Source organism: Drosophila miranda, assembly GCF_003369915.1.
Source record: "Drosophila miranda strain MSH22 chromosome Y unlocalized genomic scaffold, D.miranda_PacBio2.1 Contig_Y2_pilon, whole genome shotgun sequence".
Lineage (NCBI taxonomy): Eukaryota > Metazoa > Arthropoda > Insecta > Diptera > Drosophilidae > Drosophila > Drosophila miranda.
In genome coordinates, this window is record NW_022881614.1 from 17911145 (window position 1) to 17979949 (window position 68805).

A 68805-nucleotide genomic window follows, 5' to 3' on the forward strand; every position below is an offset into this window, starting at 1 on the left:
ATAATTAGTCGGCCGATTGGGGATAAAAAACATTATCTCCACAGGGGGTGTGGCGAAATTTTGAAACAAACTCGTCTCGTTCCGATATATTAGGAGTGTGGTTACCAAATTTGGTTGCTCTAGCTTTTGTAGTCTCTGAGATCTAGGCGCTAATGTTTTACTCTAAGCAAAGCCGCCTATGCTACGTGTGTGTTAGAGAGGGACAGGGCGAGAAAAAATGAAATTGTTTTCTTGATGCTGGCTATAATAATAATACGATCCAATTCAGATTACGCAGTCTTAAAGATATGGTCATTCTCTACAACTCTACGTTTTTGGTTTTCTCATATCTTTAAAATTGTGGATGCCACAGATTTTCGTCCTTTGTGTGAGCGGAAGTGGGCGGGGCGAAGTTTTGAAATATTTTTGTAGCAGTCACATATCACAGAAGTCTGGATCCAAAACATCGTTGCTCTAGCTCTTATAGTCTTTGAGCACTAGGCGCTGAAGGGGACTGACAGACGGACAGACGGACGGACGGACAGACAGACAGGGCTCAATCGACTCGGCTATTGATGCTGATCAATTATTTATATTCTTTATGGGGTCGGAAACGATTCCTTCTGGACGTTACACTCATCCACTTTTACCACAAATCTAATATACCCCAATACTCATTTTGAGTATCGGGTATAAAAACAAAACACATTAAGAAGAAAAAGGCTTAAGTTCATTAACGAAGAAGTAAAACGACGAGACGACCATTTTGTTCAATAATAAAAGAAGAAACAACAAGTTTTATTTGCTGCAAGAAGACTGTACACATACATAGATGAATACATATATCATTTTTATTACTTTCGATTTTATTATTATTTTTCTAACACACATACTGCTCCCCTTCGAAGAATATTTTCTATTATTTAGGAAGGCCTTATTTTCAAAAGAATTTTTGTGTTGAGCTAAGCAAGACTCACACTTTTTATAGTCAATTCCCCAGCATGAAAACCCAATAGGCATGACTGTTGGGGCGAGGCAGCCGTCCACTGACTATAAAAGTGGATGTGTGTAACGTCCAGAAGGAATCGTTTCCGACCCCATAAAGTATATATATTCTTGATCAGCATCAATAGCCGAGTCGATTGAGCCCTGTCTGTCTGTCCGTCCGTCCGTCTGTCCGTCTGTCCGTCCCCTTCAGCGCCTAGTGCTCAAAGACTATAAGAGCTAGAGCAACGTTGTTTTGGATCCAGACTTCTGTGATATGTCACTGCTACAAATATATTTCAAAACTTCGCCCCGCCCACTTCCGCCCCCACAAAGGACGAAAATCTGTGGCATCCACATTTTTAAAGATACGATAAAACCAAAAACGCAGAATCGTAGAGGAGACTATATGTTCTAGAGTGTAAAATCTCAACCAGATCGTATAATTATTATAGCCAGAATCAGGAAAACAATTTCATTCTTTCTCGCTCTGTCTCTCTCTAACACATTTCTTGGTTTCATGGTCGGTTTTGCCAATTGCAAAATATGAGTTCAAGGATCTCAGAACCTATAAGAGCCAGAGCAACCAAATTTGGTATCCACACTCCTGTGATATCGGACCTTGACCGTTTCGTGTGCAAATTTCGCCACACCCCTTCCGCCCCGGCAAAGGACGAAAATCTGGGGCATCCACAAATCTCAGAGACTATTAAGGCAAGAGTAACCAAATTTGGTATCAGCACTTCTGTTAGATCTCACTATAAAACGTATATCTTAGAAATTCACCCCACCCCCCTCCGCCTCCACAAAGAACGAAAATCTGTTGCCTCGGTGGTCAAGCATGGCCTCATTTTTGGAAGCGAGATGTCGGATGCTGGAGAATTTGGGATCAGCCATGGCAACAAGTCCTAGTCAACAGGTGGGAGAAGACAAACCTGTCAGGTGCAGGCCAAACATCACACGCTACTCCACATTCCATCGGGAACTGGTGCTTCATCTTCCTCTTCACCGGCCGAGGAATCGATCCAGCAAGAGGCCGCGAATGTGCTTCTAGCAAGCGGGTGTTCCAGCCCTCCCCCCTCGATCCAGAAATCTCAGCCTATTAGAATCAAGAAAATAATTTCATTTTTTCTCGCCCTGTCTCTCTCTAACACACACGTAGCATAGGCGGCTTTGCTTAGAGTAAAACATTAGCGCCTAGATCTCAGAGACTACAAAAGCTAGAGCAACCAAATTTGATATCCACACTCCTAATATATCGGACCGAGACGTGTTTGTTTCAAAATTTCGCCACACCCCCTTCCGCCCTCGCAAAGGACGAAAATCTGGGGATATTCAAAAATCTCAGAGACTATTAAGGCTAGAGTAACCAAATTTGGTATCCGCACCCCTGTTAGATCTAACTATAAAACGTGTATCTCAAAATTTCGCCCCACCCCCTTCCGCCCACACAAAAGACGAAAATCTGTTGCATCCACAATATTGCCCATTCGAGAAAACTAAAAACGCAGAATCATAGATAACGACCATATCTATCAGATTGCTGAATCTGGATCAGATCAGATCATTTTTATAGCCAAAAGGAACAAATCAATTTGCACTGGCTACGCAGCACCCGACGTCACGCTCAGACTGATTTTCTGTCTCTCTCGCACGCACTCCTTGTCGTGTCGTTTAATATTAGCGGCGTCTGCCGGAGGAGAGCCATACTGACTTAGTATCGGGTATAACTGTAGAGTTGCGGTGTCCGCAGCAACTCACAACGTTCCCCCTCGTTTTCTTTAACTTTTTATACCCGATACTCAAAATGAGTATTGGGGTATATTAGATTTGTGGTAAAAGTGGATGTGAGTAACGTCCAGAAGGAATCGTTTCCGACCCCATAAAGTATATTTATTCTTGATCAGCATCAATGGCCGAGTCGATTGAGCCCTGTCTGTCTGTCCGTCCGTCCGACTGTCCGTCTGTCCGTCTATCTGCCCCTTCAGCGCCTAGTGCTCAAAGACTATAAGAGCTAGAGCAACGATGTTTGGGATCCAGACTTCTGTGATATGTCACTGCTACAAAAATATTTCAAAACTTCCACAAAGGACGAAAATCTGTGGCATCCACAATTTTAAAGATATGAGAAAACCAAAAACGTAGAATTGTAGAGAATGACCATATCTTTAAGACTGCGTAATCTGAATTGGATTGTATTATTATTATAGCCAGCATCAAGAAAACAATTTCATTTTTTTCTCGCCCTGTCTCTCTCTAACACACACGTAGCATAGGCGGCTTTGCTTAGAGTAAAACATTAGCGCCTAGATCTCAGAGACTACAAAAGCTAGAGCAACCAAATTTGGTATCCACACTCCTAATATATCGGACCGAGACGAGTTTGTTTCAAAATTTCGCCACACCCCCTTCCGCCCCCGCAAAGGACGACAATCTGGGGATAATCAAAAATCTCAGAGACAATTAAGGCTAGAGTAACAAAATTTGGTATCCACACTCCTGTTAGATCTTACTATAAAATGTGTATCTCAAAATTTCGCCCCACCCCCTTCCGCCCACACAAAGGACGAAAATCTGTTGCATCCACAATATTGCACATTCGAGAAAACTAAAAACGCAGAATCATAGATAATGACCATATCTATCAGATTGCTGAATCTGGATCAGATCAGATCATTTTTATAGCCAATAGGAACAAATCAATTTGCAGTGGCTACGCAGCGCCCGACGTCACGCTCAGACTGATTTTCTGTCTCTCTCGCACGCACTCTTTGTCGTGTCGTTTAATATTAGCGGCGTCTGCCGGAGGAGAGCCATACTGACTTAGTATCGGGTATAACCGTAGAGTTGCGGTGTCCGCAGCAACTCACAACGTTCCCCCTCGTTTTTGCTGTTCCTAAGAAACAAATCGAAAAAACAAAACACATTCAGAAGAAAAAGGCTTAAGTTTATTAACGAAGAAGTAAAACGACGAGACGACCATTTTGTTCAATAATAAAAGAAGAAACAACAAGTTTTATTAGCTGCAAGAAGACTGTAGACATAGATGAATACACATATCATTTTTATTACTTTCGATTTTATTATTATTTTTCTAACACACATACTGCTCCCCTTCGAAGAATATTTTCTATTATTTAGGAAGGCCTTATTTTCAAAAGAATTTTTGTGTTGAGCTAAGCAAGACTCACACTTTTTATAGTCAATTCCCCAGCATTCGCAGGACTTGAGCAGAGTGGGGATGTCTACTTTGCGCAGAGCGTCTCTTGCTTTGAGGAGCATAGTATTGTGCGGCTGGCCAGTGAGGCCGGCCAAGTGATGCATATACCCTGTCAATGTTGCCAACGCTCGGACCGGACGGTTCCAGCGGAGGCAATGGGACACCATTGAGGGCTGCAACCAGCTTCTGGCGCAGACCCTTCACGTACGCCTCCAGTCGCACATTCTCCTCCTTCAGTTCGGCCACCTCGCCCATCACCTTGGCATAGCCAACCTTGGTGTTGTCCACGTGCTGCTCCAGCACCGCATTTAAATGTACCACCTTAAATTTACGCTATAATTTAGAATTTATCAAACAAAACTATTTTCTATTTAAGTTTTAATTTATTTTTGATTAATTTTTTTTTGCTGTTCCTAAGAAACAAATCCAAAAAACAAAACACATTAAGAAGAAAAAGGCTTAAGTTCATTAACGAAGTGGGAAAACGACGAGACGACTATTTTGTTCAATAATAAAAGAAGAAACAACAAGTTTTATTTGCTGCAAGAAGACTGTACACATAGATGAATACATATATCATTTTTATTACTTTCGATTTTATTATTATTTTTCTAACACACATACTGCTCCCCTTCGAAGAATATTTTCTATTATTTAGGAAGGCCTTATTTTCAAAAGAGTTTTTGTGTTGAGCTAAGCAAGACTCACACTTTTTATAGTCAATTCCCCAGCATGAAAACCCAATAGGCAGCCTACTTAATCGTTACAATACATAGTAAGCCTGACCAAAAAAGTCAGTGGACGGCTGCCTCGCCCCAACAGATTTTATTTCTCCCGTAAAATACGAGTAAGGTTAAACCTACAAATTAAATCATGATTTACGGCATGCTTGTGACACTCTCGACGGCAATCTATACTACGGTGGCCACCCTTTGGCAGGTTCAACGTGAGTGTTGAAAAGTGGAAAGATGATTTGGTTCGAGCGTATGAGCTGTATGACTGTCTGATCTGATCCCACAGAGACCCTAATCAATTGGATGATGTCGTTTAGTCTTTTCATTTTGGGTCTGTTCTGCAAGCCGTATTTGATAGTTCCCCTGTTGGCAGCTGGGTTCTTCATGGTGCGCCGGATCTTGCTGCGGCGGGCAAAGCGGACCCAAGCCTGGGAATCGCCGGGTAACAACGAGTCTGGGTCGTCCAGGCATTACTCCATTAAAACCCCACCATCACGCGACACGGAGAGCTCCCTGCCCAATAGCGTCGGTGACACATCCCAGAAGTAGTCGAGCAACGGATAATCACACGATTCACACGGGTTTATAAAACATATAACATACGTCTGAAATACTACATACACATTCCATGAGAACACTCATACATGTGCACGGGTGTGGATGGATCCTAAGACTAAAGCAATTAAAAAATACTGCACTGTACCATCGTTTCATCCAAAAGAATACTAGGACTTGAGCAGAGTGGGGATGTCTACTTTGCGCAGAGCGTCTCTTGCTTTGAGGAGCATAGTATTGTGCGGCTGGCCAGTGAGGCCGGCCAAGTGATGCATATACCTGTCAATGTTGCCAACGCTCGGACCGGACGGTTCCAGCGGAGGCAATGGGACACCATTGAGGGCTGCAACCAGCTTCTGGCGCAGACCCTTTACGTACGCCTCCAGTCGCACATTCTCCTCCTTCAGTTCGGCTACCTCGCCCATCACCTTGGCATAGCCAACCTTGGTGTTGTCCACGTGCTGCTCCAGCACCGCATTTAAATGTACCACCTTAAATGTACGCTATAATTTAGAATTTAACCTTTTTGAAACAACCACAACAACACAACTATCAAACAAAACTATTTTCTATTTAAGTTTTAATTTATTTTTGATTAACTTTTTTTTGCTGTTCCCAAGAAACAAATCCAAACGAGGGGGAACGTTGTGAGTTGCTGCGGACACCGCAACTCTACAGTTATACCCGATACTAAATCAGTATGGCTCTCCTCCGGCAGACGCCGCTAATATTAAACGACACGACAAGGAGTGCGTGCGAGAGAGACAGAAAATCAGTCTGAGCGTGACGTCGGGTGCTGCGTAGCCAGTGCAAATTGATTTGTTCCTTTTGGCTATAAAAATGATCTGATCTGATCCAGATTCAGCAATCTGATAGATATGATCATTATCTATGATTCTGCGTTTTTAGTTTTCTCGTATCCTCAATATTGTGGATGCAACAGATTTTCGTCCTTTGTGGGGGCGGAAGGGGGTGGGGCGAAATTTTGAGATATACGTTTTATAGTGAGATCTAACAGGAGTGCGGATACCAAATTTGGTTACTCTAGCCTTAATAGTATCTGAGATTTGTGAATATCCCAGATTTTCATCCTTTGCGGGGGCGGAAGGGGGTGTGGCGAAATTTTGAAACAAACTCGTCTCGGTCCGATATATTAGGAGTGTGGATACCAAATTTGGTTGCTCCAGCTTTTATAGTCTCTGAGATCTAGGCGCTAATGTTTTACTCTAAGCAAAGCCGGCTATGCTACGTGTGTGTAAGAGAGAGACAGAGCGAGAAAGAATGAAATTGTTTTCTTGATTCTGGCTATAATCATTATTCGATCTGGTTCAGATTTTGCACTGTAGAAGATATGGTCATCTTCACCGATTCTGCGTTTTTGGTTTTATCGTATCTTTAAAAATGTGGATGCCACAGATTTTCGTCCTTTGTGGGGGCGGAAGTGGGCGGGGCGAAGTTTTGAAATATTTTTGTAGCAGTGACATATCACAGAAGTCTGGATCCAAAACATCGTTGCTCTAGCTCTTATAGTCTTTGAGCACTAGGCGCTGAAGGGGACGGACGGACGGACGGACGGACGGACAGACGGACAGACGGACGGACGGACGGACGGACGGACGGACGGACGGACAGACGGACAGACAGACAGGGCTCAATCGACTCGGCTATTGATGCTGATCAAGAATATATATACTTTATGGGGTCGGAAACGATTCCTTCTGGACGTTACACACATCCACTTTTACCACAAATCTAATATACCCCAATACTCATTTTGAGTATCGGGTATAAAAAGTGAGATAAAAAGGAAACAAACCGGAGCTTAGGGTGTGCAAAAATAAATACAATATACAATACAAATACAAATACAAATACAATACAATACAAATAAATACAAAAGCTAATCAAGACAATTCAAAAATACAAAAAAAACAAAAGTTTTTAAACAAAACCAACCAAACCAAAACACAAAGAAAGTGAAACTATCAGCTAAACCAAAGAAGGAAGACCCCAGAAGACCCACTTAAACAAAGAAATTTAAGAAGGAAGACCCGTTCGAAGACCTGTCAGCCAAATCAAGAAGGAAGACCCGTTCGAAGATCTGTCAGCCAAACTAAGAAGGACGACCCCTACCGGATAGTTCGTGAGCAAAAGTTGTATTAATAAATATATAAGTTCAATTAGGTTATATTAGATTATAAAAACAAACATATAAGAAAAATTTAAGGTGGATCAACTAACTTTAGATTTTGAAAAACTAAAAATGATTAACTCACAAACAAGGACCGATCTCACTGCAGATCTGGTAGCACTTCAAATTTCACAAGTACAGGAGCAAATAGTAAATTTAAAACAACAAATAGAAACTAAATCCGATCAGGTATCAGATTATCAGGCAGAAACAATAGACGAGACAATAAAAGATGACACCACATTAAAGGTAATAGAATCCCTACCAATTTTCAATGGTGGATTAAACCAATACGTAGGATGGAGGGAAGCTGCAGAAACTGCAGTGAAGTTATATAAGAAAGGAAGTAAGCAATATTATATTGCCTTAACAATTTTGAGAAACAAAATAACAGGACCAGCACATGACGCACTGACCAACCACGGGACAGTTTTAAATTTTGATGCCATACTTTCACGACTTGACTTTGTTTACAGTGACAAGAGACCAATTTACATAATAGAACAGGAGTTAAGCGTTCTCCGACAAGGGAACCTTTCAATAATAGATTTCTATAACGAGGTTAACAAGAAAATGACCTTGTTAATAAATAAGACAATAATGACTCACGGAAAGGACAGTGAAATCACGAAAGAATCAAATAAGAAAATTAGAGACAATGCCTTACGCATTTTTGTCACTGGCCTAAACGGCGGCATTGCTGAAATCCTATTTTCATTGAATCCCCCAGATTTACCGAATGCCTTGGCAAAGGTACAGGAATTGCAATCAAATAACATTCGGGCCCAATTCAGTGGCCCCAGAAATTCAGGGAATAATAACTACAATACATTAAGATTCAACCAACGACAACCAAGGACTAATAGTTCACCATTCGACCAAAAAAAGGATCTTCAGAGGAATAACATGTCATGGGGACAACCCTATTTCTTGGGTAATAGACAACAAAATCAGGCCCCAGAACCAATGGATGTAGACGAATCGATACAAATCAAGAACCGACAGAACAGCAATCAATTCAGGGGAAATAATAATAATAGAAATTATCGGGAGAATACTAACGGTTATTATAGGAGAAATAATAACAATTATAACCAAGCTCAGCATTTTAGGGCAAACGTAGTACCGAATAATCAGTCTAACGAAAATCAGGCGCAGAAACGAAAGCCAAACGAAATGTCGGAACAACCGGCTAATAAAGCAATGCGGATAAATAACATTGAGGAGGACCATTTTTTAGATCAGCCCCCGAAGTAGGTCTGCCCTACTTAAAAAGAGTAGATAAAAAAATAAACAGAGAATTAAAAGTTTTGATAGATACGGGAGCAACTTCCTGTTATATAAAAAAGGGAATTTACGAAAATAAAAAAGAATTATCAATTTATAAGAAAGTTGCTACAGTGAATGGGTTATCAATAATTAAATATTTCCATAATATAACTATTTTCAACACAAAACAAGTGTTTTATGAAATAGATGGAATGGAGGCAGATTTACTAATAGGATTTAACCTATTAAAGAAAATCGGAGCTGTTATTGATACAGGAAAGGGGACTTTAAGTTATAAAGACAATGAGGAGAAACTAATATATGACGAGGTCTTTTCTTTAAACCAATTATTCTTTATAGAAGGAAAAACCATCCTTCCGTTGAAGGAATATATAATAAAAAAATATTTTGAAGAAGAAAAAGAAATGAAAAGTGATTCAGTAAAGGTAGAAGGAAGTTTATATAGCTTGGGATCAAAAAATCCTGAGCACGCCGACGAAGAATTATCCGTCAATAGTTTGGGATTCAAATATCCTGAACCCGCCGTCGTTGAATTATCCGACATCCAAAGTTTTAATAGTTTGGGATTAAAATATCCTGAGCACGCCGTCGTTGAATTATCCGACACTAAAAGTTCGAATAGTTTGGGATTAAAGAATCCTGAACACGCCGTCGTTGAATTATCCGACAATGAAAAATTTAAAAGTTTGGGATGCAAAAATCCTGAACGCGCCGTCGTAGAAATATCCGACATTCAAAATTATGCAAATTCTGAATTGAAAAAAATGAAATTGTATAACACAATAACCTACAAAGAGGACAATTTAGAAAATCTCAGAGAGAAAATGGTATCTATCATCGAAGAAGACCATGCCAATATAAATTTACATTTACCGTTCAGAACGGATATAAAAGGAAAGATTAACACTGAACATGATAGACCGGTATATGGCAAGCAGTATCCATACGCTTATTCGGTTAACGATTTCGTTAATAACGAAATAAGTAAAATGTTAGATGAAGGTATAATCAGACCTAGTAAAAGCCCATATAATTCACCGGTAATAGTAGTACCAAAGAAGGGAGTAAATGAGGACGGAACTCCTAAACATAGATTAGTAATAGACTTTAAGAAACTTAATGAAAACACCATACCGGATAGATACCCTATGCAAGATCCTTCAGTAATCCTTGCCAATTTAGGTAAGGCAAAGTATTTCTCGGCCATTGATTTAGAGTCAGATTTCTATCAGATTTTAATGAGGGAATCAGATATTGAAAAAACATCTTTTTCCATAAATAACGGCAAATATGAATTTCTAAGAATGCCTATGGGATTGACGAACGCTCCCAGAATTTTCCAAAGGGCAATGGACGATATACTTAGAGAACAAGTTGGGAAAACTTGTCACGTCTATATGGACGATACAATAATATTTTCAAAAACTATAGAACAACATTATAAAGATCTAATTCATATAATACAGATATTGCAAAACGCTAACATGAAAATTTCCCTAGAAAAGTCTAAATTCTTTCAATTGGAAACCAAGTTTCTGGGATACATTGTTTCCCAAATTATCATTAAAACAGATCCAGAAAAAATCTCCAAAATACAAAACTATCCAATTCCTAAAAATATCAGAGAGCTACGTAGCTTCTTAGGACTAACAGGGTATTACAGAAAATTTGTCCGAAATTATGCTACAATTGCCAAACCATTAACAAAATATCTGAGTGGAGTAAATGGGAAAGTTTCACGAAGGGCATCCAAGCAAACATTAATACAGCTGGATGAACCAGCAATGGGAGCATTTAATAATTTAAAGGACAGTTTAATAGCACATATTGAATTAGTACAACCAGATTACAATAAAAAATTCACATTAACCACAGATGCATCGGACATAGCAATAGGTGCAGTTTTGTCGCAAGATGGGAATCCCATAACATTTATTTCTAAAACTTTAAGTAAAACCGAGCAATTATATGCTACTAATAAAAAGGAATTATTAGCTATTGTATGGGCATTAAAAAATTTGCGAAATTATTTATACGGAGTGAGTGGAATTGAAATACATACAGATCACCAACCTTTGTCCTTTGCAATGTCGCAAAAAAATCCAAATGTTGAAATGAAACGTTGGTATTACTTCATAGAAAGTTTCACACCAAAAATCATTTATAAGCCAGGCTCAACTAACGTAGTAGCGGACGCTTTATCTCGGATTAAAATAAATCATATGACAGATAGTGATGTCGACCAGACAGAATCAGAATCAGACATAAATACTCAGCATTCAGCAGAGAGTAGTTTTGAAAACGTCATTCAAGAGACTAGCAAGCCTCTAAACCAATTTAAACAGCAGCTACTATTAGCGCAAGGGAGATTCACAGTTCATGAGTTAGTAAGAGTTTATGAAAATACCCGACATATTATTGAATTTGATACGGTAGACAATCTGCTAATCATTTTAAAAGAATTTATTCAGCCTCACTTAACCACAGGAATACACTGCACTTTAGAAGATTTATACCTTATCCAAAATAAGCTAAAGGAAAACTTCATAAATAAATTTCTCTTCACGAGAAAGTTCCTCCAAGATGTAGTAAATTCAGAAGATAAAGCTATAATTATAGAAGAAACACATTGCAGAGCCCATAGAGGACTAGACGAAAATTACAAACAAATAACTAAGCTGTATTATTGGCCAAACCTGCACAAACAATTAAAAGAATATATAAAAAATTGTGAGATCTGTAACAAAAACAAATATCACAGACACCCTGTAAAAATTCCAATTGGGGAAGCTCCCATTCCAGCAAAAGAAGGAGATCAATTACACTTAGACATATACTATGCCCAAAACCTAACATTCATAACTTGTATAGATTCTTATTCCAAATACTTGGTGGTCAAGGAAATTCAAAGTAAATTAAACATTGAAAATAAGGTAATGGAAATTTTGCAACACTTTCCGTTAGCAACATCTTTAATGACTGACAACGAACCAAGCTTTACTTCAGCACAATTTAGATCATTCATACAAAGAAGTAACTTAACTATTTATTATGCTGATCCCAGACACAGCACCTCAAATGGTCAGGTAGAAAGGGTACATTCCACACTAACAGAAATAGCGCGGTGCATCAAGGATGAACTAAATCTAACAGATTATTCAGAAATAATAATAAGGGCGGCACTGAAATATAACCTGACGATACATTCAACGACCAATCAAATGCCATATGACATATTGTATAACAAAATAGAACACAAGCATAATCCAATATTACTTAAGGAAGCTCAGACCAAAATGCTTAAGCTACATAACACAGATAGAAGAAAAAAAGATTATAAAATAGGAGAAGTAGTTTATGAAAAGAAATTCGGGGAAAGAAATCAACTTCAATCCCGATACAAAAAGCAGGTAGTTAAGGAAAATCGACTGAATAAAATTATAATCAACAATAGAAACAGAATTATACATAAAGATAACATCAAATATTAAATATATTCATGACGACTTTTTGAAAATACAAAATAAAGTAAATGAATTAACTGAAAATAATAATAAACAATTTGTAATAAATTCCAAATTTCCAACACAAATAAATTTAAAGAAGACCTGTTTCACCAATTTACTTAATGGCTTTAAAGCCAACTGCACTAAAAAAAGGGAAAAAAACAAAGAAATAGACATCATTCAGGATGGTGCCATATTAGTTTCAGGCAAAAATATCGTAGACAATACTACTTTGTTAGGATCGTATCTCTTTATATTCAACAACACAATTGTAATAAATAATATAACCCACATAAATGTAAAGGACAGTGTATCAAGCAGTTAGCACTATCCCATCTAAATTAACATTTGAACTTAAGATACCATCGATAAGACCTAACCGATATAACCAGACTTAACCGATGTTTAAAAGACCTAACCGATAAGGGCTTATCGATGCGGGAGTCGGTTGTTGGAAGTAGAAGCAGAAAGTTGAACAAAAAGTCGGAAGAACAGACTCATTAATTGCACATCTTAAATCATACACTTTGTACGATACATTATTATTAATATTACATTTGGGGGCTCGTCCGCGTCGAATACAGAGCTCGGAGTGTGTGAAAAAGAAAAACAGAAGAAAGCAGAAGCTGATGCAAGAAGAGGATTGTTGAAAAGTTGTTAAAGTTGTTGTTTGTAGCTACATAAAGTTGTAAAGTTGTTGTTGGTGTCTATAAACATTAAGTTGAACAATCCAAATTCTGTGAGCCTAACAGTAGACACGGAGTTTAATAAAAGATCGGTCTTTTAATTCGGTTGAAAAATTGTGAAATTCATTGTCGCGCCGCAGCGTCGCCTTGTCCGTGCGCAGTACGTACGCAAGCAGAAAAAACACGCACAGACACGTTGTGTGTGATACACACTTATAAACAGAAAAGACAAGCACTCGTCGGGTACACAGACACAAGTCGAAAAGAGCCGCAAAATGATGCAAACACCGCCGCCGTTGCACTGGAAAGAGAGAGAGAAGGAAGAAGCTGTACCAGGAACGTCGCGCCCGAGTGCAAACGAGATGGAAGATTTAGAAAATGCAGAAAACAATAGTGATGACAAGATTGATCAAATGATAAAGTTGCTAAGTTTGAAACTGCTTTGCGATGAGCAACGAGAAATGAAGATCGCTCCAGATAATTTTACAAAAGTTGTGAGCGATTGTGATGGAAAATCGGTTCCCATAGAAAAATGGTTTGAGATATTCGAAAAAAATGCCGACGCATATGAGCTTACTGAAAAGCAAAAGTATGTGCAGGCCAGAGGAAAAATGACCGGTGCAGCTAAGCTTTTCCTTGAAGCTGAATGCGTGTGCACCTATGAGGAACTCAAGAACGTATTATTGGATGAATTCACATGTAGCTATAACAGTGCAGACATTCATAAGCTGCTGCAAGAAAGAAAGAGGAAGAGTAGTGAGTCGATGCACGAGTACTTGCTGCAGATGAGAAAAATAGCAGCAGTCGGACATGTTGAACACGCGGCTGTTATAAGCCATATTGTGAACGGTCTGGACATAAGAAACGAGTATAAGTATGCCATGTATCGCTGTAAGACCTTCAGGGCCTTGAAAGAAGAGTTCGATATCTATGATCGTTTGAACATATCGGAGAAGAAGGGCAATAACGAACAGCATAAAACGAGTTTCAAGCAGCAAAGTGGGCAAAGCGGTAAAAAAGAATATTGCAATAACTGTGGATCAGGAGAACACAAACGCAAAGACTGCAAAGCCCCGGCGAAGTGTTTTAAGTGCAATCAGAATGGTCACATTTCGCGTAACTGTCCTTATGAAGCTGATAAAGTTGATAAAGTTCGCGTCATTTTGGATCGCAGTCGCATGAAAAAAATTCAAATAAACGGCATTGTTGTTGACTGTCTTGTGGATACAGGGTCAGATGTAACCATAATCAAAGAGAGTATGTTGAAGACCATGCAAAACGTTAAACTTTTGAAGTGCACAACTATGTTGCGCGGTCTGGGTCAGATATCAACAAAGCCTGTTGGATACTTTAATGCAGAAGTTACCGTGGATAAGTTGCAGACCACACAGAAGTTTTTAGTAGTCCCCAGTAGCCAGATTGATTTCGACGCACTTTTGGGGCATGATTTCATTAAAAAGTTCCGTTTCGTCGCTGATATGCAAGGATACACGTTTTTGAAGCATGACGCAGATCCTGTGCCAACAGATGAGCATGCTCTTATATATAATGTAACTGAAGAGTCATCCTTTGTAGCTCCGCCGCAATATCGAAAAGACGTTGAACAGATGATAAGAAGCAGTTACCAAATGCCCACAGAAGTTGCAAAGCAGTCTCCAATCCAACTGAAGATAGTTCCCGACGTAGTAATCAAGCCGTTTCATCACTCACCGAGACGTTTATCAACAGACGAAGCCAGTGCCGTAAAGAAGCAAGTCGAAGAATGGATCGAGCAAGGAATCGTGCGCAAGTCGTCTTCAAATGTAGCGAGCAGAGTTGTCGTCGTGAAGAAAAAAGATGGTACACTTAGAGTTTGCGTAGACTACAGGAAGTTAAACAGCATGGTATTGCTGGACTGCTTCCCAGTCCCGATCATGGAGGAAGTCTTGGAAAAGCTGCAGTCGGCTAAGTGGTTTACCATAATGGACCTTGAAAACGGATTTTTCCATGTGCCTATGGAAGAGCAAAGCAAGTCGTATACGCCCTTTGTTACAAAGGAGGGATTATTCGAGTTTAATAAAGCGCCTTTCGGATTCAAGAACTCGCCAGCTGCGTTCATTCGGTTCGTAAGCTATATTTTTCAAGAATTAATCAACTCTGACATTATGCAGCTTTATATGGACGACATAATTGTTTACGCCGCGTCGCCCGAGGTATGCATGAGGAAGACAAAGTTGGTCCTGGAGACAGCTGCGCAGTTTGGCCTAAAGATCAAGTGGAAGAAATGTAGCTTCATGCAGCCACGCAATAGCTTTCTGGGCCATATCATTGAGGACGGGAGAATCTGGCCCGGCAAAGAGAAGACAGCAGCTGTCAGTCGGTTTGCTACGCCCAAAGACATTAAAGCAGTTCAAGCATTTCTGGGACTCACAGGCTTTTTCAGAAAGTTCATCCCTGGCTATGCACAAGTTGCCCGGCCGCTCACGAATCTACTCAGGAAGGAAGCAGTTTTCAACATTGGCGAAGCAGAGCAACAATCGCTACAAACCTTAAAGAATCTGCTTGTAATCGCACCTGTATTACATTTATACTCACGAGAAGCGCCAACGGAACTCTACACGGATGCATCCAAAGAAGGTTTCGGAGCAGTTTTGTTGCAGCAGTTTGATGGCAATTTCCACCCGATTTACTATGGGAGTAAAAAGACTACACAAGCCGAGTCCAAACGTCACAGTTACTATTTGGAGGTCAAAGCTGCATACCTCGCACTCAAGAAGTTTCGTCACTACCTGTTGGGGATCAAATTTGATCTTGCCACTGACTGTGCGGCGTTTAAGCAGACAACAACGAAAGTAGATATACCCAGAGAAGTTTCCCAGTGGATTCTGTATATGGAGGACTTTACATTCAAAGCAGTACACCGCCCAGGGGACAGAATGAGACACGTGGATTGTCTCAGTCGTTTTCCGCAGACATGCATGTTCGTGACGACGGAGCTAACAGCTCGGATAAAGAAAGCACAGCAGGATGACGATTTCATCAAAGCCACAGTTGAGATCCTGAAGCAGCACCCATATCAAGACTACAAGCTTAAAGGAGGCCTTCTCTTCAAATCTGTAAATGGCAATGACGTTTTGGGGGTTCCAAGGCTGATGGAAAGGGAAATCATTCAAGGATCGCATGAAGTTGGTCATTTCTCCACAGCGAAGACAATGCACTCAGTTCAGCAGCAATACTGGATTCCGCACCTTGAACGGAAAGTAAATAAGTTGATTACTAATTGTATCAGTTGTATAATTTTCAGCAAAAAGTTGGGCAAACAAGAAGGCTATCTTCATTGCATTGACAAGGGTGACACACCACTATACACGCTGCACGTTGATCATTTGGGACCAATGGATGCGACAGCCAAGCAATACAAGTACATTTTTGCTGTGGTAGATGCATTCTCCAAGTTTGTGTGGCTGTTCCACTAAGTCAACAGGTCACGAAGAAGTTGTGAAGAGGCTGAGAGATTGGTCATTTGTGTTTGGTTTTCCCAAGCGCATAGTCAGCGACAGAGGAGCAGCGTTTACATCCAACGCATTCAGCGAGTTTCTCAACGAGAACAAAGTCGAACATGTGTGTACAACGACAGGTGTGGCGAGAGGCAACGGTCAGATTGAGCGGGTCAACCGTTCAATTTTGGGTATCGTCGCAAAGCTCTCAGCTCAGGAGTCAACGAAGTGGTACAAGCATGTGCCACAGGTCCAGATGGCGATTAATTTGCATGTGCAGTCTACGTTGAAGTCGTCGCCATTCGAGGTCATGTTTGGGACAAAGATGCACAGACAAGCTGAATGTCGACTATTGGAGGTGCTCAACGAGGAGTTGGTTACGCAGTTTAACAACGAGCGCCAAGAACTGCGTGACCAAGCGAAACAAAACATTCAGAAGGCGCAAGAGGTGTACAAGCGCTATTATGATAAAAAACGACGACCTGAGCACGGCTACAGACTAGGAGACATGGTCGCGATCAAGAGGACGCAGTTCGTCGCAGGACGCAAGTTGGCCAGCGAGTATCTAGGCCCATATGAAGTCACCAAGGTAAAGCGGAACGGTCGCTACGACGTCAGAAAGGTTGGTCAAGTCGAGGGGCCAAATATCGCAGCAACGAGCAGTGACAATATGAAGCTATGGCGTTTTGTCTCAGAGAACGATGATATATTATCATCTGGGACAGATGAAGATGAGCAGGAGGGCCGAATGTAAAGGACAGTGTATCAAGCAGTTAGCACTATCCCATCTAAATTAACATTTGAACTTAAGATACCATCGATAAGACCTATCCGATATAACCAGACTTAACCGATGTTTAAAAGACCTAACCGATAAGGGGTTATCGATACGGGAGTCGGTTGTTGGAAGTAGAAGCAGAAAGTTGAACAAAAAGTCGGAAGAACAGACTCATTAATTGCACATCTTAAATCATACACTTCGTACTCTTTTTCGAAAAACACTATTAATAAACGATACATTATTATTAATCTTACATAAATGATAAGGGTAAAATTCTAAGATATATATCGCATCATAGATATAGCGATTTTGAATTAGTTGATTATATACAATCGAATGATAAGCAATTTTCTTTTGATAATGTTAATATTTTAAATCCCCTTATAACATTAGGTAATACGGCCTTACCATTAACAACATTATTCTTAATCATTTTGATATTGATAATGTTATTTTACTTCGGCTATAAATTAACCAAATTTGTACTTATTAAATCAATAAGAATACCGTCAGAAGAAATAGTGGAAAGCAACATTCAAATACTGTCAGAAGAAATTAGAGCTCTATCAGAACTTCAAAATGTATCGGGACGAAACATTTAAGAATGGGGGAGTTAACGTACCCAATTCTATTGAGCTCTTATACGAGTTGTAAACAATCTTTGGCTTTCCAAAACGAAAACAATTTCAATCTTGGGCCTCCGCCTAATTGATTTCTAAGATGTACAATCTCAAGAGCTCCCGCCGCAATCCCAATCTTTGACACTCGCCTAAATGGAAAACCAATGTTTGCCCACACCCGGCTTCTCATAAACAATCTCACTCCCGGCTTTCTGCAGATCCTGCACTTTAGGCATTTTACAGTTCTCTCTTTGGATGACGAAATCCAATACTCGGGATGGCGAAATCAATTGAAATGTTTATAGAAAAACTATTCCCGAAAGGGATCAACGATGCAAAGATCAGAAAGTTCAAGTCAGTCTTGATCCAGAAGCGACACCGCAAAGTCGAGCTAAAAATTAAGATCGCGCAAACCCTTTGCCCGGAATCCTTTGTGACCCTCTACTTAAATCTATATCAGTGAAGTTAGAAGTAAAATAAAAACTTTTTAAAAACACAATCCGCTACCGCAGTTATTTAATTTGTATGTACACATCGCAACGCAATCCAAGCGGCTGGCAACAAACATAAAGGCATATTCTTTCAATTATTTTTGTGGTTTATTCCGTGCATGCTCAACGTTCCATAGTTTGTTGGTTTTATAAGGAAATAAAATAACAAATCACTGCGCCTCCTTATTTAACTAATTATACTACCAACAAAATTACGATCCATACATACTGCACATACATATGTATGTATTTATCTTACATATCTATACGTACGCATTTTAAATTAGCATATTCTTGCACATCTATATAATATACATATTGTATATAAAACGGTTATCCACCGTTTTACCCGTTGTTTGACATCTCTTCAACCCAAGCCGCGGTACATAGCACTTACAGCCATACATACACACATACAAGCAGCAGCAGCGGTGCATTCTTTTCGTTTTTCTTTTCGCTTTCGCTTCTCCACCGTTTTCCTGCGTTGTAGTTGTTGGGAGAATATTTTTCGGTGCCGCGCTTGACTGTAACGGAACGCCAAGTGACGCGCTACCCTGCATTTCGAGAGTATATTGCTTTCAACCGTAGTTCAATCGTAGTATTTATATCTATATATTCCGGCCACGGTGTACTATTTCCATAATTTAAATACTCGCAATAAATTCCACCAAAACCACATATCCACGATCCATCAGCAAAACATGCCCACTGTTGAGAAGAAATCTCGCAAGAAGTTTAAGCGGGTGAGTTCGCTGAGTTTGACCCATCCACCCAGCTCCAACGGCTCAGCCACTACGCCCACATCTTCCCGTCCGGCCCCAGCTGAGTGAGGTCCGACCACGTCCAGGGCTCACGCACCACATGCCTTCGAGGATTTGTTGCTCCCCTTGGGAGTCCCTCGCACGGCTCCTAGCACTATGGCCGCCAGTTCCGCACAGTCTAAGTTTGCCTTGGCCGCAAGCAGACTGACCCGCTTCGACCAGAAGCTCAGCGCTCCAGATGCTAGCACACCAACCCGCTCGCTCTCCCAAGTCCATCGAGAACAACTCCGAAGCCTGTGGGCAAAGGTGGACGCGGAGTTCGCGGCCTGTTCGGTGACGATGGCGGAAGAGGATCCAGAGGGTGTAGCTTATGTCCAAGAGATGTACGATAACTGCTACGCGGTCTACGCGCAATGCCTGGCCGAACTGAACGATCAGCTCGAGCCCCGACTGTCCCTCACACGCCGCAACTGGCCGTTCAAGTGCCGACTTCCGCCGGTTGCCGCCTCCCTCCATATGACACTGAAGTTTTCAGTGGGGACTACCAGCAGTGGCCCACGTTCCGAGACCTGTTCACCGCCATCTACATAGAAAACCCAAGGTTGGCTCCAGTGGAAAAACTGTTCCACCTCAACAAAAAGACCAGCGGTGAAGCCCACGACATAGTGGCACAGGCTCCACTTACGAACGAGGGTTTCGCGTCCGCATGGAACACCTTCCGTGAGCGTTTCCAAAACAAGAGGCTGATACTCAAGGCCCAGCTGAAGATCCTTTTCAGTCTGCCCCAAATCCGTACCGAGTCAGCAGCAGCGCTCAAAGAGCTCCAGAGGGCCGTCCACAAGTGCCTCACGACACTCACCCATTCCGAGGTCTCCACAGACAGCGTTTTCGCTGACGGAGCTTTAGTGTACCTCATTTCCGCTAAGCTGCCAAAGACGACCTTAGAGCTTTGGGAGCAATCCGTGACGCACAAGTCCGAAATTCCCACCTGGCACGCCATGGACAAGTTCCTGGCGGAGCGGTACCTGTCTCTCGAAGTGACCGAGGACGACCATCCAGGCATGGAGACTCAGGCCCACTCCAGGGCGAGCATACGCACTGCAGACAATTCAAGAAGCAATCCGTTTCGGTCTCAAGGAAGTCCTTATCCTAGGAGTGCCCACTCGTTCGAGACCACAGTGAATCAAACGAGGAGCACGTGTGATCTCTGCTCCAAAGAGTATCATCCAATCCGGTTATGCCCTTACTTCCTTCAAATGCCCGCTGGCGCTCGCTCCGACTACATTAAGCAAAAGCAGCTTTGTTTGAACTGCTTTGCAAGGGGCCACCAGATACGAGCATGCCAAAGCGCCCACAATTGCATAATTTGTGGAGACCGGCACCATACGCTTCTGCACCGTACGCACTGCAGACAATTCGAGAAGCAATCCGTTTCGGTCTCAAGGAAGTCCTTATCCTAGAAGTGCCCACTCGTTCGAGACCACAGTGAATCAAACGAGGAGCACGTGTGATCTCTGCTCCAAAGAGTATCATCCAATCCGGTTATGCCCTTACTTCCTTCAAATGCCCGCTGGCGCTCGCTCCGACTACATTAAGCAAAAGCAGCTTTGTTTGAACTGCTTTGCAAGGGGCCACCAGATACGAGCATGCCATACGACCGGCACCATACGCTTCTGCACCGTAGCAATCCAGCAAACTCCAGCGAGGCGATTTCCACAACGGCACAAAATTCCTCAGCGTGGCCCGAGCTACATCTACGAGTACCAAGCGTACAAAATCCAAGTTCGTCCGAAGCCCAGCCAAACGTTCAGTCATATTTCGCCTCCGGCACGAGTGCTGTCCTCCTAGGCACGGCCATCGTTAATATTTGCCACCTGGGAAAAACTTTCCACGCCCGCGCTCTGATCGACTCTGGCTCAGAGGCGACGTTCATTACAGAACGTCTTGTGGACATGATCAAATTGCCATTCCAACGTATCCAGGCACAGGTCTCCGGCCTAAATAATGCCGTATCCGCTCAGTAAAAGAAGCTCTGCAGTTTTTCCATCCGTTCTCCGACTAAGCCGGGCTTACAACTAAATGCCACAGCCTACGTTATTCCGGAATTGGCCGCGAATATTCCATCGCATCCGATCTCGCAAGGGTTCTTGAGAGACCTGCCGAACCTCTCATGGGCGGATCCGACCTTCTATGAGAGTTCACAAATAGATATCCTGATTGGAGCGGATATCCTTCCGTCCATTCAGTTAAGTGGCTCACTGACCAACATCTGTGGCTCTCTCCTCGGGCAGGAGACCATTTTCGGCTGGGTACTCACAGGTCCAGTGCCTCAGGTGATGAATCAAATCTCATCGTTCTCGAGTCAAATTTCCAGACGACCTATCACACAGGTAGAAGACTCGGGGGCTTTTTACGACAGCAATTTCCTTCCAGCTCCCTCCGCAGAAGTTCTCGAACGGTCTCCTGACCGACGGAAATATTTCCAAAATATGCACTGTATGAAAGCTCTACGCTCCGGTCCGAATTCAAGCCTGAACTCGAAGGTGAATCCGTCCTTAGATCAACATAGACTCACCAGACTATGTAACCGGGCGGCAATTTCCAATGTCTTAAATGTGCCTCTCACCCGTTCCAAGATGTGTCTTCGACGCCTTTATTTCAATTTAGTTCTCCGCACCCAGATATGGCCCCACGTCCCCGCGCCAACCGCACCAGGGAGAACCGACGTGCTCGGGAAATTGGCTCCTACCGTTGCCGAATCTGCCAAGGAGTCCATCCGCTACGGACCTACCACCAATTTCTTCTCCTGAGCCCCGAAGAGAAACTCCGAGCTGTCCTTATCAACCAGTATTGCGGGAACTGCCTGGCTCACCAACACTCCGGCAAAAACAACCACACGCTACTCCACGTACCCACGTCTCGTCGTCCGGCCCGCTCAGCCTCGGGAGCATCGTCGCCATCTAAATCGAACCATGCAAAACGCCGCCCTCGTCGTCCAGCCCGCTCAGCCGCGACTGTACCGTCGCCATCTACATCGGCTCACGACGAACGACACACTCGTCTCCCCGCGAGCTGCCCCGTCGTAGGAACCACGGCGCCATCCACAGATTCCTCAAGAGCAACCCCCGTTTTGCGCATCCTCACGCCTATCCGACCGTGGAGCGACACTGAGTCGACGTCCTTGTCAAGTCCAGAGCGCCTTTTTTGGGATGAATCGGGTCCGGGGCGTACGCCCAGCCATAGGCCACCCCATTATACTTTGCAATCCTGCAAGGGGGGGGAGGATGTTCAGGCCAGCCGTAAACAATTTCCGCGCACTGTGCCAACTCCGTGCGCCCCGGTCCCAACTCGCTCTCGCGCGCTCGGAGGGGCGCTCGGATCCACAATCCACGATCCACACGGCGCTCACGGCAGAAAAAGCACCATAAGGCATGGAGTTGAGCAGTTACGATTTCACCCCCGCTTCAGACGGCCGATCTACTGCGCGACCGTCCAACCAAATACACACACATAATTATATATATACCACTAAACATAACGGTTTTCATTTCTTATGACGGCTACAGCAATTGCGTTGTGGGAGAGTTGAGCTTCGATCCGCCCCACTACAAACAATTACTTTCGATTTTATTATTATTTTTTTTTATAACACACATACTGCTCCCCTTCGAAGAATATTTTCTATTATTTAGGAAGGCCTTATTTTCAAAAGAATTTTTGTGTTGAGCTAAGCAAGACTCACACTTTTTATAGGCAATTCCCCAGCATGAAAACCCAATAGGCAGCCTACTTAATCGTTACAATACATAGTAAGCCTGACCAAACAGGTTTTATTTCTCCCGTAATATACGAGTAAGGTGAAACCTACAAATTAAATCATGATTGTGACACTCTCGACGGCAATCTACACTACGGTGGCCACCCTTTGGCAGGTTCAACGTGAGTGTAGAAAGTGGAAAGATGATTTGGTTCGAGCGTATGAGCTGTATGACTGTCTGATCTCATCCCACAGAGACCCTAATCAATTAAATGATGTCGTTTAGTCTTTTCATTTTGGGTCTGTTCTGCAAGCCGTATTTGATAGTTCCCCTGTTGGCAGCTGGGTTCTTCATGGTGCGCCGGATCTTGCTGCGGCGGGCAAAGCGGTCCCAAGCCTGAAAATCGCCGGGTAACAACGAGTTTGGGTCGTCCAGGCATTACTCCATTAAAACCCCACCATCACGCGACACGGAGAGCTCCCTGCCCAATAGCGTCGGTGACACATCCCAGAAGTAGTCGAGCAACGGATAATCACACGATTCACACGGGTTTATAAAACATATAACATACGTCAGAAATACTACATACACATTCCATGAGAACACTCATACATGTGCACGGGTGTGGATGGATCCTAAGACTAAAGCAATTAAAAAATACTGCACTGTACCATCGTTTCATCCAAAAGAATACTAGGACTTGAGCAGAGTGGGGATGTCTACTTTGCGCAGAGCGTCTCTTGCTTTGAGGAGCATAGTATTGTGCGGCTGGCCAGTGAGGCCGGCCAAGTGATGCATATACCTGTCAATGTTGCCAACGGTCGGACCGTACGGTTCCAGCGGAGGCAATGGGACACCATTGAGGGCTGCAACCAGCTTCTGGCGCAGACCCTTCACGTACGCCTCCAGTCGCACATTCTCCTCCTTCAGTTCGGCCACCTCGCCCATCACCTTGGCATAGCCAACCTTGGTGTTGTCCACGTGCTGCTCCAGCACCGCATTCAAATGTACCACCTTAAATGTACGCTATAATTTAGAATTTAACCTTTTTGAAACAACCACAACAACACAACTATCAAACAAAACTATTTTCTATTTAAGTTTTAATTTATTTTTGATTAACTTTTTTTTGCTGTTCCTAAGAAACAAATCCAAAAAACAAAACACATTAAGAAGAAAAAGGCTTAAGTTCATTAACGAAGAAGTAAAACGACGAGACGACCATTTTGTTCAATAATAAAAGAAGAAACAACAAGTTTTATTTGCTGCAAGAAGACTGTACACATAGATGAATACATATATCATTTTTATTACTTTCGATTTTATTATTATTTTTCTAACACACATACTGCTCCCCTTCGAAGAATATTTTCTATTATTTAGGAAGGCCTTATTTTCAAAAGAATTTTTGTGTTGAGCTAAGCAAGACTCACACTTTTTATAGTCAATTCCCCAGCATGAAAACCCAATAGGCAGCCTACTTAATCGTTACAATACATAGTAAGCCTGACCAAAAAAGTCAGTGGACGGCTGCCTCGCCCCAACAGATTTTATTTCTCCCTTAAAATACGAGTAAGGTGAAACCTACAAATTATATCATGATTTACGGCATGCTGGTGACACTCTCGACGGCAATCTATACTACGGTGGCCACCCTTTGGCAGGTTCAACCTGAGTGTAGAAAGTGGAAAGATGATTTGGTTCGAGCGTATGAGCTGTATGACTGTCTGATCTGATCCCACAGAGACCCTAATCAATTGGATGATGTCGTTTAGTCTTTTCATTTTGGGTCTGTTCTGCAAGCCGTATTTGATAGTTCCCCTGTTGGCAGCTGGGTTCTTCATGGTGCGCCGGATCTTGCTGCGGCGGGCAAAGCGGACCCAAGCCTGGAAATCGCCGGGTAACAACGAGTCTGGGTCGTCCAGGCATTACTCCATTAAAACCCCACCATCACGCGACACGGAGAGCTCCCTGCCCAATAGCGTCGGTGACACATCCCAGAAGTAGTCGAGCAACGGATAATCACACGATTCACACGGGTTTATAAAACATATAACATACGTCTGAAATACTACATACACATTCCATGAGAACACTCATACATGTGCACGGGGGTGGATGGATCCTAAGACTAAAGCAATTAAAAAATACTGCACTGTACCATCGTTTCATCCAAAAGAATACTAGGACTTGAGCAGAGTGGGGATGTCTACTTTGCGCAGAGCGTCTCTTGCTTTGAGGAGCATAGTATTGTGCGGCTGGCTAGTGAGGCTGGCCAAGTGATGCATATACCTGTCAATGTTGCCAACGCTCGGACCGGACGGTTCCAGCGGAGGCAATGGGACACCATTGAGGGCTGCAACCAGCTTCTGGCGCAGACCCTTCACGTACGCCTCCAGTCGCACATTCTCCTCCTTCAGTTCGGCCACCTCGCCCATTACCTTGGCATAGCCAACCTTGGTGTTGTCCACGTGCTGCTCCAGCACCGCATTTAAATGTACCACCTTAAATGTACGCTATAATTTAGAATTTAACCTTTTTGAAACAACCACAACAACACAACTATCAAACAAAACTATTTTCTATTTAAGTTTTAATTTATTTTTGATTAACTTTTTTTTGCTGTTCCTAAGAAACAAATCCAAAAAACAAAACACATTAAGAAGAAAAAGGCTTAAGTTCATTAACGAAGAAGTAAAACGACGAGACAACCATTTTGTTCAATAATAAAAGAAGAAACAACAAGTTTTATTTGCTGCAAGAAGACTGTACACATAGATGAATACATATATCATTTTTATTACTTTCGATTTTATTATTATTTTTCTAACACACATACTGCTCCCCTTCGAAGAATATTTTCTATTATTTAGGAAGGCCTTATTTTCAAAAGAATTTTTGTGTTGAGCTAAGCAAGACTCACACTTTTTATAGTCAATTCCCCAGCATGAAAACCCAATAGGCAGCCTACTTAATCGTTACAATACATAGTAAGCCTGACCAAAAAAGTCAGTGGACGGCTGCCTCGCCCCAACAGATTTTATTTCTCCCGTAATAAGGTGAAACCTACAAATTAAATCATGATTTACGGCATGCTGGTGACACTCTCGACGGCAATCTATACTACGGTGGCCACCCTTTGGCAGGTTCAACGTGAGTGTAGAAAGTGGAAAGATGATTTGGTTCGAGCGTATGAGCTGTATGACTGTCTGATCTCATCCCACAGAGACCCTAATCAATTGGATGATGTCGTTTAGTCTTTTCATTTTGGGTCTGTTCTGCAAGCCGTATTTGATAGTTACCCTGTTGGCAGCTGGGTTCTTCATGGTGCGCCGGATCTTGCTGCGGCGGGCAAAGCGGACCCAAGCCTGGAAATCGCCGGGTAACAACGAGTCTGGGTCGTCCAGGCATTACTCCATTAAAACCCCACCATCACGCGACACGGAGAGCTCCCTGCCCAATAACGTCGGTGACACATCCCAGAATTAGTCGAGCAACGGATAATCTCACGATTCACACGGGCTTATAAAACATATAACATACGTCTGAAATACTACATACACATTCCATGAGAACACTCATACATGTGCACGGGTGTGGATGGATCCTAAGACTAAAGCAATAAAAAATACTGCACTGTACCATCGTTTCATCCAAAAGAATACTAGGACTTGAGCAGAGTGGGGATGTCTACTTTGCGCAGAGCGTCTCTTGCTTTGAGGAGCATAGTATAGTGCGGCTAGCCAGTGAGGCCGGCCAAGTGATGCATATACCTGTCAAGGTTGCCAACGCTCGGACCGGACGGTTCCAGCGGAGGCAATGGGACACCATTGAGGGCTGCAACCAGCTTCTGGCGCAGACCCTTCACGTACGCCTCCAGTCGCACATTCTCCTCCTTCACTTCGGCCACCTCGCCCATCACCTTGGCATAGCTAACCTTGGTGTTGTCCACGTGCTGCTCCAGCACCGCATTTAAATGTACCACCTTAAATGTACGCTATAATTTAGAATTTAACCTTTTTGAAACAATCACAACAACTGTAATGTCTCCTCTTCCAGGCTGAGGTAAGCTCAGTCCTGTTTAGGGGTCTTCCTACAAGAAATTTGTAGTTCGCAGGAACTCCGAAAGGGGGGGTCGGCTCGTCTTACTGGGCGGACGTGAGGGTCGAGAAGAAAGGCGCGGAGCGAGGCACACCCGCGTGGGTCGAGAGAGAGGCGGACGCAGGGCGAGGCACACCTGCGTGGGTCGGGAAAGAGGGGTCACAGGGCGAGTCACACCTGTGGGGGTCGAGAGAGGGGCGCAGGGCGTGTCACACCTGCGTAATGGTGAGGGGGGGGGGGGGGGGGTTTTCGAGGATTGATCGGGGGTTAGTGGAGGTGAGTGTGGCTCGCTGGCGAGTAGTTGTTGGTGACCGGGGAGTGGTTTGGATCCCCAAAAATGACTTACACGGGGTTGGTTCTCGTTACAATAATGATTTATTTGCTTGCTAGTTACACAGGTAATTTGTTACATTGAATATTTTCTTTTGTCGTTTCGTCACGTTCCCGGAAGGATTCTTAACTAGTTGTCACGCGGGACAACGTCTATACTCGGCCCGGGTCTCCGCGTAAGTGAAGTCTGCTCGGCGCTTGCGCGCTCGGGAAAACTTCGCTGCCGCCGATCTCTAACTTATCAGTATCTACGTGTCTTCGTCTTCGTCGGCTTCGGATTGGCTGCCGCTTCGCGGAGCGTCCCGAAGCCGCGAAGGGAAGGGGCGGGGGTTCTTATCGGCTAGTCTGTGCTTCGGGAGCTTAAGTTTAGAGGGGGGGGGAATGTGTTGGCCCGGTGGGGAGTTGTCACCGGCTAACGGTTCGTGTCTCGGGAGCTTATTGCTAAACGCGGGGTAATGTGTTGGTGTGGGGGGCGTTCTTACCGGCTAATTGTCAGTGCTTCGTGAACTTTTCGTTAGAGGTGGGGGCAATGTGTTGGTACGAGAATGTGGGATTGGCTGTCGTGAAACGGTAGGCGAAACGATATGGGGAATGAGTTTCTTTATTGGTGGTACATTAATTGGATGCATTCTCTGTTCTTAAGGCTAAGTAACGACATATTTAAGGGAAACTGGAGATATAAAAAGGGGAAAAATGAGGCGGTGACGATCCCGCGATGTAGCGCGCTGTGACGAACCTTCCTAAGGTTCGTTACACCCTCCCCTTTCTTCCGGGAGGAGGTCGACGCAGACAGGCGCGGCCCGGGATCGCTTGTGGACCCGGTAGCACTGATCCCAGGACCAGCTTCGGAAACGGAGCCTCTCCGCTTCCAGCAGCCGCTGGTGTATCTCCTCGATGAGGCCCGCCGGTAGGGCCCGGCCTGGGACGTTCACCTGCCAATCTGCCGGCGCGATTACCCACTGGGTGGGCTGGTTCAGCTCTTCGATCAGGGAAAAGTCCGCTGGACTTTGCCCCTCCCGCGTAGATTCGTCTTGAAGAAATCGTAGTATTTCATCCAAGTCGCAGTCCACCAGCAACTCGTCTTGTCCTTCCCACTCCCCAGTTTGGGGGGTCGGCGCCGTCTCCTCCGCAACGGGTTGTTTTACCCTCCGTAGGGTCATGGTGGGGTACCCGCTGTCCGGCCCCGTTTCCCACTGCTCCTCCGGTTCGGTCAGCTCCGCTTGTCGAACCGGAGCGGCGTTTCCCTCTTCTGTAGCCCCGGTGGGCCATTCAGTGGGAGGGCCTTGCGCTGTCTTCGCGTGGGGCGCTTCGACGTGCGGGGGCGTGGTCGCCGCTGACTCTTCTGGAGGATTGGGGCATCGGGGAGGATCCGATGCGGGCGTTGGCGGTCGCGCTTCGGCGTGCGGGGGGCTTGCCCTGGCTGGGGCGGCCGGTTCGGAGCGGTAGTCGATTGGTTCCGCGGCTTCTCGGAATGCCCTGAAGAACGCGTTGACATTCCGGCCGGGAGGGACAAAGACGTCTACGGACATCTGGTGGTTACGCGTGACGCGCAACCCCCATGGCGTGACCGTGTGGTGAAAGGTCTCTGTTTCGGCTATGAATTGCCGACCGTAGGGTTCCTCCTCTTCGCTCTCCCGTCGTCGTAGTACGCGTTGTATGGTTTCGGTATGTAACGCTCCGGCCCCCTCTCGGGGCGTAAATGCCACGGCCGGTTCGGGGATCGCGGCGCTGGTGATAACCGGCATCTTCAAACTCCTGTTCGAACATCGGCGCGTATGATGGCGTCTCTGGTTCCGGGAAGCTGTGCTGGCTAGAACCGGCATCTTCGAACTCCTCTTCGAATGACGGTGACCCTGGCTCCGGGGAGCAGGGCGCGGCTCGTCGTTTATGCGGCGGCGGCGACCACAGGTTCTCTCGACGGAACCCGGATGGTCGGCGGGAGAACAGCGGGGGGCTGTCTCGGGGACCCTCGTGGTCGGCTGCCCCTGCCTCGTCGGCGTCTAGCTCCATATCTGCGTACATGTCCCCATCGGAGGTGTGGGGTTCTTCGGCTACTCCTGGCTTCGGGGCGGCTTCCTCGTCCGCCTTGGCAGCGGACTCCGGTTCCTCGGCGTCGGAGAAATCCGTGAGGTCTACGACTTCGGGTGACTCTGCTGATGCAGCGGCTCTCTGGTGCGCCTTAACTGGGGTGTTCTCGGTGGCGTTCATGGCTGGTTCTTCGGTGCGTAGAGTTCGGGGAGGGGGAGAGTGTCTATTTTCTATTTAATCTACTTTAATCTTCTTAATTCTAGGGCCTCCCAGGGGTCGTGACGAAAACTTACATTGTTTTGGTTCTGGTATAGTAGGGTTTTATCAAAATCGCCTTGCTCGCTCGGCGTTCGGAATCTGACTTATTTCTTGTATTTCTAACGTCATGCATTTCCCTCCGCTGACAGCGCGACTCACGGGAGCCGGCGTCAGCGGGCTTGCAATTCTGTAATCTAAGCTATGGTAAATGGATCCGTGAAACGATTATGGACGTTTGGGGCATGGGTTTATGAATGTGTGTAATGAGTGTAATGCATGAATCTGCCGAATTGACATTTATATATTTTTTTTCGTTCTTTCTTTATTTTATTTTATATATATTCCTTTTTTTTTGATATTTTATTTTCGTCGTCTTTTTCCTTCGTAACTTTCGTTTTACGGGCAGCGCAGCTATGCGTCGCACGCGGGCTCCGATCGGATTTCGGGCGCCGATGGGCCAGGTGTAGGGCCAGCTCTTATCGCTGGGCTCGGCCGGCCTCTGGGCATGTATCGCCGCGGGAAGGCTCTGCCGGGGGCGACAGTACCGTGCGCCGTCTCTGTTGTTCTGGCCGGTTCGACATTGGCCGGGGGGTAACGGGGGGCGGCCTCCACGTCTCGTGCTGTATGCTCGTTCCGAAGGCCTTGGGATTTGAGGCGGCGGTATAGCACCCAGATGATGGCGCAGAGAGGGATGGCGACGACGAGGGTGAACAAATAGGAGGCGGCGCTCCTTATCGTCACCGTCTCGTTCAGGTCGTCGATGTAGTTTGAATTTTGTAGGCTTAACTCCCGTAGGAACGGCAAGCTTAGCTTTTCCTTGTGTGCCGTTACGTTTATTCGAGTCATCGCCGGTACCACCGCCTTTCTTTTGTAGTCGCCGAGGTGATTCACGTACCAGGTCCCGTTAAACGAGACCCGGTGGGAATACGTAACTAGGTACGATCCCGAGATTGCTTGGGTGGTCCCCGCCTCATCTACAACGGTGAACCTTGCGTCGTTGACGATGATGGTGCCGTGGTCCACCACGACGATCGGATCCAAGTGACCGGGCGAAGTCGCGCAGTGCGCCCGCGGACCCGGTCACCATCTGCTGAGCGCAGGTGATCCCCTCGCGTTCTCTGCAAAACGTAGCGCCGATGGTGGCTTCGCAATCCCCGATGCTGAGGGTTTGGGGCCCGCATTCTGCCACGATGTCTCCCTCGCTGAAATCCAGTATCTTGTTCTGATGTTGGACCGGGAAAATAAGCATTTTCCTACAGACCAGCTTCGGTTGGGGAAACTTGATGAGAAAGTGGAATAGGTCTGCGCTCTGGAAAACGCTAATGTTTGACACTTCTAGTAGCTCCACGAGGCTGATGTTAGTGAGGTGCTGCTCGCCCAATTCCTTAATGTCAGCGCCGTCCAGAAGGGCGGGGCTGATCACGTTGATCTTGGCAAGGGTTAAGGCCAGGATGAGGTCTTCCAGATCCGTTATAATGATCCTGTTCCGGGCTATTATGGCTTCGGCCCGGTCGGCGTTGTCCTCCTTGGCGATGTGGTTCACGAGGCGGGTCAGCTCGTTGATCCGGGTTTGAATCCTGGAGTTGATTTAGTTTTGGCCACGGCTGGACTCCGCCAGCTGCTTTTGTTGGAATTTGACCTGCTCCCAGTCGTCGAAGTCGGGCGTTCCGGCCACTACCTTCAATGCTGTTCCGAGCAGGTTTATACTCCTTGTTCCCCGATGGTGGACCCTTAGCGTGGCCACCAGGTTCTTGATGTGGTCCAGGTCGGCTGCTATCACTAGCGCCATCCGGTCTAGGCTAAACAGCTCCGCGGCTTGTTCCGTTTCGGCGACGTAATCTTCGTATGAAGTCACGTTCGTAGTGTGGTGTAGGTATCCGTGGTTGGCCCAAATGATGGCGTCCCCGTCCGCTATTGGGATATAGTCCGCGTTAGTGTAGTCATTCAACTTGACCAGCGCGCGCGTCGAGGTTAGCAGAGTGAGGAAAATCAGTAGGTCCTTCATGTTGTGTGGTTTTGCGTTATCTTCGGATGCGTTTGGGTTGGGATCGATTCGACCGTTCGGCTGTGGTGGCGGAATGGCACTGATCGGTGATGGTGGGGTCTCGGACTGCCGGAGACGCTTGTCGCGAGCTACGACGTCGGTCGACCTAGTGTCGGTACTTTTCGGGATCCGGGCAGTCGTCGCTTGCCTCGCTCGGGTTTTTCCCCGGCACGGGCGCCCCTTCCCCCCTTTTCCCTTCGTTTCAGCCGGTACCTGTGCCCCTGTCGTGGTCCGGCGCTTGTTCGGCGGTACCTGGGTCGTCCGCCTCCCCGGCACGTTCGTCGGGTTCGCGGTCGTGGAATTCTCTCAGATCGTTGATGTTGGCGACCTTCCGTTTCCGGCTGCTCGGGTGCTGCAGCTGAACGATGTTTGGCCACGGGAAACCCTTCACGCGATAGGGGCCGTCAAATTTAGGGGCCAGTTTTGCCGCGAAGCCTTCGGCGGCGTTTGAGAGGTGATGCTGCCGTAGAAGTACTAGCGAACCGATCGTGGGACGCCACTGTCGTCGGCGAAGGTTGTAGTGCCTCCCTTGTTCTTGGCTGGCCCTTTGAATGTTGTTTTTGACGATGGCGAACACTTCTTTTAGCCTGGCGGCCTTACCCATAGGAGTTTCCTGGGCGCTTCCCGTCCCGGCGAGACCTCGTCGTATAAGGCGCCGGGCAGTCGGGACTCTCTTCCGTGTACGAGGAATGCCGGGCTGAAACCGGTAGTCTCCGAGACGCTCGAGTTGATCGCCAGCGTCATTTCTGGCAAGAGTTCGTCCCACGTGTTTTGGTGATCGTCCACGAATTGGGCGATCATCGTCTTCACGGTCCGGTTTGCCCTTTCCGTCGGGTTCTCTTGCGGACAATAGGGCGCGGTGTGTTGGAGTTCCACGCCGGCGGTGTGCAGGATGGTCTTGAACGACCGACTGGTGAACTGGGTGCCGTTGTCACAGACAAACAACTTCGGAACACCGAAGCTACTCAGTATGCGTTCCCTGAAAGCTCGTTCGAGGCTAGCCGTCGTTGCCTTCTTAAGGGGCACCAGTTCGACCCATTTGGAGAAGGTGTCAAAGAAAACTAGCAGGATGGCGTTCCCCCGTTTGGATCGGGGTAACGGTCCGACGAAGTCGGCGCACAGGCCTTACGAGTGAGCATCCGGCCCACTGGCTTGCGTTGGGTAGCCTTGAACTTCTGGCAGCTCACGCAACCGCCGATATATCGCCTCACGTCGCGATAAAATCCCGGCCAATAATACCTCTGGGATATCCTCGTGATAGTTTTTCGCACGCCGAGGTGGCCTGCCGTCGGTTGGTCGTGGCACTCGCGGAGGACTCTCGCTCGGCAGTCCTTGGGCACACAGAGCTTCCACGGCACGTGGTCGTCATCGTCGGCTCCGTGCCCCAGGTTTCGGTAAAGCTGCCCGTTTTCGTACGTGTAGTCCGGGTATTTTTGGGGCTCGTCGTGAACTTGTTGGATCCTTTTTCTGAGCCACGGGCAGGTCGTGCCCTCTTCTTCGACGCGTGAAAGGGATTCCAAAGGTTGCCTAGAGAGCGCGTCGGCGACCACGTTCTGGTTGCCGGCCCGATAATGTACGTCGTATTGGTACTGCTGCAGCTCCAGCGCCCATCTCGCCACTCTCCCGTAAGGGCTCTCAAGGGTGTTTAGCCATTTCAGCGCGAGATGGTCGGTCACCACGTCGAACCGGTATCCTTCCAAGTAACAGCGCAATTTCCGGATTGCCCATATGACGGCAAGGCATTCCTTGTCGGTGGCCGAATAATTCTCCTCTGCCTTTTTAAGGCGCCGGCTGACGTAGGCGATGACGCGTTCCTTCCCTTCGATCTCTTGGGTGAGGACCGCGCCCACACCCACGTTGCTCGCGTCGGTCTGCAGGGAGAATTTGACGTTGAAGTCCGGGCAGGCGAGCACCGGGGCGGTGGTGAGTCGCACTTTGAGTTCGTCGAAGGAGTCCTGTTGTTCCTGTCCCCATGCCCATGCTCCCCCCTTCTTTAGTAGCAATGACATCGGTTGCCCTATGGTGGCGAAATTGGGGACGAATCGACGATACCAGCCCGCCATGCCTATGCAATTCCTTCAGGTTAGTGTGCGGTCTCAGGTCTTTGACGGCCGCTATCTTGTCAGGGTCGGTATGAATGCCTTCCTCGCTGACCATGTGACCCAGGTATTTTATGCGGCGCTGGAAAAACACGCATTTGTCTGCGTTGATCCGCTGATTGGCCCGGCGCAGTCGCGAGAAGACTCTCTTGACGTTGCGCAAATGTTCCGCGAAATCCTTGCCGACGATGACGATGTCGTCCAGATACGCGAAAGCGAAGGGTTCCATGTCTGCGCCGATGACCGTGTCGAGGGTACGCTGGAACGTGGCTCCCGCGGAATGTAACCCGAAAGGCATTACCTTCCACTGATAGAGGCCTCTTCCGGGCACCGTGAACGCCGTGGCCTCCTTACTGTCATGGGCCATCGGTATCTGCCAGTATCCATTCTTCAGATCCAGCGTGGTGATGAACCGTGCGTTTTGGAGTCTTTCCAGTATATAGTTGATCCTCGGCAACGGGTATGCGTCCGGGATCGAATGTTCGTTTAGTTGTCGATAGTCCACACACATGCGCCACCTCCCGTCCTTTTTGCGGACGAGGACAATGGGGGCGCTGTGGGGACTTCGCGAGGGCTCGATCAGGCCTTCTGCTATCAGCTGGTCGACCTGCTCGTCGATGACCCGACGCATAGCCGGGTTCTTTGGGTAGTACCGTTGCTCTATGGGACGCTGGTCCCTCATAACTATCGTGTGCTCCGTGAGGTCCGTGGTCCCTCGGAGGCCTGCGAGCTTCGGCAGCTCTTCGTCCAGGAATTCCTGGATTTGCGGCGCCACGTCGGGAGGCCAGGGGTCGGGGACTCTTTCTGGCTCCTCTTCGCTTAGCCGGCTGGTTCCGGGAGCGGGGGTCTGGTCTCGGCTCGGCATTTTTGGGACTCCGGCTGAATACATGGGTCGTGTCGTATTCGGCGTGATGCACGAACATGCGGGTCTCGATGACGCCGCTAGTACTAGACCAGTGGCTCGTTCGGGTGACGCAGATTTCCGCTCTGGTGCCTGCTATTGTGAAACCTTCGGCGACGCGGGGAGGGTGGCTCCGGCAGCGCCCCGTGGCGTTGGTTCTGATGAGTTGATCTCCGGCCACGGGCGCGTCGGGGCCCCTGTCGGTGTATCGAGTGGCTGTTGCTCCTATTCCCGGTTCTCGGCTGGGAAAACTTCGGGCAGTAAGGACGATTTCGGATGTGGGAGTTTCCGTTATCGAAAGGGCTGCGTTACCGCGCTCGCTCGCCGGGGCGGCTAACGTGGTCGTTGTATTCGGCGCTGGGCCGCTGGACGATCGTCGCCGCCGTGGGGGTTCGATCGTTGCTCCGGGCTCTCCACCACTCGTCGAGGACGTTGGACCGGGTGTCCTGGTGGGTCTGTTCGCGTCCCTTGTTGCCTTACCCGAGATTTTGCCCTGGTTGGATGACCTGGGGTCAGGGCGTTCCGTCGGGGTCCTGGGCTTCGTGTTCCTGATTCCTTGTTTGCGTGGCGTATCGTTCGTCGCCTTGGGTTTCGTAGGCGCGTGTTCCGGGGTGTGCACCTGGCTGGCGGTAACTACCGGTGTATTTGTCGCGAGGCGACTGTCGCGGAGTTGGAGGAGGGTGGTGACACACCGTATCGTTGTTTCGATGGCGCAGAGCAAGTCCATTCCCACGATGACCTGCTCTAGCAAGTTTGGTAACACTAGGAGCGGTATCTGTACCTCGCGCTTGTCCAGTTTAACGAACGCCAACAGAATTTGCGTTACTTCGCGTACCCGTCTGCCAGGCGGATCTGGACGCACGCTTCCCTGAGGCCGGCGTCGTTGCCGAGCTGCCGGGCGAGGTTGGCGCTGACGAAACTCCGGGACGCCCCGGTATCTACAATGGCCTCTGTGGCCCGTCCTCCTATCGTCCCCCTCGCCACTATCCGGCCGTTCTGTATCTGTAGTGGGTGGCTTAGTTCTGGGTTTGGGGAGGCGTCGCTCCCGGCTGTTCCCGTGCCAGTCGGGGACGCTGGTCGTTTCCCGACGAGTCTTGGCGGCAGCAATCGATGGTCCTTACGCCTCGCTTACCGCATTCCCAACAGAACAGGATAGAGGGGTTGGTGCGATTGTGGGAGGCATGGCCGGCTTCGCCGCAGCGGCGACAGGCCATCCGTGGGTTGGCGATGGGGGTGGTGACCATGCGGTGAGCGCCTTCCGGCGCTGGAGTGTCAGGTCGGTTTGACGATGGTCTCCTTGCCGGTCCTGCCGTGTCCCATTGGGGCTTCCGAAAGGAGGTCCGGTTTGCTTCGACCTCGTTTTGCGTCTGGTGCGTCGTCGGTCTAGTGTATCTTGGGCCGGGCCGAGGGGCAGCGGGAGCAGTGGGGTTATTCCGCTCTTGGATGGATTCGAACTCCGTAGCCAACATCGTTAGTTAGGCCAAACTTCGCAGTTCGTGTCTTCGCACGTACAGTTGATATGCCGGCAGAGTATTATCATAAATCCTGTTGAGCTCTTGGGCATCATTGTACCCGGCGTGGTGCATGAGCAACCTGAGCTCGATTATGAAGTCCTTGAATGACTCGCCCGTCGCTTGCTTGCGGGCTCGGATCTGATCCTCTAACTGTTCGAAATACCGCGGCGGGAGGAAAAAGGCCAAAAATTCTTGCCGGAAGTTGGCCCACGAGGCGCCTTGCAGCCTGCTGGTGCGGAACCAGCGGTTGGCTCGGTCGATAAGGATTTCCGCCATAGCTCGAGGCAAGTGAATGGTGTCTATCCCGTACGAAAGCGCGCGCTCTTCCAACAGCTCGATGAAAGACAACGGATCATCCTGTCCGTCGAATTGGATCCCCCACCTCCTAATCCGTTCCGCCATCTGGGCAGCCTGACTGTATCGATGGGCTTCCAACGCGTCGTTACCTCCCCGGGGTCTATCGCTTTCAGGGAGGAGCCTCCTCATGGGAGAGGGGCGGACCTCTGGGGACGGTGGTCTTGGGGGGGCGACAGCGGTCACCACGATGGGCGGGCCGGTTGGTCTGCCTTCGGGGGCCCCAGGGATCTGCAGACCGCTTTTGGGGTCTGCCTTCCGTCTCTCCGCCTGCCCGGAAGTAGAGGGTTGCGGCGACTTTGCGCGTCCCGGTGGTTTGGCGTATTGCCGTTCGAGTTCCGCCAGTCGAATCCAGGCCTCTTGTTCGAGGGGTCCTTCGACCAGCGTGGCGAACCTTTTCCGTAGGTCCTCAACTGTCCCTTCGCGGTCGAACCCGAATTCTTCCGCGAAGGCTTCCAGTTCTTCCCGGCGGCGTTTGTGGATCCAGCCGGTGCTGACCCCCGGATTAACGGTCAATTCGTCCCCGTCGTATTCCCCTGATTGTCCCCCCGTATAGGGCTCCATGCTTCTCTTGGTCGTTGCGTCGCTGTTCCTACGGACTGGTTGAGCGTCCGGGATCTTGAGGTACTGTGTTCCCTTTTCTTTTCACTGTCACTTAGTACACGTACGTAGACTCGTTCGCGATCCTCACCGTTAGAATTGTGGGGATTTGAGCACGGTTACGCGCCGCGGTAGTGGGGTGGGTTTTTTTTTCTGCGGTCGAGCGATCGGCCGCGTATGCACGTAGGCGTACACGCGGGGGGGTTATCTTTCCCCTTTTTTTTTTTTTGGTCTGTCTCTTGCACTCCCGACTGCCGTGGGTTTTTAATCCACGAACCCCTCGTTAGAGTTTCCTTCGGGTCCCTGCTCGGGCGCCACTTGTAATGTCTCCTCTTCCAGGCTGAGGTAAGCTCAGTCCTGTCCAGGGGTCTTCCTACAAGAAATTTGTAGTTCGCAGGAACTCCGAAAGGGGGGGTCGGCTCGTCTTACTGGGCGGACGTGAGGGTCGAGAAGAAAGGCGCGGAGCGAGGCACACCCGCGTGGGTCGAGAGAGAGGCGGACGCAGGGCGAGGCACACCTGCGTGGGTCGGGAAAGAGGGGTCACAGGGCGAGTCACACCTGTGGGGGTCGAGAGAGGGGCGCAGGGCGTGTCACACCTGCGTGATGGTGAGGGGGGGGGGGGGGGGGGGGGGGGGGGTTTTCGAGGATTGATCGGGGGTTAGTGGAGGTGAGTGTGGCTCGCTGGCGAGTAGTTGTTGGTGACCGGGGAGTGGTTTGGATCCCCAAAAATGACTTACACGGGGTTGGTTCTCGTTACAATAATGATTTATTTGCTTGCTAGTTACACAGGTAATTTGTTACATTGAATATTTTCTTTTGTCGTTTCGTCACGTTCCCGGAAGGATTCTTAACTAGTTGTTACGCGGGACAACGTCTATACTCGGCCCGGGTCTCCGCGTAAGTGAAGTCTGCTCGGCGCTTGCGCGCTCGGGAAAACTTCGCTGCCGCCGATCTCTAACTTATCAGTATCTACGTGTCTTCGTCTTCGTCGGCTTCGGATTGGCTGCCGCTTCGCGGAGCGTCCCGAAGCCGCGAAGGGAAGGGGCGGGGGTTCTTATCGGCTAGTCTGTGCTTCGGGAGCTTAAGTTTAGAGGGGGGCGTTCTTACCGGCTAATTGTCAGTGCTTCGGGAGCTTTTCGTTAGAGGTGGGGGCAATGTGTTGGTACGAGAATGTGGGATTGGCTGTCGTGAAACGGTAGGCGAAACGATATGGGGAAAGAGTTTCTTTATTGGTGGTACATTTATTGTATGCATTCTCTGTTCTTAAGGCTAAGTAACGATATATTTAAGGGAAAATGGAGATTAAAAAGGGGAAAAATGAGGCGGTGACGATCCCGCGATGTAGCGCGCTGTGACGAACATTCCTAAGGTTCGTTACACAACACAACTATCAAACAAAACTATTTTCTAATTAAGTTTTAATTTATTTTTAATTAAATTTTTTTTGCTGTTCCTAAGAAACAAATCCAAAAAACAAAACACATTAAGAAGAAAAAGGCTTAAGTTCATTAACGAAGAAGTAAAACGACGAGACGACCATTTTGTTCAATAATAAAAGAAGAAACAACAAGTTTTATTTGCTGAAAGAAGACTGTACACATAAATGAATACACATATCATTTTTATTACTTTCGGTTTTATTATTATTTTTCTAACACACATACTGCTCCCCTTCGAAGAAAATTTTCTATTATTTAGGAAGGCCTTATTTTCAAAAGAATTTTTGTGTTGAGCTAAGCAAGACTCACACTTTTTATAGTCAATTCCCCAGCATGAAAACCCAATAGGCAGCCTACTTAATCGTTACAATACATAGTAAGCCTGACCAAAAAAGTCAGTGGACGGCTGCCTCGCCCCAACAGATTTTATTTCTCCCGTAAAATACGAGTAAGGTGAAACCTACAAATTAAATCATGATTTACGGCATGCTGGTGACACTCTCGACGGCAATCTATAGCGTCGGTGACACATCCCAGAAGTAGTCGAGCAACGGATAATCACACGATTCACACGGGTTTATAAAACATATAACATACGTCTGAAATACTACATACACATTCCATGAGAACACTCATACATGTGCACGGGTGTGGATGGATCCTAAGACTAAAGCAATTAAAAAATACTGCACTGTACCATCGTTTCATCCAAAAGAATACTAGGACTTGAGCAGAGTGGGGATGTCTACTTTGCGCAGAGCGTCTCTTGCTTTGAGGAGCATAGTATTGTGCGGCTGGCCAGTGAGGCCGGCCAAGTGATGCATATACCTGTCAATGTTGCCAACGCTCGGACCGGACGGTTCCAGCGGAGGCAATGGGACACCATTGAGGGCTGCAACCAGCTTCTGTCGCAGACCCTTCACGTACGCCTCCAGTCGCACATTCTCCTCCTTCAGTTCGGCCACCTCGCCCATCACCTTGGCATAGCCAACCTTGGTGTTGTCCACGTGCTGCTCCAGCACCGCATTTAAATGTACCACCTTAAATGTACGCTATAATTTAGAATTTAACCTTTTTGAAACAACCACAACAACACAACTATCAAACAAAACTATTTTCTATTTAAGTTTTAATTTATTTTTGATTATCTTTTTTTTGCTGTTCCTAAGAAACAAATCCAAAAAACAAAACACATTATGAAGAAAAAGGCTTAAGTTCATTAACGAAGAAGTAAAACGACGAGACGACCATTTTGTTCAATAATAAAAGAAGAAACAACAAGTTTTATTTGCTGCAAGAAGACTGTACACATAGATGAATACATATATCATTTTTATTACTTTCGATTTTATTATTATTTTTCTAACACACATACTGCTCCCCTTCGAAGAATATTTTCTATTATTTAGGAAGGCCTTATTTTCAAAAGAATTTTTGTGTTGAGCTAAGCAAGACACACTTTTTATAGTCAATTCCCCAGCATGAAAACCCAATAGGCAGCCTACTTAATCGTTACAATACATAGTAAGCCTGACCAAAAAAGTCAGTGGACGGCTGCCTCGCCCCAACAGATTTTATTTCTCCCGTAAAATACGAGTAAGGTGAAACCTACAAATTAAATCATGATTTACGGCATGCTGGTGACACTCTCGACGGCAATCTGTACTATGGTGGCCACCCTTTGGCAGGTTCAACGTGAGTGTAGAAAGTGGAAAGATGATTTGGTTCGAGCGTATGAGCTGTATGACTGTCTGATCTGATCCCACAGAGACCCTAATCAATTGGATGATGTCGTTTAGTCTTTTCATTTTGGGTCTGTTCTGCAAGCCGTATTTGATAGTTCCCCTGTTGGCAGCTGGGTTCTTCATGGTGCGCCGGCTTTTATTGCGCTCCCGCTTTGCCCTAGCCTAACTTACACTAGACTTCATATTTCAGATCAATAACTAATAATTGTGGCCATGGATGGAAGGTCACGCCACACCGGCCCCGTTGAACGCCTGCATCGGCTTCAACACATTGGGAGCGGCGCTAAATTGTGTATGGGCCGCCGAAAAACCGCTCCAGTGCTAGTCCTTATTTCGACGACCCTGACCATGCCGTCCTCTCCTGCGTGCGTGGCGATGACCCTCCCCACGAGCCACTCCTGAGGCGGCAGATTGTCCTCGGCCACGATGACGAGGTCTCCTTCCTCGAGGTTCGGTTGCTGCTGGTGCCATTTGCCCCGAATTTGCAGCCCCAGGACATATTCGCGGGACCACCGCTGCCAAAACGCTTGCCTGACTGACGAGACAAGTCGCCATCGCCGCAAGCAACTGAGACTCTCCTGGTCCGGAGTCCGCAGTGCTGAGGGGGCGATGAGCGACCCGCCTGTCAGCAGGTGCCCGGGTGTTAGGGCCTCGCCGTCGCTTGGATCTTGGCTGATGGCTCCCAGCGGCCTCGAGCTCATTATGGCCTCGATGCCGACGAGGACTGTGACTCCTACCGCCCGTAGGAGTAGGCTCTTGGCAGTTTTTACACCTGCCTCCCATAGCCCTCCCATGTGAGGAGCTCGCAGCGGTATGAACGCAAATTCGCATCCGTTCTTTGACGCGAAGTCGCAAATTGCGTCTCCTTGCTCCTTGAGCCTGATACGCAGAGCGCTGAGATGGCGGCTCGCTCCGACGAAGTTCGTCCCGTTGTCGCAATGAACGACTTGGGGATATTCTCGGCGCCCGACGAACCTTTAAAAAGCCAACAAAAAACAATCAGTGGTTAGATCGGAAACTATTTCTAGGTGAACCGCCTTGGACGCAAAACAAACAAAAAGCGCAATGTATGACTTGTATGGGGGCCTTCCGCGAATTTTCAATGTCGTGTGCACTGGTCCACAAAAATCAACGCCGCAAATTGAAAATGGGCGGAGAGCACGGAGTCGATCTGCGGCTAAATTCCCCATGAGTTGCGTCAGCAACCGAGTCGTGCATTTAAAACAGCGCATACACGATCGAACTGTCTGACGGCAGACCTCCTGAGCATTCACTATCCACACGCTCTGTCGAAGGATGCTCACAAGTGCTCGTGGGCCGACATGAAAATTCGAATGGTGCAGATGACGAATATAGCTTCGCACGAATTGCGAGCGCTTAGTCAAAAGCAGAGGAAACTTGGCATCGTATGATATAGGAGCTTTGGCTAGTCGCCCCCCCACTCGCAACAACGAAAAGTTGCACCATGTCCCTGTGTCTTCATGGATGAATGGGTTCAACCGCTGAAGACTAGGACCAATTGTAGATCCTTTCCTAACCTTTTCAATTTCTCGTTGATACTCGTGATGCTGGATGATTTCGACAATTTTATAAAAAGTTTCATTGTATTCGGTCGGTGAGATAGTTTTTTCGAAATTTAGGCTTGGGTCTTTACATTTTCTTATAAAGCGGAACACATACACGAACACTCTAAGCAGTTTGAGGTGTGACGAGAATCCCTCGATGACATCTAACAGCTCCGAACTTCGCACAGCCGCGGTCAACCCGACCGCAGTCTTCCTCTTTTCCAGCTGAAGATCAACGGAGTGTTCGAAATGAGCGTTCTTGGGCCAGTTTTCTTCTTCCTCTTTCAGAAATGATGGTCCTTCGAACCAAATTGACTGAACGATTTCGTCGACGTAACAACCTCTTGAGACAATATCTGCTGGGTTCTGTTTCGTGGGTACATGCCGCCACGTATCATCATCTGACCACTCTTGAATCTCAGCCACTCTATTTGAAACGAAAGTCGACAACGACGATGGATGAGACCGGATCCAATGGAGAGTTACCTATGAATCCGACCAATAAACGACTCGTTCAATGGGCACGTTTAATAGGGGCTTGATTCTGTGACAGAGATCTGCGAGAAGGTGAGCGGCACATAACTCAAGCCTTGGGAGCGTTTTGGTCTTGAGCGGCGCTACTTTGGATTTCGAAGTCAACAATGATATTTTTAAACCTTCTGCAGTTCTGCTACGTATATAGACGCACGCTCCATACGCTCTCATGGAGGCGTCAGCAAAGGCATGTATTTGAACCGGTGACATCGGATCGGAATACACAAACCGAGATATGGATATGTCTTCCAATTGAGATAGTGTATTTTTCAACTTATTCCACGCTGTTTCCAAATGCAGCGGGATCGACTCATCCCAATCTAGTTTGTTAAGCCAAAGCTCCTGCAATAGGATCTTGCCTTTTATAACGATAGGACTTAATAAACCAAGGGGGTCAAACAACTTTGATGTCACCGATAGTATGTTCCGTTTTGTCGCTCGGAGACCCATAACTGAATTGTCAATTTTGAACTTAAAGGCATCGTCAGTAGGTAACCATGAGATTCCTAACGCCTTTGTCGACTCTGAATCCGAGATTGTTATGGGTTTGGCTGTGCTCTCAGATGCGGTGATCTCGGGTGAGTTTGAAAACCACTTAGTCAACTCAAACCCTGCGGTCTGAAGAGCCTGAGACACTTCGGACTTAATTGCCCTTAGCTCCTCTACGCATGCAGCACCAGTCAACAAGTCATCGACGTAAAAGTCGGACCCAATAACCCGTTTCAAACACCGGATAGCTAAGAATGGGGCTGGTCCAGTCCAATAGGTTACAGTGTTGAGCTTGTATAATCTCAAGGATTCAGAAGGGTCTCTTCTCCACACTATGAGCTGAAACTGCCGATCCGCTTCGTTCACCATCACTTGGCGATACATCTTTTTAACATCAGCAGTCAGGGCAAACCTGTGCAGACGGAAACGGAGCAGTGTCGAGTATAATTCCTCTTAAATGGTAGGTCCCACCATCAGAATGTCATTTAAGGCCACCTGTGAGGACGTCTTGGACGAAGCATCGAACACGACTCGGAGCTTGGTAGACGTACTTTGGGGCCTCAGAACACACTGATGAGGGATTACGTAGTGTGGAGTAGAAGGAATCGTACTGTCAGTAGGAGACATATGACCTAAGGAGAGGTACTCTTCCATGAATTCCAAGTACATTTTCTTCAACTCAGGGTCACGATGCAATCGTCTTTCAAGCGACAAAAACCGCCGTTTCGCAACCTCAAAGGAGTTGCCTAAACAATTTGGATCTGATTTAAACGGGAGCCTTACTTCGAACCGACCTGATGATAGTACCTGAGTCGTCTTACGATAGGGTTCTTCACATAGCTTGTGCTCAGGTGTGGCAATTTTCTTGGTAGATGGCATTTCTTCCAGTGACCAAAACTTATTCAAGGTCCTATCGATGGATACTAGCAACTCTTCACTGCAACTCAAACTGTTTGTAATTTGAGGAGCAGAACTCCTGGAAACATATTTTCCCGACACAACCCAACCAAGAAGGGTTTTCTGAAGAGTTGGAAAGTCAGGACCTTGTTTAATTTGACCAACAGCTAATAATTCAAAGAACGATTCTGCTCCAATTAACATATCTATTCTTTGTGGCTTTTAGAAATAAGGGTCTGCCAGTGGTAGGTTCTCTGGGATTCGCCAGTCAGTCACATTCACTGACTGGTCAGGGTGATAACCTGAAATTGATTTCAGGATCCAAAAATCAAAGGAGAACTCACTACCATTTATTCGCGACTTCACCACTGTGTGTATTTTATCCTTTACTTGAGAATTAGATTCACCAATTCCAAGCAAGTTAATACAGGACTCCTCTCTACGGATCTGTAAGCGATTAGCGAGGTCCTCGGTAATAAAATTTGTTTGTGATCCAGAGTCGAGCAGAGCTCTGGCCAGAATGTGTTCACCGCTCTTAGTTCGGACGCTTACGATCGACGTAGACAGAATTACCCTGTCCAACGCTGTCGCATGCAAAACATGTGACGTGGAAGGTTGATTCTGATTTGATGGAGGAGAAGGACTCTCTTGGGGTGTTAGCAACGCGAGACTATTAGCCGACACTGTGTATCGATGCAATAATGTATGATGTGAGCGGCTGCACACTCGACATTTATTGGCTTTGCATTTTACAACAGCGTGGCCTTTTCGCAGACAATTAATGCATAGGGATGCCGACTTAGCAAACTCAAACCTTTGCATCACCGAGAGACGCGAAAATGAAGGACAATTTGACACTACATGGTCTCCTGAATTGCAGTAGCTACAAGTTTGCTGAGTTCTACTGTTGGTGGAAGTGGAAGAACAAGCAAATGAACTGCGATTATGTTGCTTGCTTGGCATGACTTTGTCTTGCCTTGGCTTGGTCGATTCTTCAGCACACAGATGCTGGTATCGACGATTCAAGACTTTCTCAAAGTCGGACCAAAGCGGCAACTTCTCATAAGTAAGCTGTTCATCCCACTTTTGTTTCGTCACTGGGTCAACTCTGATTAAAACGAGATGAATGAGCATTGCATTCGAAATTTTTGTATCATCTCCGATCGACAGTAACGATCCGTAAATCGACGAAACAGTATCGATTAGAGTTCTTAGAGATGATGCAGATTGATGCGACATTCTCGGCAGATTGAACAATGTGGAAATATTATTCGTGAAAATCAAATAATCGTTGTCATATACTCGTTTTAGGCCAGCCATGGCCTTTTCATAATTGTTCATAATATTGTTCCTAATGCTTCATCAGAGAGGCACGAAATCAAATGATTAAATTTTTCGATCACCGGTATGCTGTTGTCGCTATGGACTAGTCTGTCAAAAAGGCTAATGAAATTTTTGAATTCCGAGTGTTTACCACTAAATTTGGGTAATGCCAATTTCGGAAGTCTAGCATGAGTTGGGGCTGAAGAAGACACTGGCTTCGTCTCGCTTGCTGCATCAAAGGCGGCGATAAGCGACATTATCTTTCCTTTGGGGACAATTATCAGCTCTTCCAACTCGGCTGCATATGCATCATCACCTGTTATGTCCTCGATTTGCTCCTGCAAATGGTTAGCCTTTTCAATTGAAGCATTCAAACAATCTAATCTACATTGTAATTCCGGTAATTGCAAAGGAATCGACTCTTGATCTAATCGATCCTCTAAGCGGCGAATGCTTTTTACTCGACTTTTGAGCTTAATCTTTAAGTCTTCAAGAGAGGATTTACTTTTTTCTGCCATAATGTTTGTGTATGAAGATTTTACACAACAAACCATTATTATTTCTATTTATTTATTTATTATTATTATTTTTTTTTTTTTTATGTGTGAACGAGAACGATAATCGAAAAAGAATTTGAATTGAATGTCGAGGCACGAGGTATCAAGGGAAAGAGTCGTTGCAAGTGACGGCCGAAAACAATATACCCGTTAGATACAGGGTAGAGCGTCACTTGGCAAGTAACAGCCGAAAACAATATACCCGTTAGATACACTTGGCGCACCGTTAAGCTCAAGAGCGGCAACGAAAATTCTCCCAACAAATACAACGCAAGCAGCAGTGGAGAAGCGAAAACGAAATAATGCACCGGTGCTGCTGCTTGTATTTATGTGTGGGTATTTTCTATACGCCGTGGCTTGGGTGAACGAACGAACAAACTTTGTGAGGTTCTAACGACAAGAAAGGTAGAACAAAATAAGGGGGGGGGGGGGGGGGGCGACAGTGATTGCAGTAAACGAAAGATGTATGTATGTACATAAACTGTTGCGTCCAAATAGCGGTTCACATATGTCTGGATGTGTCGATATGTATGTATTTATGTGTTTTTAGTTATATTTATGCAATTACTAATAAAATGCATGCAATCAAGCTCTACTATATGTATATCATACGTCTGTGCCTAGAATTGAAGGCGATGTGCAATGTTTTCAGCACAAGACACCTCAAGGAGAGATCTGAATGTCTTTTGCTCAGACTTCAATTTTCTGCACAAATACCTCTGATTCCTCTTTTGGATCTTTGAATCCAACTGCTCCTTTCCTGTCTTTATCTCAGTGCATCCCTCGGCGGTAGCAGAATTTGCACAAAAATTATTGTTGGCGCTACCGACGCGATGATATTTTACAAATTGATTGCCGATTGCACACACACACGACGCGGGCAACGAATATGTTTGCATATGTATACTGCAATTTCTTGTGTCACTGCCACTTATTGTTGTTGCCTATAATTCACTTTACAGTCCACCCGGGGGCGCCATGAAATATTAGAACAGTTTTTCTAATCAATTACCGAAAACTTTGGGTGGCTGTAATTTAAATTATTTATTTGGCGGGTCAAAAAACTTGATACACTCGATCTAATTCAAGGTTGGCGAACAACTATATTTTCTTCACAATTCAAATCTCTTACTCTAGCTAACCTACGGTGGCAAAGCGGGGCGAATTCGCCAAGAGCGAGAGACCGAGCTTTTATTGCGCTCCCGCTTTGCCCTAGCCTAACTTACACTAGACTTCATAATTCAGATCAATAACTAATAATTGTGGCCATGGATGGAAGGTCACGCAACAACGAGTCTGGGTCGTCCAGGCATTACTCCATTAAAACCCCTCCTCACGCGACACGGAGAGCTCCCTGCCCAATAGCGTCGGTGACACATCCCAGAAGTAGTAGAGCAACGGATAATCACACGATTCACACGGGCTTATAAAACATACATATAACATACGTCTGAAATACTACATACACATTCCATGAGAACACTCATACATGTGCACGGGTGTGGATGGATCCTAAGACTAAAGCAATTAAAAAATACTGCACTGTACCATCGTTTCATCCAAAAGAATACTAGGACTTGAGCAGAGTGGGGATGTCTACTTTGCGCAGAGCGTCTCTTGCTTTGAGGAGCATAGTATTGTGCGGCTGGCCAGTGAGGCCGGCCAAGTGATGCATATACCTGTCAATGTTGCCAACGCTCGGACCGGACGGTTCCAGCGGAGGCAATGGGACACCATTGAGGGCTGCAACCAGCTGCTGGCGCAGACCCTTCACGTACGCCTCCAGTCGCGCATTCTCCTCCTTCAGTTCGGCCACCTCGCCCATCACCTTGGCATAGCCAACATTGGTGTTGTCCACGTGCTGCTCCAGCACCGCATTTAAATGTACCACCTTAAATGTACGCTATAATTTAGAATTTAACCTTTTTGAAACAACCACAACAACACAACTATCAAACAAAACTATTTTCTATTTAAGTTTTAATTTATTTTTGATTATCTTTTTTTTGCTGTTCCTAAGAAACAAATCCAAAAAACAAAACACATTAAGAAGAAAAAGGCTTAAGTTCATTAACGAAGAAGTAAAACGACGAGACGACCATTTTGTTCAATAATAAAAGAAGAAACAACAAGTTTTATTTGCTGAAAGAAGACTGTACACATAGATGAATACATATATCATTTTTATTACTTTCGATTTTATTATTATTTTTCTAACACACATACTGCTCCCCTTCGAAGAATATTTTCTATTATTTAGGAAGGCCTTATTTTCAAAAGAATTTTTGTGTTGAGCTAAGCAAGACTCACACTTTTTATAGTCAATTCCCCAGAATGAAAACCCAATAGGCAGCCTACTTAATCGTTACAATACATAGTAAGCCTGACCAAAAAAGTCAGTGGACGGCTGCCTCGCCCCAACAGATTTTATTTCTCCCGTAAAATACGGGTAAGGTGAAACCTACAAATTAAATCATGATTTACGGCATGCTGGTGACACTCTCGACGGCAATCTATACTACGGTGTCCACCCTTTGGCAGGTTCAACTTGAGTGTAGAAAGTGGAAAGATGATTTGGTTCTAGCGTATGAGCTGTATGACTGTCTGATCTCATCAAACAGAGACCCTAATCAATTGGATGATGTCGTTTAGTCTTTTCATTTTGGGTCTGTTCTGCAAGCCGTATTTGATAGTTCCCCTGTTGGCAGCTGGGTTCTTCATGGTGCGCCGGATCTTGCTGCGGCGGGCAAAGCGGACCCAAGCCTGGAAATCGCCGGGTAACAACGAGTCTGGGTCGTCCAGGCATTACTCCATTAAAACCGCACCATCACGCGACACGGAGAGCTCCCTGCCCAATAGCGTCGGTGACACATCCCAGAAGTAGTCGAGCAACGGATAATCACACGATTCACACGGGTTTATAAAACATAACATACGTCTGAAATACTACATACACATTCCATGAGAACACTCATACATGTGCACGGGTGTGGATGGATCCTAAGACTAAAGCAATTAAAAAATACTGCACTGTACCATCGTTTCATCCAAAAGAATACTAGGACTTGAGCAGAGTGGGGATGTCTACTTTGCGCAGAGCGTCTCTTGCTTTGAGGAGCATAGTATTGTGCGGCTGGCCAGTGAGGCCGGCCAAGTGATGCATATACCTGTCAATGTTGCCAACGCTCGGACCGGACGGTTCCAGCGGAGGCAATGGGACACCATTGAGGGCTGCAACCAGCTTCTGGCGCAGACCCTTCACGTACGCCTCCAGTCGCACATTCTCCTCCTTCAGTTCGGCCACCTCGCCCATCACCTTGGCATAGCCAACATTGGTGTTGTCCACGTGCTGCTCCAGCACCGCATTTAAATGTACCACCTTAAATGTACGCTATAATTTAGAATTTAACCTTTTTGAAACAACCACAACAACACAACTATCAAACAAAACTATTTTCTATTTAAGTTTTAATTTATTTTTGATTATCTTTTTTTTGCTGTTCCTAAGAAACAAATCCAAAAAACAAAACACATTAAGAAGAAAAAGGCTTAAGTTCATTAACGAAGAAGTAAAACGACGAGACGACCATTTTGTTCAATAATAAAAGAAGAAACAACAAGTTTTATTTGCTGCAAGAAGACTGTACACATAGATGAATACATATATCATTTTTATTACTTTCGATTTTATTATTATTTTTCTAACACACATACTGCTCCCCTTCGAAGAATATTTTCTATTATTTAGGAAGGCCTTATTTTCAAAAGAATTTTTGTGTTGAGCTAAGCAAGACTCACACTTTTTATAGTCAATTCCCCAGCATGAAAACCCAATAGGCAGCCTACTTAATCGTTACAATACATAGTAAGCCTGACCAAAAAAGTCAGTGGACGGCTGCCTCGCCCCAACAGATTTTATTTCTCCCGTAAAATACGAGTAAGCTGAATTCTACAAATTAAATTATGATTTACGGCATGCTGGTGACACTCTCAACGGCAATCTATACTACGGTGGCCACCCTTTGGCAGGTTCAACGTGAGTGTAGAAAGTGGAAAGATGATTTGGTTCGAGCGTATGAGCTGTATGACTGTCTGATCTGATCCCACAGAGACCCTAATCAACTGGATGATGTCGTTTAGTCTTTTGATTTTGGGTCTGTTCTGCAAGCCGTATTTGATAGTTCCCCTGTTGGCAGCTGGGTTCTTCATGGTGCGCCGGATCTTGCTGCGGCGGGCAAAGCGGACCCAAGCCTGGAAATCGCCGGGTAACAACGAGTCTGGGTCGTCCAGGCATTACTCCATTAAAACCGCACCATCACGCGACACGGAGAGCTCCCTGCCCAATAGCGTCGGTGACACATCCCAGAAGTAGTCGAGCAACGGATAATCACACGATTCACACGGGTTTATAAAACATATAACATACGTCTGAAATACTACATACACATTCCATGAGAACAATCATACATGTGCACGGGTGTGGATGGATCCTAAGGCTAAAGCAATTAAAAATACCGCACTGTACCATCGTTTCATCCAAAAAAATACTAGGACTTGAGCAGAGTGGGGATGTCTACTTTGCGCAGAGCGTCTCTTGCTTTGAGGAGCATAGTATTGTGCGGCTGGCCAGTGAGGCCGGCCAGTGATGCATATACCTGTCAATGTTGCCAACGCTCGGACCGGACGGTTCCAGCGGAGGCAATGGGACACAATTGAGGGCTGCAACCAGCTTCTGGCGCAGACCCTTCACGTACGCCTCCAGTCGCACATTCTCCTCCTTCAGTTCGGCCACCTCGCCCATCACCTTGGCATAGCCAACCTTGGTGTTGTCCACGTGCTGCTCCAGCACCGCATTTAAATGTACCACCTTAAATGTACGCTATAATTTAGAATTTAACCTTTTTGAAACAACCACAACAACACAACTATCAAACAAAACTATTTTCTATTTAAGTTTTAATTTAATTTTGATTAACTTTTTTTTGCTGTTCCTAAGAAACAAATCCAAAAAACAAAACACATTAAGAAGAAAAAGGCTTAAGTTCATTAACGAAGAAGTAAACCGACGAGACGACCATTTTGTTCAATAATAAAAGAAGAAACAACAAGTTTTATTTGCTGCAAGAAGACTGTACACATAGATGAATACACATATCATTTTTATTACTTTCGATTTTATTATTATTTTTCTAACACACATACTGCTCCCCTTCGAAGAATATTTTCTATTATTTAGGAAGGCCTTATTTTCAAAAGAATTTTTGTGTTGAGCTAAGCAAGACTCACACTTCTTATACTCAATTCCCCAGCATGAAAACCCAATAGGCAGCCTACTTAATCGTTACAATACATAGTAACAATACATGGTAAGCCTGACCAAAAAAGTCAGTGGACGGCTGCCTCGCCCCAACAGATTTTATTTCTCCCGTAAAATACTAGTAAGGTGAAACCTACAAATTAAATCATGATTTACGGCATGCTGGTGACACTCTCGACGGCAATCTATACTACGGTGTCCACCCTTTGGCAGGTTCAACGTGAGTGTAGAAAGTGGAAAGATGATTTGGTTCGAGCGTATGAGCTGTATGACTGTCTGATCTCATCCCACAGAGACCCTAATCAATTGGATGATGTCGTTAAGTCTTTTCATTTTGGGTCTGTTCTGCAAGCCGTATTTGATAGTTCCCCTGTTGGCAGCTGGGTTCTTCATGGTGCGCCGGATCTTGCTGCGGCGGGCAAAGCGGACCCAAGCCTGGAAATCGCCGGGTAACAACGAGTCTGGGTCGTCCAGGCATTACTCCATTAAAACCCCACCATCACGCGACACGGAGAGCTCCCTGCCCAATAGCGTCGGTGACACATCCCAGAAGTAGTCGAGCAACGGATAATCACACGATTCACACGGGCTTATAAAACATATAACATACGTCTGAAATACTACATACACATTCCATGAGAACACTCATACATGTGCACGGGTGTGGATGGATCCTAAGGCTAAAGCAATTAAAAATACCACACTATACCATCAATTCATCCAAAAGAATACAAGGACTTGAGCAGAGTGGGGATGTCTACTTTGCGCAGAGCGTCTCTTGCTTTGAGGAGCAAAGTATTGTGCGGCTGGCCAGTGAGGCCGGCCAAGTGATGCATATACCTATCAATGTTGCCAACGCTCGGACCGGACGGTTCCAGCGGAGGCAATGGGACACCATTGAGGGCTGCAACCAGCTTCTGGCGCAGACCCTTCACGTATGCCTCCAGTCGCACATTCTCCTCCTTCAGTTCGGCCACCTCGCCAATCACCTTGGCATAGCCAACCTTGGTGTTGTCCACGTGCTGCTCCAGCACCGCATTTAAATGTACCACCTTAAATGTACGCTATAATTTAGAATTTAACCTTTTTGAAACAACCACAACAACACAACTATCAAACAAAACTATTTTCTATTTAAGTTTTAATTTATTTTTGATTAACTTTTTTTTGCTGTTCCTAAGAAACAAATCCAAAAAACAAAACACATTAAGAAGAAAAAGGCTTAAGTTCATTAACGAAGAAGTAAAACGACGAGACGACCATTTTGTTCAATAATAAAAGAAGAACCAACAAGTTTTATTTGCTGCAAGAAGACTGTACACATAGATGAATACATATATCATTTTTATTACTTTCGATTTTATTATTATTTTTCTAACACACATACTGCTCCCCTTCGAAGAATATTTTCTATTATTTAGGAAAGCCTTATTTTCAAAAGAATTTTTGTGTTGAGCTAAGCAAGACTCACACTTCTTAAACTCAATTCCCCAGCATGAAAACCCAATAGGCAGCCTACTTAATCGTTACAATACATAGTAAGCCTGACCAAAAAAGTCAGTGGACGGCTGCCTCGCCCCAACAGATTTTATTTCTCCCGTAAAATACTAGTAAGGTGAAACCTACAAATTAAATCATTATTTACGGCATGCTGGTGACACTCTCGACGGCAATCTATACTACGGTGTCCACCCTTTGGCAGGTTCAACGTGAGTGTAGAAAGTGGAAAGATGATTTGGTTCGAGCGTATGAGCTGTATGACTGTCTGATCTCATCCCACAGAGACCCTAATCAATTGGATGATGTCGTTTAGTCTTTTCATTTCGGGTCTGTTCTGCAAGCCGTATTTGATAGTTCCCCTGTTGGCAGCTGGGTTCTTCATGGTGCGCCGGATCTTGCTGCGGCGGGCAAAGCGGACCCAAGCCTGGAAATCGCCGGGTAACAACGAGTCTGGGTCGTCCAGGCATTACTCCATTAAAACCCCACCATCACGCGACACGGAGAGCTCCCTGCCCAATAGCGTCGGTGACACATCCCAGAAGTAGTCGAGCAACGGATAATCACACGATTCACACGGGTTTATAAAACATATAACATACGTCTGAAATACCACGGGTGTGGATGGATCCTAAGACTAAAGCAATTAAAAAATACTGCACTGTACCATCGTTTCATCCAAAAGAATACTAGGACTTGAGCAGAGTGGGGATGTCTACTTTGCGCAGAGCGTCTCTTGCTTTGAGGAGCATAGTATTGTGCGGCTGGCCAGTGAGGCCGGCCAAGTGATGCATATACCTGTCAATGTTGCCAACGCTCGGACCGGACGGTTCCAGCGGAGGCAATGGGACACCATTGAGGGCTGCAACCAGCTTCTGGCGCAGACCCTTCACGTACGCCTCCAGTCGCACATTCTCCTCCTTCAGTTCGGCCACCTCGCCCATCACCTTGGCATAGCCAACATTGGTGTTGTCCACGTGCTGCTCCAGCACCGCATTTAAATGTACCACCTTAAATGTACGCTATAATTTAGAATTTAACCTTTTTGAAACAACCACAACAACACAACTATCAAACAAAACTATTTTCTATTTAAGTTTTAATTTATTTTTGATTATCTTTTTTTTGCTGTTCCTAAGAAACAAATCCAAAAAACAAAACACATTAAGAAGAAAAAGGCTTAAGTTCATTAACGAAGAAGTAAAACGACGAGACGACCATTTTGTTCAATAATAAAAGAAGAAACAACAAGTTTTATTTGCTGCAAGAAGACTGTACACATAGATGAATACATATATCATTTTTATTACTTTCGATTTTATTATTATTTTTCTAACACACATACTGCTCCCCTTCGAAGAATATTTTCTATTATTTAGGAAGGCCTTATTTTCAAAAGAATTTTTGTGTTGAGCTAAGCAAGACTCACACTTCTTAAACTCAATTCCCCAGCATGAAAACCCAATAGGCAGCCTACTTAATCGTTACAATACATAGTAAGCCTGACCAAAAAAGTCAGTGGACGGCTGCCTCGCCCCAACAGATTTTATTTCTCCCGTAAAATACTAGTAAGGTGAAACCTACAAATTAAATCATTATTTACGGCATGCTGGTGACACTCTCGACGGCAATCTATACTACGGTGTCCACCCTTTGGCAGGTTCAACGTGAGTGTAGAAAGTGGAAAGATGATTTGGTTCGAGCGTATGAGCTGTATGACTGTCTGATCTCATCCCACAGAGACCCTAATCAATTGGATGATGTCGTTTAGTCTTTTCATTTTGGGTCTGTTCTGCAAGCCGTATTTGATAGTTCCCCTGTTGGCAGCTGGGTTCTTCATGGTGCGCCGGATCTTGCTGCGGCGGGCAAAGCGGACCCAAGCCTGGAAATCGCCGGGTAACAACGAGTCTGGGTCGTCCAGGCATTACTCCATTAAAACCCCACCATCACGCGACACGGAGAGCTCCCTGCCCAATAGCGTCGGTGACACATCCCAGAAGTAGTCGAGCAACGGATAATCACACGATTCACACGGGTTTATAAAACATATAACATACGTCTGAAATACTACATACACATTCCATGAGAACACTCATACATGTGCACGGGTGTGGATGGATCCTAAGACTAAAGCAATTAAAAAATACTGCACTGTACCATCGTTTCATCCAAAAGAATACTAGGACTTGAGCAGAGTGGGGATGTCTACTTTGCGCAGAGCGTCTCTTGCTTTGAGGAGCATAGTATTGTGCGGCTGGCCAGTGAGGCCGGCCAAGTGATGCATATACCTGTCAATGTTGCCAACGCTCGGACCGGACGGTTCCAGCGGAGGCAATGGGACACCATTGAGGGCTGCAACCAGCTTCTGGCGCAGACCCTTCACGTACGCCTCCAGTCGCACATTCTCCTCCTTCAGTTCGGCCACCTCGCCCATCACCTTGGCATAGCCAACATTGGTGTTGTCCACGTGCTGCTCCAGCACCGCATTTAAATGTACCACCTTAAATGTACGCTATAATTTAGAATTTAACCTTTTTGAAACAACCACAACAACACAACTATCAAACAAAACTATTTTCTATTTAAGTTTTAATTTATTTTTGTTTAACTTTTTTTTGCTGTTCCTAAAAAACAAATCCAAAAAACAAAACACATTAAGAAGAAAAAGGCTTAAGTTCATTAACGAAGAAGTAAAACGACGAGACGACCATTTTGTTCAATAATAAAAGAAGAAACAACAAGTTTTATTTGCTGCAAGAAGACTGTACACATAGATGAATACATATATCATTTTTATTACTTTCGATTTTATTATTATTTTTCTAACACACATACTGCTCCCCTTCGAAGAATATTTTCTATTATTTAGGAAGGCCTTATTTTCAAAAGAATTTTTGTGTTGAGCTAAGCAAGACTCACACTTTTTATAGTCAATTCCCCAGCATGAAAACCCAATAGGCAGCCTACTTAATCGTTACAATACATAGTAAGCCTGACCAAAAAAGTCAGTGGACGGCTGCCTCGCCACAACAGATTTTATTTCTCCCGTAAAATACGAGTAAGCTGAAACCTACAAATTAAATCATGATTTACGGCATGCTGGTGACACTCTCAACGGCAATCTATACTACGGTGGCCACCCTTTGGCAGGTTCAACGTGAGTGTAGAAAGTGGAAAGATGATTTGGTTCGAGCGTATGAGCTGTATGACTGTCTGATCTGATCCCACAGAGACCCTAATCAACTGGATGATGTCGTTTAGTCTTTTCATTTTGGGTCTGTTCTGCAAGCCGTATTTGATAGTTCCCCTGTTGGCAGCTGGGTTCTTCATGGTGCGCCGGATCTTGCTGCGGCGGGCAAAGCGGACCCAAGCCTGGAAATCGCCGGGTAACAACGAGTCTGGGTCGTCCAGGCATTACTCCATTAAAACCCCACCATCACGCGACACGGAGAGCTCCCTGCCCAATAGCGTCGGTGACACATCCCAGAAGTAGTCGAGCAACGGATAATCACACGATTCACACGGGCTTATAAAACATATAACATACGTCTGAAATACTACATACACATTCCATGAGAACACTCATACATGTGCACGGGTGTGGATGGATCCTTAGACTAAAGCAATTAAAAAATACTGCACTGTACCATCGTTTCATCCAAAAGAATACTAGGACTTGAGCAGAGTGGGGATGTCTACTTTGCGCAGAGCTTCTCTTGCTTTGAGGAGCATAGTATTGTGCGGCTGGCCAGTGAGGCCGGCCAAGTGATGCATATACCTGTCAATGTTGCCAACGCTCGGACCGGACGGTTCAAGCGGAGGCAATGGGACACCATTGAGGGCTGCAACCAGCTTCTGGCGCAGACCCTTTACGTACGCCTCCAGTCGCACATTCTCCTCCTTCAGCTCGGCCACCTCGCCCATCACCTTGGCATAGCCAACCTTGGTGTTGTCCACGTGCTGCTCCAGCACCGCATTTAAATGTACCACCTTAAATGTACGCTATAATTTAGAATTTAACCTTTTTGAAACAACCACAACAACACAACTATCAAACAAAACTATTTTCTATTTAAGTTTTAATTTATTTTTGATTAACTTTTTTTTGCTGTTCCTAAAAAACAAATCCAAAAAACAAAACACATTAAGAAGAAAAAGGCTTAAGTTCATTAACGAAGAAGTAAAACGACGAGACGACCATTTTGTTCAATAATAAAAGAAGGTTAGGTTAGGTTAGGTTGACCCGGACGGCCCTCAGAGGGGGGCCCCACATAGGCCAGTATGGCCCTTAGTTGTCCGGATAGGGGGGGGGTATGAACCGTCGCGGCAGTGTTTAGTGGGTTTTGAAGTCCTCGAGGATCTAGGTATTTTTCGCATAGGCCAGTAGTTGCTGTGGCGTCCTCTTGGAGGCATCTTCCAGTGATGCCAGCACTGGGTCGCCCAGGTACTTCCTCCTTGCCCTTAAGAGAGCAGGACAGTTGCAGATGAGATGTTCCAGGGTTTCGGTTGCCCCAGGTTCGTCACATTTCCTACAACTGTCTCTGTTTGTGATGCCTAGCTTTGTTGCATGCGCCGCAGCCAGGCAATGGCCCGTTAATATTCCCACTAATAATCTGCAGTCCTTCCGTGGTAGGTGCAGCAGGTAGTGGCTGAGTTTGTCATTGCGTTCCTTGCACATGATTTTCGAGGTTCTGCAGGCGGTGGTACTCCTCCACCTACATTCGGTTTGTGATCCGGCCTGCTTTTCTAGATCGCTTTGCAGCGTTCTGAGGGAGACAGGCACGTTCTCGGTTCTCGTATTCGCCAGCCCGACGCCTTCCTTAGCTAGTACGTCCGCCGTCTCGTTCCCTTCGATGCCCTGGTGGCTGGGAATCCAGTAGATCCGCACTGACTTTGTCGTGCTTAGGGTATCTAGTGCCTCCCTGCTCGCCAAGACATTTCTGGAACTGACTGCGGACGACTGCATGAATCTTATCGCCGCTTGGCTGTCGACGAATAGGTTGACCGCATCGTGTGCTCTTTCAGTGAGAAGAGCGACTTCCGCTGCTTTCCTGATGGCAAAAACCTCTGCCTGGAATATGCTACAATGGTCCGGTAGCTTATATGACAGCCTTATCTCAGGGTCTGTACAGTATAGGCCCGCTCCTACTCCTCCGTCCATCTTGGAGCCGTCCGTATATATATTGAGGGGCTCCGTTTGGTCTCTTCCGATTTTCCAGTCTTCAGGTCCCAAGGATGCAGTTGTTTTTACGTCGAGGCATGTTTGGGGGGTCATGTAATCAGTTGATCTGTTCATTTCCCTTCCAATTGAACTATGCCCGTATTCTTGTGGCGACATATTTCCTGAAGCGATGAGGCGTTGTGCTGCCTTTCCTGCAGTCAGACGGGCGTGGATGTCTAGGGGTTCGATTCCAAGTAGGGTTTCGAGTGCTTTTGTTGGGGTTGACCTCAGCGCCCCTGTAATACAGAGCAAAGCCTGTCGCTGAGTCCTTTCCATAAGCTTATGATACGTTTTCTTTCCAGTAGCTTGCCACCACACTAAGACTCCATACAGCAGAGTTGGTCGCACCACCGAGATGTAAATCCAATGCATCAGAGCCGGAGATAGGCCCCATGTGCTGCTGAGCATCTTCTTGGATGCATAAAGCGCAATGGTGGCCTTCTTCACCCTTTCCAATACATTGGGTTTCCATAAGTATGCTTATGTCGTCCGCATAAGCTGTTATTATTGGGGCCTTCCTTTCGTATCTCTTGATGAGGTCGTCGACCACCAGATTCCACAGGAGGGGCGACAGGGCTCCACCCTGGGGTGTGCCTCTGTGTGCCTCTTTCACCATGGAAGCGGTGCCCCACTCTGATTGCACCCGTCTGCAACCTAGGAGGTTCCTTATCCACAGGTTGATTGCTGGGTGTGTATTAGTTGCTACCAGGCAATTTGTTATTGCTTCCGTAGCCACGTTGTTGAATGCTCCGGAGATGTCCACGAATACTCCCAGTGCATACTCTTTATTGTGAAGGGCTTTCTCAATGGTAGCTACTACCGAATGTAGTGCGGTCTCCACCGATTTCCCTTTAGTATAGGCATGCTGGTTGGTTGACATCAGTCCCCCTACCTCATTTCTGATGTGTAAGTCCAGCAGCTTTTCTAGCGTTTTTAATATAAAGGAGGTAAGGCTTATCGGTCTATAGTCCTTGGGACTCGCATGGCTGCACTTTCCTGCCTTTGGGAGGAAGACAACTCTCGAGGTTCTCCATTGGATAGGGATATAGCCAGTACTTATACAAGCTGTGAATATTGCGGAGAGCCATGGGGTAATCGCCTCTTAGGTCACCTGCATCATGGCTGGGAATATCCCGTCAAGTCCTGGTGCTTTTGTGCCCGCAAAGGAGTCTATTGCCCAGTGGATTCGCTTGGTGGTTAACAAATCTGTTGGGGGGTGTTGTTCCTCGGTTGCTAGGTCCTGGTGCTCTTTGGCATCAGCGACCTCGGTGCAACCAGGGAAATGTTCCTCCATTAGTGCTGTTAGGGCTTCGTCACTGCCCTCTGTCCACTGTCCGTCATCTAGCTTTAATTGGCTTTGTATGGTAGGCTGCTTAGAGAGCAGCTTCCGTAGCCGTGCGGTTTCTGGGACTTTCTCGATGTTGGAGCAGAAGGTCCTCCACGAGTTCCGTTGTGCTTTACGTATTTCCTTCTTGTAGCTCCTGAGTAGGAGTCTGTATTCCTCATAGACGATCCCTTCGTTCGCTTGTTTGGCGATCTTAAAGAATTCCTTGAGGTTGTCCCTTTGAAGAGAGAGATCCCGGCTCCACCAGAGTGGCTTGGACCTCTTCTTCGTCCTCGAGGGTTTGCACGATGTGTGGTAGGCATCCAGCAACGCGTTAGATAGGGTCTCTAGAGACTTTTCTATGTCCTCCGCGGATTTCACTGTGCCCGGACTCGCGAGCTTCGAAGTAACTGTCTTTTTAAACTTTTCCCAGTTTGTATTCCGGGGGTTTCTATAGACTATTACCTTCGAAGAATGTTTGAAGTCGCACTTAAACTGAATGTACTTGTGATCTGAGAAGGAGGGTCTTTCAAGGACCCTCCAGCTAGATACCGTAGTACTGTTTCCCGTTGCTAGTGTTAGGTCTAGCACGTTGGATGAAGTCGGACCCACGAAGGTGTGCTCATCCCCGACGTTTGCTATATATAGATTAGTATAAAGTATAAAGTCTAAGAGTGACTCACCTCTGTCATTGATGTCGGTGCTTCCCCACACATTGTGGTGGGCATTGGCATCCGTCCCGATGACGAGTTGATAGTTTTTGGTGCCGGCTTCTGTCACCAGGCTCCTGAGTTCGTCGGGTGGTGCGGGTCTGTCGTGAGCCATGTAGCAGGAAGCCACCAGAAGGCGCTTTTCCTCGCTTTCCAGCATCACAACCGTCAGGTCATCCGTGCTGTAATGAGACATAAGGTAAGCATGGATTCCCTTTCGTACGAGTACGACGGTTCTGTTCCTGCTTACCGATGTTGCGTAGAACAGTTTGTGATTTGAGGACTTTAGTCCGGCCACTGAATTGCCTGTCGCAATCCAGGGCTCGTGGACTAGAGCTATGTCGGCGAGCCCTTGCTCCATGGCGATAAGGAGCTCCGCCGACGCTACCTTGCTTTTATGCAAGTTTAGCTGCAGCACACTCAGCATGGGTGGCTGGCTCACTTGCATCCGACGGGTTGACTACTAACGTCAGGTCACCGTCTTCCTCGTCTTCGTCCTCAAGCGCAAGACCCTGGGCGGCCTCCACGATGGACTCGAGACCTAAGTCCTTTTCCACCTCGCCTACCTGCAGGGTATGCGCGTCCTTGTCCTCAGGGTGGCGCTTTTTGAGGCGCAGGTAGACGCTACCCATGCCCCACGCCATCTTCCCGAACTTGGGATACAGCAGATCCTCTGCCTCCTTGTTTATTTGGAGGATCACACATTGGCCCCCCTCGTTGGGTAGTGGGCTACCAATGTGTAGGATCCTCCAATCGGTCGTTGGCACGTCCGCGTTTTGCCGCTGAAGGAGCTTCAGCGCTCGGTCTCCCTGGATTGTGACGGGGAAGAGTACCTTCGCCTTAGGCTTGGACGGGATAAGCTCCCGGTCCACAACCTCCAGCTTGGCCCCCTCCCACATCGCCTCCAGTTGGCAGACCGTACGCGTCAGCCACCTTAGGGTTGGATCGTCGTTGCACTTTAGGATCTTAACCCCATTTAGCCACCCAGCACCATCGAACGTGGGCATAGGGGCCGCGGGGTCTTCTTCCATGTGTGCAAACAGTGCGTCGACGAGACGCGCGTGCACAAGCTTCCACTGTGCCGCTGACATCTTGCCGTTTTCCTCGCTCCGGTCGATGAGTGCCACGATCAAATGTCGTTTGGTCACATCGCTGACCTTCGCGTTCGATTTCGATGGCTTCTTGGCCACTTTCGGTGGAGGGGCTGCACTCTTGGGCCCGCGTTGCCGCTTGCTCGCCGGAGTGTCTTTAATGGCACTCTCAGTCGAGCGTTGCCTCTTGGTGGCCATCATCTCCTCCACCTTATTGGCATATTCGCCATTCGACGCCCTCATCTGTGGCATCTGGGCGTAATGTAGTCGGCCCTCCTCTACTCGCTGCTCGGCCCAGGCAAGCTTGACCTTCTCCTCCTGGGAGATGTCTACTTTACCTTGCAGCCGGCTTTTGATATTGAGGGCCGCTTTGTATTGTGCTTTGGCCTTCATCCCCTCCTTGGAACGCTTCGGCCCTTCCCTACGCAGGGAGCTGGTGCCTGGTTCCGGTGAGCGGAGAAGGCTCTCTTCCTCCGTCCTGCTCATAGAGAGCACGCTCTCCAGATCCGTGTCTGTGTCGACTACGGCATCTGTGCGGCTCAACTTGCAGGCTGCGGAGTGAGTTGTTTTTGTTGTTGTTGTTGTGGCAGTAGCTTTACAACTGACTTGGCCTGCTCCCGCCAAGTCTGAGGTGTGACCGCTGGCGACACGCAGAGAGGATTGCTCCTCCCCGTGCCCGCCGGTGGTAGCAGTCACGCTTCCCACCGACGTTTGGGTTGACATCCCAACCCGTGCTTTCTCCTTCTTCGCCTCCATATTTGGCCCGAGGGTCCATACTGGTTAATATTTTTCGGGGGGACCACCCCCTAGCGTTTTAGGCCTGACCGCCAGGCACCTCTAGCCATGGCCCTGGTTCGGTTCCCCCGACTTTGAATCGGGAAGACGCCGGACCATAGCCTTAGCTAGACACTGCATTACCCCGGACAGAGCAAGCGACAGTGCATTACCCTTGTCCCGGGTAATGCAGTGTCCATTGCCCAGCCGGCACCCTCGTGGAGGGTTCAGCTAGAGGATTTTCGCCAGCCAATAATAAAAGAAGAAACAACAAGTTTTATTTGCTGCAAGAAGACTGTACACATAGATGAATACATATATCATTTTTATTCCTTTCGATTTTATTATTATGTTTCTAACACACATACTGCTCCCCTTCGAAGAATATTTTCTATTATTTAGGAAGGCCTTAGGTTAGGTTAGGTTAAGGCGGTAGCCGGGAGGGGGGGGATAAGAGCCTCCCGCCCCCAAGCTCACTTGGACCTATAAAAGGTCCGTTGTGTTGCCGCATGGGCATGTGCCCCTTCGCGTTGCCCGAACCGTGAGAGCATACTACTGCAGGTTAAGGGCAGTCCCATCCGGTGGCTTGGATGTATTTGGACAAGGTCCCTGGTTTGATTACGGACTGGTCCGAAATGTCCGTGAGGAAAGCGGCACCGAGAATACGAAGACGACGATTTCCAAGGGCTGGGCAGTGGCAGAAGAAGTGGGGGACCGATTCCTCCTCCTCCTCGTCGCGACAACTCCTGCAGAAGTCGTTATGAGGGATTGACAGTCTAGAGGCGTGAGTGCCGATCTTCCAGTGTGCCGTAATGGCTCTAGTAACTGCAGAGAACTGTGCTATGCTGAGTTTATACAGCTCTGCTGAGCGCTTCTTCGATCGATATGGCCATATCAATCTTGAGACTTTACAGGAAACGGTTTGCTGCCATCTCCTATTGGCATTTTGCTCGAACAATTCGTGCGTTAGGAGCCTGCACGTAGCCAAGGGCATCGCTACTCGTAGTACCCTGCCTGGCTAGCTCGTCGGCGGCGTCATTCCCCTCGATGTCCCTGTGGCCGGGGACCCATATAAGGAAGAGATCTAACTGCTCTGCGATCTCGTGCAGAGACCTGCGGCAGTCATTTACAGTCGCTGAGTTCGACGATATTGAGCCTAGAGCTTTGATAGCTGCTTGGCTGTCCGAGAAGACGCACACTAAGTGCGTATCTAGAAGTAGTTTGGAGACGATCGAAATGGCCTCCTTGATGGCTTCAACCTCCGCTTGGAACACACAACAGTGATCCGGGAGCCTGAAGCAATGACTGATGTTCAGCTCGCTGCAGTAGACTCCGCCTCCCACGCGGCCGTCTAGCTTTGAGCCATCAGTGTAGAAGTGGACCGCATTTGCAGGTCCTGGTTCGCCCCTCTCCCAGTCCTCCCTAGATGGGCTTTATACCTGGAAGGGCCTCGACAGGTGATCACTGGGGATACAGTAATCTGTCCTCTCTGGTAATTGCGGGAGTCTCATCAGGATTCCCGAGTGCCCAACCGCGGATGCTTTCCACAGTCTGGCTTCTCTCATTCTGAGGGCGGAAAGTGGGGCCACCTTCTTTCCCATGAGATCCACAGGGAGGAGGTCCAGCACAGTATCCAGGGCTTCCCCTGGAGTAGTGCGTAGCCCGCCAGTTATGCATAGCTCTGCCATGCGTTGAACTCTGCTGAGTTTATTGAGGCATGTCCTTCTGTCCAAGGCTGGCCACCATACCACCACTCCATAGAGCATGATTGGTCGTATGATGGCGGTGTAGAGCCACCGAACTATATAGGGGGTCATTCCCCATTTTAGTCCGATGGCTTTCCTGCAAGTATAGAGGGCCACTGTGGCCTTCTTTACTCTATCCTCTATGCTCAATTTCCAATCGAGCTTTCTATCGAGGATTAGGCCAAGATACTTGGCGTTGTTGCCGAAGACTAGCGTTTCCCCACATAGTCTTGGGGGAATCAGTACCGGAACTTTGTACTTCCTAGTGAAAAGCACCAGTTCCGTTTTAGACGGGTTGACGCCTAACCCGCATTTGTCTGCCCATTTCGACATTTTCGTGAGAGTACTTGTCATGCACTCACACAACGTCTGCGGAAATTTTCCGGCAACATCGTCCGCGTACGCCACCACACGGTAGCCACCCCCCTCTATCTCCCGCAGCAGTGTGTTCACTGCCACGTTCCATAGGAGGGGCGAGAGGACTCCGCCCTGCGGTGTGCCTCTGCTGACAAATCTGGTACACGTTGACGTCCCCAGTGATGCCTCAACCGTCCTGCATTGTAGCATCTGATCGATCAGGCTCACCGTCCTGGAGTCAACTCCCAGATCCGTCAGTGCGCCCGTGATGGCGGTCGGAAGGATGTTGTTAAACGCGCCTTCTATGTCGAGGAAGGCTACTAGGGTGTACTCCTTAAAATTAAGGGACGCTTCGATGATCGATGTGATCGAGTATAGGGCCGTTTCGGTGGATCTTCCCTTCCGATAGGCATGCTGGGAGTCTGAGATCAGACTGGACGGAATGCACGCCGTTAGATGCAGCCCCAGGAGCCGCTCCATCGCCTTTAGAAGAAAAGACGATAGACTTATGGGTCTGAAATCTTTTGGGACAGGGTGCGAGGGCTTGCCTGCCTTGGGTATGAATACGACTTTGGTCTGAAGCCAGGTGTCAGGAATACACCCGTGGTAGAAGATTCCCTCGTATATTATTTTGAGCCAGTTAATGGCTTTATGTCCCGCGTGAATCTGTTGGGCAGGGAAAATGCCGTCTGGCCCCGCGGACTTGTAGGGTTTAAAGCTTCTGATCGCCCAGGAAATGTTCTCCTGGCTTAGCAGTCTTAGGATGGCATTTGAGGCGACAGAAGGAGGCGCGAGGTAGTTGGGTCTGTTTTCATCGCAGCCAGGGAAGTGGGTATTTAGGAGTAGATTTAGCGACTCCTCGCTGGACGTAGTCCACGACTGGTCGGTGTTCTTCAAGTAGCCCAAGGTGGGTGCTGTCTTCGAGAGAACTCTGCGCAAGCGTGAGGCTTCTGAGTTACTCTCGATTTCGCTGCAGAACTTACGCCAGGAGGCGCGTTTGGCTTTTCTAAGTTCTTTGTTGTAGGTTGACAGACTGGCCTTGTATTCGGCCCAGTTTTGCTCAACGTTTTCAGCCTTAGCTTTATTTAAGAGTCTCCGGGAGGCTTTCCGGAGTTCACCCAGTTTCGGATTCCACCATTCAGGTTTCTTCCGGCCTCTGTTCTTGCCAGAGGGGCATGCTTTGTCGAGCGCCTTATTGCAGGCGTCGGTAAAGATCTTAAGAAGACGAGTCGTGGCCTCCGTGGAGAACTCCTCCTCAGATGGGGGCTCAGGGAGAACACGACAGAGGTAATCAGAGTACCGAGTCCAGTTTGTCCGCCTGATGTTCCGGAATCGGACTGGCTTCGGTACTGAGAAGGAGAAGACAGTTTCCACGTACCTGTGGTCCGAGAAGGAGTGCTCTTCCAGGACTCTCCAGGATACAATGTTACGCTGTATCTCATGAGAGGCAAGCGTGAGGTCCAGTACCTCCTTGCGGTTTTTAATGATAAAGGTGGGATCACTACCCCGGTTTAATAAGACCATCTGAGTGGTCAGTAAGTAACTGAAAAGGTACTCACCCCTTTCGTTTGTGTCAGTGCTTCCCCACTGACAGTGATGTGCATTGGCATCGCACCCCACAATTAGGCCGATGTCCTTGGCCGAGCAGTCTGCGATTATAGCCCGGAGAGGCGCGTGTGGAGGGGGTCTGGTTGTTCATGCCCCATGTATGCGGATCAGATCCTCAGTGAGCGCTCCTGGCCTTCGAGGCTCACTGCGGAGTGGTCTTCATTGCTGAAATTTGGGAGCAAAAATAAGTGCAACTCTCTTTTTGCAAGAATGCAGGTATGAATTTTACCTGCGGTTTCAGCTACATATAGCTTGTAGTCAGAAGTCCTCAGACCGGAGACCCTGTTTCCGAGGATACAGGGCTCCTGAATGAGGACTATGTCGGCTCCACCCTTGGCCAGGTGGAGCAGTAAAGCAGCGCATGCTGCCTTACAATGGTGGAGGTTTATCTGCAGGAGCGTCAACGACATTCCTGAGGCTCGCCTCCACCATTGTTGCTTCTAGATCGCTGTCAGGGGACTCCGGCTCCTCCCCGACAACGATGTGGCTGAGACCTCTGGCGAGGTCGCTCTCGTCGAACGCGTAGTCGTCCAAGATGTCGTCCGACATCATGGACGCCGCATCCGACGCCGGGTTGTCTTCCTCGCACGAGGCCCCCTCTTTCGGGATCTCCGGCAGCTCCGGGTCTGGCTCGACCTCCGCTTGCCTGCCCTTGCGATCGGACTTGTAAGTGGATATGGTGACCTTCTTGTAGCCATAATCCACTACACCGTCCGACTTTGCGAGGAGATCAATGGATTCCTCATTTAGGACGAGGATAATCTGGCGCCTCTGCCCTTGGATATCCTCCACCTTTGCCACCTTCCAATCGGCTGTAGGAAGGTGAAGGTTGCAGAACTGCAGTAAACTGAGGATCTTCTCAGGCTCTGCAGGCTTAGCCGAGACCCACGCTCTGGCTCTCGGGCGACTAGGGACATCTTCCCACTTCACGGCCTCCAGTTTCGCCCCTGGATAGACCTCTTTTAGGGCCGCCACCGCCTTCATGTAGAGGGCCGCAGAGCAAGCGTCATGGCAGGCGATGGCTTTCATCTTGCCTTCATGCCACCCTGCGGCCTCACACTTTGGCGGTGGTCCGCCGTTCTCCTCCCGTTCCTGTAGGAACCGGTCCTGGAGCTCGTTCTCCACCAGGTGCCACTTATCGCGAGGGACATGGCCGTCCTCGGCGCCCCTGTCCAGGACACCGATCAGGGTCTTGCCCCTCGCCACCTCAGCGAACGACCGGTTCACCCGCTTGGCTTGCTGGGCTTGGCCTGGCTGATTTGCGGGGTCCTCCGCTGAGCGTTGCCGCTTGTTGGGGCCTTGGCTGCGCCCTTTCCGGCTTTGGCTGGCTGGAACAGTGGAAGGATTGAGCAGGCCCACAGCCTCTGCTCCTTTCCTTCGGCTGACGCCTTGAAGTTCGGGTCGTCGTTGGACAGGATGAAAGCCGCTCGTCTCCTGTCCTGGTACGACGGCTTTCCTCTCCGTGGTGCAGAGACGCTGCCCGCCGGGGCTCCCATGGGTTCTTCGGTCCTGGTGCGCTTACCAGCCGCGATTACGCTCTGCTTGGCAGCCACCCAGGTATCTGCTTCGCCCTTGGAGCCACCCGACTTGGAAGGACCCGATTGGGTTTTCGGGCCCCCCTCGCTGCGGCTGCTGCCTGAAGACGGTGGACCGACTCAGTCTCCTTCCCCGTCTTCTTTGGACCCGGTTTCCCAGGCGCTGGTGCAGAGGGATTGGCTTGTCCCTCCGGTACTTTAAGAGGAGTACCGAGCTCCTTTGCGGCTTTGTTGGTTTTTATATATTTATTATTTGGCATAGAAGTTCCCACGAGTAGGCGGGAAGGGGATGGGCACCCGAGGCATAGCCCGCTTGCCCCGGGAAGCCTGATTTAAACTGGAGGTCGGCAGGTATCCAGAGTCCGCATATTAGCGACCGGGCACCCCCCGGCCATGCATCCCTCGGCATATAACAGTGTCACCTTGGATTGGGGTAATTTCACTGAGAGTTTTCTTCTCTCCGCCCGACTACCATTCGCCAGCATCCTAGCAGAGACATGACCGTGCTAGGACCTGTTTCCAGCCGCCCTCACGGGGAGAGTATAGTCGCACTTCCGCCGGTGTGTACAGTTACGGCGGGTGCTGGTTCGCTCGTGCCCACCTGTATCCTATGACGCGGAGCACAGTCGCCTTGGATCCAGGGCAAGCCATGAACCCGAGGCGCCTGTGCCCGTTCCGAGTCTACAGTTGTGACGAGCCGACCCGACATCCGTTTATCCCCCTGTAGCACCCGACGGCTGACGGCCTAGGAAGGCCCTATTTTCAAAAGAATTTTTGTGTTGAGCTAAGCAAGACTCACACTTCTTAAACTCAATTCCCCAGCATGAAAACCCAATAGGCAGCCTACTTAATCGTTACAATACATAGTAAGCCTGACCAAAAAAGTCAGTGGACGGCTGCCTCGCCCCAACAGATTTTATTTCTCCCGTAAAATACGAGTAAATCATGATTTACGGCATGCTGGTGACACTCTCGACGGCAATCTATACTACGGTGGCCACCCTTTGGCAGGTTCAACGTGAGTGTAGAAAGTGGAAAGATGATTTGGTTCGAGCGTATGAGCTGTATGACTGTCTGATCTGATCCCACAGAGACCCTAATCAATTGGATGATGTCGTTTAGTCTTTTCATTTTGGGTCTGTTCTGCAAGCCGTATTTGATAGTTCCCCTGTTGGCAGCTGGGTTCTTCATGGTGCGCCGGATCTTGCTGCGGCGGGCAAAGCGGACCCAAGCCTGGAAATCGCCGGGTAACAACGAGTGAAAAATTAGAAGAGTTTTTCTAATCAATTACCGAAAACTTTTGGTGGCTGTAATTTAAATTATTTATTTGGCGGGGCGAAAAACTTGATACGCTCGATCTAATTCAAGGTTGGCGAACAACTATATTTTCTTCACAATTCAAATCTCTTACTCTAGCTAACCTACGGTGTCAAAGCGGGGCGAATTCGCCAAGAGCGAGAGAGCGAGCTTTTATTGCGCTCCCGCTTTACCCTAGCCTAACTTACACTAGACTTCATAATTCAGATCAATAACTAATAATTGTGGCCATGGATGGAAGGTCACGCCACACCGGCCCCGTTGAACGCCTGCATCGGCTTCAACACATTGGGAGCGGCGCTAATTTGTGTATGGGCCGCCGCTCCAGTGCTAGTCCTTATTTCGACGACCCTGACCATGCCGTCCTCTCCTGCGTGCGTGGCGATGCCCCGCCCCACGAGCCACTCCTGAGGCGGCAGATTGTCCTCGGCCACGATGACGAGGTCTCCTTCCTCGAGGTTCGGTTGCTGCTGGTGCCATTTGCCCCGAATTTGCAGCC

General features: G+C 47.2%; 10 protein-coding genes and 1 long non-coding RNA gene across 14 annotated transcripts; 10 read left to right on the top strand and 1 right to left on the bottom strand.

The window, feature by feature from the left end:
* The first annotated feature begins 4856 nt into the window (after positions 1-4856).
* On the top strand, positions 4857-26655 carry LOC117194173. The gene is made up of 3 exons (XM_033398833.1): positions 4857-5035; positions 26092-26185; positions 26259-26655. Exons 2-3 carry the CDS (start codon positions 26113-26115, stop codon positions 26519-26521), a joined length of 336 nt encoding a protein of 111 aa, XP_033254724.1. The 5' UTR covers positions 4857-5035; positions 26092-26112; the 3' UTR covers positions 26522-26655.
* On the top strand, positions 5042-5619 carry LOC117194171. The gene is made up of 2 exons (XM_033398830.1): positions 5042-5129; positions 5204-5619. Exons 1-2 carry the CDS (start codon positions 5057-5059, stop codon positions 5464-5466), a joined length of 336 nt encoding a protein of 111 aa, XP_033254721.1. The 5' UTR covers positions 5042-5056; the 3' UTR covers positions 5467-5619.
* On the top strand, positions 23153-25811 carry LOC117193819. The gene is made up of 2 exons (XM_033398530.1): positions 23153-23213; positions 24777-25811. The coding sequence occupies exons 1-2, from the start codon at positions 23153-23155 to the stop codon at positions 25037-25039; spliced, it is 324 nt and encodes a 107-aa protein (XP_033254421.1). The 3' UTR covers positions 25040-25811.
* Positions 26656-27982: 1327 nt separating the features above from the next.
* On the bottom strand, positions 27983-30018 carry LOC117194164. 3 transcript variants are annotated; one of them, XM_033398820.1, is made up of 2 exons: positions 29785-30018; positions 27983-29679 (listed from the first exon to the last, which is right to left on the bottom strand). In XM_033398820.1, the coding sequence occupies exon 2, from the start codon at positions 29669-29671 to the stop codon at positions 29000-29002; it is 672 nt and encodes a 223-aa protein (XP_033254711.1). In that variant the 5' UTR covers positions 29672-29679; positions 29785-30018; the 3' UTR covers positions 27983-28999. The 3 variants fall into 3 exon arrangements, with proteins under 3 accessions (XP_033254711.1, XP_033254709.1, XP_033254710.1); XM_033398818.1 differs by having other exon boundaries at positions 27983-29714; XM_033398819.1 differs by having other exon boundaries at positions 27983-29721.
* Positions 30019-40197: 10179 nt separating this feature from the next.
* LOC117194167 lies at positions 40198-48843 on the top strand. Of its 2 annotated transcripts, XM_033398826.1 has the most exons (3): positions 40198-40395; positions 40469-40569; positions 48533-48843. In XM_033398826.1, the coding sequence occupies exons 1-3, from the start codon at positions 40323-40325 to the stop codon at positions 48692-48694; spliced, it is 336 nt and encodes a 111-aa protein (XP_033254717.1). In that variant the 5' UTR covers positions 40198-40322; the 3' UTR covers positions 48695-48843. The 2 variants fall into 2 exon arrangements, with proteins under 2 accessions (XP_033254717.1, XP_033254716.1); XM_033398825.1 differs by lacking the exons at positions 40198-40395; positions 40469-40569 and adding an exon at positions 48256-48358 and having other exon boundaries at positions 48432-48843.
* Positions 48844-49318: 475 nt separating this feature from the next.
* LOC117194169 lies at positions 49319-50332 on the top strand. The gene is made up of 2 exons (XM_033398828.1): positions 49319-49846; positions 49920-50332. The coding sequence occupies exons 1-2, from the start codon at positions 49774-49776 to the stop codon at positions 50180-50182; spliced, it is 336 nt and encodes a 111-aa protein (XP_033254719.1). The 5' UTR covers positions 49319-49773; the 3' UTR covers positions 50183-50332.
* An 852-nt stretch (positions 50333-51184) lies between these two features.
* LOC117194174 lies at positions 51185-51805 on the top strand. The gene is made up of 2 exons (XM_033398834.1): positions 51185-51347; positions 51421-51805. Exons 1-2 carry the CDS (start codon positions 51275-51277, stop codon positions 51681-51683), a joined length of 336 nt encoding a protein of 111 aa, XP_033254725.1. The 5' UTR covers positions 51185-51274; the 3' UTR covers positions 51684-51805.
* Positions 51806-52736: 931 nt separating this feature from the next.
* On the top strand, positions 52737-54778 carry LOC117194177. The gene is made up of 3 exons (XM_033398836.1): positions 52737-52836; positions 52910-53222; positions 54678-54778. Exons 1-2 carry the CDS (start codon positions 52776-52778, stop codon positions 53170-53172), a joined length of 324 nt encoding a protein of 107 aa, XP_033254727.1. The 5' UTR covers positions 52737-52775; the 3' UTR covers positions 53173-53222; positions 54678-54778.
* Positions 54188-54778, top strand: LOC117194175. The gene is made up of 2 exons (XM_033398835.1): positions 54188-54291; positions 54365-54778. The coding sequence occupies exons 1-2, from the start codon at positions 54231-54233 to the stop codon at positions 54625-54627; spliced, it is 324 nt and encodes a 107-aa protein (XP_033254726.1). The 5' UTR covers positions 54188-54230; the 3' UTR covers positions 54628-54778.
* An 899-nt stretch (positions 54779-55677) lies between these two features.
* Positions 55678-56452, top strand: LOC117194168. The gene is made up of 2 exons (XM_033398827.1): positions 55678-55781; positions 55855-56452. The coding sequence occupies exons 1-2, from the start codon at positions 55709-55711 to the stop codon at positions 56115-56117; spliced, it is 336 nt and encodes a 111-aa protein (XP_033254718.1). The 5' UTR covers positions 55678-55708; the 3' UTR covers positions 56118-56452.
* Positions 56453-56727: 275 nt separating this feature from the next.
* Positions 56728-62052, top strand: LOC117194180. Its single transcript, XR_004474764.1, has 2 exons — positions 56728-56846; positions 62010-62052. It is a non-coding gene; the product is annotated as an uncharacterized LOC117194180 (long non-coding RNA).
* Positions 62053-68805: the final 6753 nt, after the last annotated feature.

Coding starts and splice junctions, on each gene's coding strand:
- LOC117194171 (XM_033398830.1), top strand. CDS start 5,057: ATGATTTACGGCATGCTTGTGACACTCTCGACGGCAATCTATACTACG. Junction 5,130..5,203: donor CACCCTTTGGCAGGTTCAAC/GTGAGTGTTGAA, acceptor CTGATCCCACAG/AGACCCTAATCAATTGGATG.
- LOC117193819 (XM_033398530.1), top strand. CDS start 23,153: ATGATTGTGACACTCTCGACGGCAATCTACACTACGGTGGCCACCCTT. Junction 23,214..24,776: donor CACCCTTTGGCAGGTTCAAC/GTGAGTGTAGAA, acceptor CTGATCCCACAG/AGACCCTAATCAATTGGATG.
- LOC117194173 (XM_033398833.1), top strand. CDS start 26,113: ATGATTTACGGCATGCTGGTGACACTCTCGACGGCAATCTATACTACG. Junction 26,186..26,258: donor CACCCTTTGGCAGGTTCAAC/GTGAGTGTAGAA, acceptor CTCATCCCACAG/AGACCCTAATCAATTGGATG.
- LOC117194164 (XM_033398818.1), bottom strand. CDS start 29,286: ATGCCGGTTCTAGCCAGCACAGCTTCCCGGAACCAGAGACGCCATCAT.
- LOC117194167 (XM_033398826.1), top strand. CDS start 40,323: ATGATTTACGGCATGCTGGTGACACTCTCGACGGCAATCTGTACTATG. Junction 40,396..40,468: donor CACCCTTTGGCAGGTTCAAC/GTGAGTGTAGAA, acceptor CTGATCCCACAG/AGACCCTAATCAATTGGATG. Junction 40,570..48,532: donor TGGCAGCTGGGTTCTTCATG/GTGCGCCGGCTT, acceptor GGGTTCTTCATG/GTGCGCCGGATCTTGCTGCG.
- LOC117194169 (XM_033398828.1), top strand. CDS start 49,774: ATGATTTACGGCATGCTGGTGACACTCTCAACGGCAATCTATACTACG. Junction 49,847..49,919: donor CACCCTTTGGCAGGTTCAAC/GTGAGTGTAGAA, acceptor CTGATCCCACAG/AGACCCTAATCAACTGGATG.
- LOC117194174 (XM_033398834.1), top strand. CDS start 51,275: ATGATTTACGGCATGCTGGTGACACTCTCGACGGCAATCTATACTACG. Junction 51,348..51,420: donor CACCCTTTGGCAGGTTCAAC/GTGAGTGTAGAA, acceptor CTCATCCCACAG/AGACCCTAATCAATTGGATG.
- LOC117194177 (XM_033398836.1), top strand. CDS start 52,776: ATGCTGGTGACACTCTCGACGGCAATCTATACTACGGTGTCCACCCTT. Junction 52,837..52,909: donor CACCCTTTGGCAGGTTCAAC/GTGAGTGTAGAA, acceptor CTCATCCCACAG/AGACCCTAATCAATTGGATG.
- LOC117194175 (XM_033398835.1), top strand. CDS start 54,231: ATGCTGGTGACACTCTCGACGGCAATCTATACTACGGTGTCCACCCTT. Junction 54,292..54,364: donor CACCCTTTGGCAGGTTCAAC/GTGAGTGTAGAA, acceptor CTCATCCCACAG/AGACCCTAATCAATTGGATG.
- LOC117194168 (XM_033398827.1), top strand. CDS start 55,709: ATGATTTACGGCATGCTGGTGACACTCTCAACGGCAATCTATACTACG. Junction 55,782..55,854: donor CACCCTTTGGCAGGTTCAAC/GTGAGTGTAGAA, acceptor CTGATCCCACAG/AGACCCTAATCAACTGGATG.